The sequence below is a fragment of the Peromyscus californicus genome, unplaced genomic scaffold (genome assembly GCF_007827085.1).
Source record: "Peromyscus californicus insignis strain IS unplaced genomic scaffold, ASM782708v3 Scaffold_8__1_contigs__length_139910024, whole genome shotgun sequence".
NCBI lineage: Eukaryota > Metazoa > Chordata > Mammalia > Rodentia > Cricetidae > Peromyscus > Peromyscus californicus.
In genome coordinates, this window is record NW_026294606.1 from 24208478 (window position 1) to 24280566 (window position 72089).

The 72089-nt window shown below is 41.9% G+C and overlaps 1 pseudogene; it reads left to right on the top strand.

The window, feature by feature from the left end:
* Positions 1-18330: 18330 nt before the first annotated feature.
* Positions 18331-18980, top strand: LOC128103812 (transmembrane protein 11, mitochondrial-like; annotated as a pseudogene).
* The last annotated feature ends 53109 nt before the right edge of the window (positions 18981-72089 follow it).

Here is a 72089-nt window from a genome sequence, read left to right on the forward strand (position 1 = left end):
GAACAGCCTACGGGCTGGAGAGTTTCCTCACAGCCACAGTTGGTATTGTTTACGGAACCTATGGAGGAACCTTGTGAATCTTTTAGCTTCCTGAACCTTGTAACTTTTGTGAACTTCCTAAGCCTTGTAAATTTCCTTTACATCCAGAGTCCTGTAGGATTCTTCCTTTTGTGCCTGCTTAAGGAAGGGAATGATTCAATTCAGAGGAAACAGCTACAGAGCAGGACTAAAGTATTAAGATTCTCGAAACTAGAAAATATTTTATTTTTAATTACTAATTTTAATTTTTAAGACAAGTTCTTATTATGTAGCATAAGATGGTCTTGAACTCCCATTCCTCTGGCCTCAGTGTCCCAAGTACTGGAATTACAGTTGTGTGCCATCATGTCTGACAAAACTATGCATGTTATGTTATGTAAATTTAACCACAAAATTTTAAAAAGATTAAAAAAATACATTTTCGAGCTTAGCAGAGAGACTCTTCTTGGGCTCTTTTTAATTTGCTACAAATTTAATAATATGTGATTGATCTTTATTTGAGAATAGCCAATCTCTCTCTGTGTACCTGTGCATCTCTCTCTCTCTTTCTCTGTCTTACACACACACACACACACACACACACACACACACACACACACACACACACATCTTTAAGTAAACAACAAAACCCAAGAAGCCTCAAAACAGGTAACACAGAGCCACCCAATTTTGTAGTTGACTGGAACGTCTCCCTTTATGTATGGTGTCTTTCTGCTGCACTGTGAGCACCTTGGTGGGTGGTATGCTGTCCCTCTGGATCAACTCTCCTGTGGGTTCAATGGCTCACCATTGCAAGTAAGTGCTTATTAAACATGACTTGACTGATTGATATGACAAGCAGTTGTGTCAGAAGAAATATGAGCTCTAAAACTCTGTGAATTTCTGAACTTCACATGAGGGGTGTCTGGTGACCTGGGCTCACTCCCGGGAATTAGTAATGTGACACTGAATCCTTCCTCCTTTGTGTGACCTGTTACAATCTGGCTTCCTTTTACCTCGACTGAAAGTTATCATGTTCCTATGAGTCTCCAAAGCCTGGTGTGTGCAGGAAGACAGACATGGAGAAGACGCTGACAGTGGGAAGGTGGTGAGCACACTTCAAAAATGTGCCTGGATCGTTCAGGCCAGCGGTTCCAAACTTCCTGACGCTGCAACCCTTTTATACAGTTCCTCATGTTGTAAGCATCCACAATCATAAAATCATTTCCGTTGCTATTTCATAATTGTACTTTTGCTACTGTTATGAATCATAATGCAAATATCTGATATGCAGGACATCACATATGTGACCCCTTTGAAAGGGTCATTTGACTCCAAAGGGGTCAAGACTCACAAGTTGAAAACTGCTGATTTAGGCAACATAGCCCTGCAGGTACCTCCTGATGTGTGTGCACTGTGATAGGCTGCCTTCTGGACTTAGTGAAAAGGATCCATTATCTGAGGTAAATGGCAAAACTTTAATCCTACCTTTCATTGATGCTATAGAAAAGTGTATTTCTACCAGACATTCTTGCAGCAGGAAAAGGCCTGTGTGGAGAATCCACAGCTGAATGGTGCACAGCATGAAGAAGGGATGGGTCCTTGGAGACCCAGGGTCTCTCGTGCCATATATGAAAGGCCTTAAAACAGATTTTGGAAACCCTTCTGATCTTTTCAGTCACATTCAAGTTATATCAACTAAGAGATGTTTTAGGTGTCCAACAAAAGGAAAAATGAAAATGCATATTGCTGCGTTCCTGCTAGACACTGAACAAACAATTCTGCTTAAATGGACACCACACTATGGGAAAGTGAACAAAGGAATGGGGATTAGAAGATCTGGTTTTGTGCACTATTTCTTCTATACTCAAGCTAGGAGGCTTGTTCAGCCCTATCTTGATCTCTGTAAATGGACACAGTAATGGATGGTTGGCTCCAGAAGTTGTTTGAATGATATACATGCGCACACCTATACCTCTCCTCACCCCGCACAGCTTCAGAAGTTAAAGCTTAACTCTAAAATTAGGGCTTATCATAGTGACTTGCTTCCAACACATAGATTAAAGAAAAAATTAGGGCTTTGAAATGTCGAAAGCGGTCCAAGTTCACCTTGACTAAGTGATTCAGGGTAGTATCACTGGCCATAAGTAATTCTGATGTTATCCTCAAGATGACATTATGAGATGGGAATTTTGCTTCTGTGGGGTTCTTCTCCCCAAAACATAGCCCCAGGCAAATCATGAGTAGGCACCAGACAAACATGACTAGAGATAGTACATGAAAGAAACACTGGATCGACACTCAAGTCATGGAGACTAGGGAAGATGCAAAGACAGACCCTCACCAGGGAAGACTCAGCACGCACTGAGCTAATGTGGTGTCCTCAATCAGATTCCATACCGAGAGGAGGGAGGACATCAGTGCTGTCTCCGAGACCTGAGGATGCGGTGTAGTAGATAGCATTGAACTAGTGCTGATTTTTTTCTTGTGTGTTTATATGTATGCATGTTCATATGCATATGGGTACACAAGTGTGTGTGAATGTGTGGTTGACCGTGTGTGTGTGTGTGTGTGTGTGTGTGTGTGTGTGTGTGTGTGTGTGTGTGTGTAGGTCAGAGGTCAACCTTAGCCATCATTTCTCAAGAGCCACTCACTTTGTCTTTTTTTTTTTTTTTTTTTTTTTGGTTTATCGAGACAGGGTTTCTCTGTGTAGCTTTGCGCCTTTCCTGGAACTCACTTGGTAGCCCAGGCTGGCCTCGAACTCACAGAGATCCGCCGGCCTCTGCCTCCTGAGTGCTGGGATTAAAGGCGTGCGCCACCACCGCCTGGCTCACTTTGTCTTTTGAGACAGGATCTCTCTTTGGCCTGAGGATTCCTGATTAGGTTGGCTTCTGGCCAGTGAGAGGCAGAGATGCTCCTCTCTCTACCTCCCCAACACAAGGATTACAGATATGTGCCACCATGCCCAGCTTTTTACATGGGTGCTGGGGATCAAATTCAGCTCTTCATGATGTGTGCCAAGCACATGACCAATTGACTGTTTTCCCTGCCACAGGGATGTCTTTCTCTTTTTGACAATCATACAATGATCATTTATGCAATACTTCACAGGAGGAGGTGGCTAAATCCTCAGCATACGGGGCCTCTATGTACCACCTTGGTAACTTTTCTGAAAACCCCAAGTTTTTTCAAAATAAGACAAGAAAGATGACCATGGTCATTGAGACAACATCCATGACAAGGCTTTGCAGACCCATGGGACAATAAGAAGCTGTCATCCACAGCAAGGCTTTGCTGACACAGGAAGAAATAACAATATGGGTAACACTATTTTACCAGAGTGTCTGCTCTGCGACTTAAAAAAATCTTAATGAGCCTCGGGAGTCCCTGTGATGCATTCATGGTCAAGCTCTCAGCTGGTAAACATTAAAGGTTTCCTTTCTTTCCCTCTTTAATCTACCATTTAAAGAAGTTTGCAGTTAAAGATGGCCAGCATTATAGGGTGATGGGGATCTCGAAGAATTCAATTATGTACTATTCATGAGTTCTGTTCATAGGCAACTTAGATCATTGTGTGTACACTAGCAATCAAATAACCAGAGTGTTCATGAGCATGCAAATTTCATTTATAGAAACTTGGAAGATATTGAGCAGTAAATTATAAATTCAAAAATCAGAAGATGTCCATAAAGATTAAGGTCATTTTCCATTTTCTTTAGAGTTGGCAGCACTAGCTAAAGCAAGATCAATAGTAATTAAGAAACCCAGAGAGGAGAATAGTAAATGACTGAAACCGGTCATTGGAGAGAACCCGGGAGATCATTCTGACACCAGAATTACTGAATTAGCAGGAACCATACTTTTAGAGAACTTTGGCTTCATTCTTCCTATTTGGGAAAGAATATTTGTGATGTTTTCAAAAACATCTCACTGGTTACAAAGGACCCCATAAAGATATGAGTCTCCTGTCTCAATCACATCCCTCCAAGGCAGGGATCCCCTCTGGGGAACATAAGCTTCCGGAATCTTGGCACACCTGAAATTATGTGCAGAAACTTATTTGTATGTGCATAAGAAGGTCCACAGCAGCTTCCAACGCATCCATTAAGTGGCCTTAGAGTTCAAAAGAATGAGAACACCTGCTCTAGAGATGAAAAATAAATTCTTTCTTGCACCTGTTTGTATGCATTCCTAGAATTGTTTCAATACTTCTGAATCATGTATCAGGATTTGATTGGGAAACTGGTAGTCCAGGTCTAGTGGGTTCTCTGAAGTTATCATACTGTTGGAAAAAAAATCAATGTGCTTTTGCCTCAACATCTTGCCCGTTCCTTAGAAGAGACTAGTTTTCTCTGTGCCCTAAGAGGTTCTCAAGATATAATGTTAAAACATATTGGCCAATAGACTAGTTTTACGAAGTGGAAGGGTGGCCTCGGGATGGTTAGGACAGAGCATGGAGCCCACATGGATCATATCAGAGTCACTGAAGGGCTTGGATAATGGGCATTACTCTTTTCTGTCTGTTTTGCCCTATGTGGACACAGCACATGTGCCTTCTGAGGACATAGTGACAGGTGCTATATTGGGGTGTAGCATTGGACTTCAAAACTGGGAGAACTAAGTTGTTTTCCTTACAGATTATGCTGCATGTGGCAGGATTCTTCAGGGGAACAGTACCAATAGAATGTGCATGTGGGTATTAAATATAATTATATATATTTGAAAATACATATGTATATAATGATAGGAGATTTATAGGATCAGCTTATTGATAGTGGCCTGGGTAACTCAGCAGTGGCTGTCCACATGCTGGAGAAGGGGAAAATCAGTCTCTGTCTAGAAAGTGGGATACCTTGGCAGCCCTAAGTTAGCACTGGAAGCCTGGAAGTTCCCTGCAGAGTCGTCCGGCACTGAGTCAACATCAGAAGGCTGAAGAGACTGAAGTCCCAAGTTAGAAGGTGCCAACAGTTTGAGAAAGAGGTTCTCACAGAAAAGAAAGGACTTGCAGGTTTGCACTGCCTCCTGTGACTTCCTTTTTCATCCCACAGCCGGCCTGTTGGAAGGTGACACCCACATTCAGGGTCAGTCCTTACTGTCCATGTCAAGCATTCTTGGACAGACTTCCAAAGAAACACAAGGCATTCACCAATCCTACATACCTATTAACTCAGTCAAGTTGAGAGGCAAGACCACCCACACCACGTCTACGGGCTTTGTTGTAATGGCACAGATGAGCTGTGGCAGTTTCTATGAAGAAAAAGATACATTGAACACCCAGTGTGTGCAGACGTCTGTCCTAGGAGCAGTGCATATAGTAACTAATTCTCAATAACCATTCCCAGTAGGGACTAATATCCTATTTGACAAACAGGAAAGGGAAGTAGAGATGGATTTGATGGTTTGTGTCAGGTGTGCAAAGCCAGCAAATGGCACAGCTATAGTTTTGGAAGGCAAGCTTTGGGTCTCTAACTATGACAACCTGTGGGCCTTCTTTGTCTCATACCTATGGGAGCAACAGAGGAATGTGAACGTGGGTTTGGTATTTGAGATTCTAGAAGTGTGGGTAATTTGATCTTCACCTCCTTCTGGCTCCCCTAGAACAGGTCCTTCAGTCCTTTTTATCTTATCTTTGAAATGGAGTAATGATAGTGTTTACCTCATAAGGGTGTTCTGGGGACACAGTGAGGTCATGTCCTTAGGGCTATACATGTTGAACAGCCTGTTCTCCAGGGTAGAGGAACATATTCATTCCCATTCACTTCCACATGCTTCTTATAAGAAAAGAGAGAGCCAACTCCTGAACAACCTTGATGTAGGGTAATGAATTTACAAATATTTAAATTTATGCCAATATCAACTTCATGAATTCCTTTTTGGGGGAAGGGTGTTTGCTGTTGTTAGTTTATTTATTTATTTTGAGACAGAGTCAATCTATGTAGATTGGACTGTCCTCTAACTCACAGAGATCCACCTGTCTCTGCCTCCTGAGTGCTAGAATTGAAAGTATGCACCACCAAACCCTGCTAACTTCATTCATTTCTGAACAGCAATTGAAAGTTACCATTACTGATACCAGACAAGCAGGTCCAACCTGGTAATTTCTTGCTAGAAAGAGATGAGTCAGATGTTTAATTGCCAATTGTTAGACCCTTCCACTCTTTTGGAAGATTTAAAGTCACTTTGTTTTCATGATTTCTTGTTAAGTTTTATGTGCATTTGCGCTCTCTCTCTCTCTCTCTCTCTCTCTCTCTCTCTCTCTCTCTGTCTCTGTGTGTGAGTGTTAGTGGGTGTGGGTGTGGGTGTGCATGTGCCACACACATGTAATGAAGTCAGAGGACAGTCTCAGGTGTGTCTGTCTTGTTTGAGGCTGTGTTTTTTTTCATTGTTTGCTCTGTTGTGAGCTGCCTGGCTTTATTTCCTTTTTTTTCCAGGGCTTCTCGTGTTGTGTCTCTAGCTCCCCTCTCACATGTGGAGCACTTGGATGACTGACTCATCCTTTGTGTGGGTTCTAGAAATTCTCATACAGATCCTCACACTTCTGTGGCAAGGACTTTACCCACTGATCATCAGACCCCAGGAGAAATTGGTTCTGATGCATGATTTTACTTCATTTTATTCATCCTGTGGCCTGAATGCTCATATTATAGGTATTGCAATCCTATACGGTGCAATCCATGATGAAAAGTAGAGGATATCAACACATAACATTTAGATGAATGATTTGTGCTGCACATTTTAGGTATTAAGATGATAAGCTATGGAAATGGCATTGCTAGGCCTTCCTAAGCTAATATGGTGCCCTGTGAACTCTTCTAGAGGTTGCATGGGAGTTCTAATTTGTAAAACATTGTCCCCTAGGGCTCCTCTCCACTCATTTTCCTTCTGATTTCAGGTTCCCAGGCCACTTTACACAGGATCAAAGCAGTGTTCATACAGAGTACCAGTGTATGTTGGCGGTTCACGTTTGTGAATGTTCAGAATAATGGCATCCTGCTTAAAAACAAAAAAGGTGTATCCTCAGGGAACATGTTGGAAAGGCATTGCAATCAGCTCTGTCAGCCTTTGCACACATCTGATAGTATTCTGAAGAGAGAAATTCCCCTACAACTTTTAGAGTCTTGACTCGCTGCAGGGGTGCCAAGCGCTTCTGACTCCAGCATGCAAAGAAAACAGATACGAAGCCGTTACATGAATGATGCAAATTCTTCCTCTTGTGTTTAACTCCTCACATACATCTTTGAGAGGAGATACCTGTGCAGGCTAAGTGGCTTAATACCTGAGATATGTGAGTGTTCATTCTAGAAGTTACTACTTTGTGGTGATATATTGGGTACCCCAATAAAGCTTGCCAGAGGACAGAGCCAGTCACTAGATTAGACATAGAGGCCAGACAGTGGTGGCACACACCCATAATCCTATCACTCGGGAGGCAAAGTGTTCTCTGATAGCAAACTCCAGAAAAGCCTTAAATTTCCAGAGTGAGGGGTGGCACTCCCAAGGAATCCAGCTGTGAGTGGCACATAGCCACTTGAGGAGGATGTTATGGGAAGTACCTGTCTGGGGGAAATTACTGCCTCTTTCCCAATTAGTCAGTTGCTTATTAGAGGAAAAGGGAGTTTAGAACCTCTTTCAATGATGGCAACAAGAAGGTTTGACTGAGGAGGTGAGCGGGACCCACCAGGTGTAGGGGGCAACTCTGGAGATGAGTGAAAAGTAGGAGCCTGGGAAAATGCTTCATGGACTCAGGCAAGGGTGTGCTGGTGTGTACCTGTAATCCCTGAAGTGGAGGCAGGAGGATTGGAAATTCAAGGCCTGGCCCATAGGAGGTCCTGTCTCAAACAAAACAAAACAACACAACCCCCAAAAATGTAATAAAAATTCCAGAGAAAGGACAAAGGACTGGTCAGAGCCCTCAGTGAAGTGAAGCAGCGTGGCATATGCCCTGTGTCGCCTGCATGAGATTCTTCCCTATTTAAAACAGCTTCAATGTAACCCTCCGTGAAGGAACCCCGAGGAACATCTGAAATGACGGCACGGCCCTCAAAGCAATCTTGGGGTACTTCAGAACTAATAAGCATCTGCAAAAAAGCACAAGCGATACACTTTTGACAATCTCATCCTTTGGGACCAATGGAAAATCCGAGACTATTTATCGAAGAGTAGTTACTGTGCTGGAGAAGTAAGGATCAATACACCAGGCTTCTGTCCCCTCTTACAGGGACACACCGGTGACAGAGCAAACAGCGCACCTCGTCTACATGTAGTCACACATAGCACAGGAAGCAGAGACACCCAGAAAAATGACACCAGAGGAAGAGACATCCGGAGGGAGCTCTCAGTCTGTCCTTGAAGGACAGATGTCAGTCATCAGCCAAGGAAAGAAACAATAAAGAAAAGGCAAGTTTGGGGCCAGGGTACTAGGAGATGACTGGTGGGTGAGGTACTTGGCATGCAAGCACAAGGCTTTGAGTTTGGATCCCCAGCACCCACGTAAAAATCTGAGCTCAGGAGACATGCGTTTGTGATCCCAGCCTTGGGGTGGTAAGGAGAGGAGGCTGCTCAGAGCCTCCGGGCTGGCCAGTCTGGCCGAATTAGTGAGCTCCAGGTTCAGTGAGAGCCCTTGTCTCAAAAAATCAGCAGGAGAAGAGATCCTGCAAGACTCCCAGTGTTGACCTCTGGCCTCCACATGCACACTCACACACATGCACGTACACATAAACACAGATAATTTTTAGAAAAGAATAATCTATAGTTAGGGGACAGCAAACACAGGGCTGTCAAGATGGGAGACAGACAAATCAAAAAAAGCAAGCAAACAAACAAAAAACCCGGAAGCTTCAATGCTTCAAGGCTGCAGCCTGGTGATGCAGAGTGGTGGGGGAGGGGTGCGTGGGTGGGGTTGGGGTAGGGTGGTGGGGGGGTAGGGGCTGACTGCAGATGAAAGGTCCACAGTAGAAGTTGCAGTTTTGATAACTATTAAAGCTAGGGGGCTCATCACAGCGCCTGAGATACAGATGGAGTTACGGCTAATGGTTCCTATTGTCTTACAGCGTCTGAATCTCACTTAAAAGGAAGAGCGCTCAAAGCTAAATCTGAAAGCTCTTCACAGCCATAGGAGATGAAAACTGAAATGTCCTCAGCCGCTGATGTCTGAGGATGACAGAGAGGATGTTCATTAGCAGAGACAGCTAACGCTCTGTGTAGTTGGTATGTGTGTGTGTGTGTGTGTGTGTGTGTGTGTGTGTGTGTGTGTGTGTGTGTGTGTGTGTGTGTGACTGAAACCTCTGAGAGGCTGTGTGCTTAAATAGGAAAGCATGGTAGATAAGAGACTCCTTCAGTTTCTACTCTGGAGACGAAACCTTGGAAGTCTCCCATGAGGCCAAGAGCTGCCTCCTCATTGTTAATTTCTGCGTCTGTATCCTTCTGAACAAGGGTCAACCCACACCCCTCTAGGGTTTAATCTGCTGCTTTGGGAGTACACCTTAGGGGTATCTTCATAGTTAGACATTTCTGGAGCTATTTTCAATGTGGAAACTAGTTTGGGATGTTTCGATGTGTGGTCTGAGTGTGAAATGGTACACTCAGGCTCATGTGTTCGAACGCTTGTGGAACCTGTGGGCAGAGGGGCTTGCCTGGGAAAGTGGGTCACCGGGAGCAGGCCATGAGGTTTTTGTAGTTCCGCCCCACTTCCTGTCTCCTCTCTGCTTTTGGGATCTGAGCACAGTATGACCAGCTGCCTGACCTTCCTGCCTTAACGGAGTTGGCCTTTCTTATGTTGAGTCTGGCACTTTGTCCCAACAGGGAGAAAGTTAATGACACATTAGCTTTGACTAAATGGTATGCTAATGTGAGACGGGAGTGCTGGCTGTTCAACACATGGATGACAAGAGAGCAGTCTAAAGTTCAGTTCCACCTCCACCCATCTCTAGAACTTCTGGAATACACCAATAGGACTAACCTGGCCATGCTGCTGGCTTTCTCGCCCTTAATTCTGCATCACAAAAGAAAACCTTCCCATTCTTGAGGTAAATACTTTTAATGGGAGCCACGATGAGTCGTTATACTGAAGTATGCTAATATCTACAGAGAACCACCTGTGCTTTAGTGGGGGAAAGAAAACCCAACAACTCTAAAACCAGAAGTAAAACAAAGCCAAAAAACAACAAGCAAACGAACAGGTTTATTGAATGCTCTGAGAGGGGCGTCAGGCTGTCTGTCTGGTAACAAGGGCTCCTGCCTGCATCCCCGGTTAGTATTTTATTGTGGTTCTTGTGGGAGAGAGTGCTTAGTTCCCCCACACCGCTTGCTTTCTTAAGTTATCATTTCTAAGCCTTTTACTTGTCCTTTTCTTAATTGGCCTATTATGGAATAAAATTGATATTATACGCATTGCTTAGCAACAAGAACAAATGCTTCCTTTGTGTGTGCGTTATGGTCGCACCCAGAATCTCAATGATCTTAAGTTGCTAAATGTGAATCTTCTTGTCATATTTATTCATAGCCCTTGACACATTTTAAAGTTTTAGAAACTCCATTTTCTTATTATTTGTGAGTGTGTGTGTGGGGACACACATGTCACCAGCCACCATATGTCTGTAGAAGTCAGAGGGCAGCTTGCTGGAGCTAGTTCTGTCTTTGTGTGAGTCCTGGGGATCAAACTCAGACTGCCAGTCTTGGCAGGGGCACCCACTGAACCATCTTCTTGGCTCACGTGACACTCTTTGACATGGCTATAACCTTGATAAGATTTGAACTGTGTTTGGGAATTCAGGTATGGGATGGTAGAAAAATGCGTGACCTTGTTAATAGACAGCGGGTTCGAATGACAGTCGACCAGGTTCCCTTGTGTTTCTGTTTGTTCCTCACTGTGGCTCTGGGGAGTGGAATATTGAAAAGACTGAGGTGCCCAGACAGTAAGGAAATTGCTCAGTGCTGCTCAATGATGGGAACCCAGGCTGCTGAGGCCAAAACTTCTTGATGCTTCTTATTGTCATTAGCCAATGCCTTAGATTTCCCCACAGTGTGGGTGCTGGACCCATCCAACTGTTAGGCTTGAGATGTGAAGTGTAGGCCACAGAGGCTCCTGTGTTGAAGGTTGGTGCCTGGGTGGCGCTATTGAGAGATGATTGGCTCAGGACGGGGCTGACCACGGCAATGTATGAAGCCTGAATGGGCTGTTTGGAGGGGGTTGTAGGAAGTAGGAAACTGACTGGGGTGCACTTTGGGAGGATATTTCTTGCCCCCAGAGCCTTCATACCCTACTCACTTCACAAAGAACTTCTTGCGAAGCCTTCCTTCATGGTGCACTTTCTGCCATGATGTTTTCCCCTTCTTTCCCTGAGTCAACAGGGCTGAGGCTGAACAACCGTGATTCAAACCTTTGATGTCTCAAGCCAACTGCGTCTTTCTCCTTTAAGTTGACTGACTGATTTTGTCACAGCAACGGAAAGGCTGAAATCATCATTAAACTTTAAACAGTTATTTGATGGAGGAAGTGTCTGCTACTGTCTGAATTAGTTGGCAGTAGCTGCTCAAGAAGCTGGCTTTCCCTCGTGTGCTTATGAGCCCTGCCTTGGGACGTGTGTAAAACAGGATTTCTGAAATGGCAGGCGCAGTTTTATGCCATGCCTCTGTGGACCTGGGTCAGTTTGTCGGCCATTGTTCCCGCTCCATGGTTCAAGTCCGTGATAGAAATGAGATGTACCTGGGAGGATCTGATAGGCCTATGGCTGAAATAGTTGCATATTTAGCAGGGAAAGAGAGGGGGAGAGGGAGAGAGAGAAAGAGAGAGGGACACACACACACACACACACACACACACACACACACACACACACACACACGAGAGACAGGCAGGGAGAAGAACAGAGAGAGAAGAGAGGAAAGAGAGGGGAAGGGAAGAGGGGGGAGGAGAGAAACAGGAGGAAGGAGAGACTATGTGGTGGTTTAATTCTGTGTGCTGTCATGGGCTCAGGGTTGATCTGTTTTTTGCCTTCATCCTCCTCGATTTTTGACCACAGTTTGAAGCTTGGCAGGGCCGGGGGGCGCGGGGGGGGGGGGGTGTTGAGGAGTCCATTCGGAGTAGACAGTAGGCACCTCCTTGTTCCTCCATACCAGTGAATGCATGATGCTCAGAGCACTCAAGTCTGAGCTGCCTGCTGCCCATTCAGCTTTGCTATCTGTGGCTCTCAAGGGACTACAGAGGTCTCTTTCACCCCAGCACCGGCTCTGGCTAGGGCAGCAGGGCAAATATGCTGAAGGTACTGTGTGTGGGTGACATTGGGAGTCACCAGTCCAGCTTCTAGTCATTGCAAACACTATCTGTTTTGTTCTGTGAATGAAAGAGAAGCTCAGGGAGGGCCTGTGCCTTCGTGTGGTCTATCAGTTAAATGGGAAAGCTGCCCATGTTCCAGGCAACAGTCTCCTCCCATTCCTGCTCATGCACAGGCGTTATTAGTAATTAGGTACCCTATTTCAAGTTAGTGGGTCACGAAATAACCCCCCAACAAAACAAGACATGAAAGTGGGAGGGGGCTGTTGGGAAGAAAACGGGGTTCATCAGGAGTAGGAGGATTAGAAAGGAAGATGGGGGAGGTGAAAGTGACCAAAACGCATTATGAATATCTATGTACGAAATTGCCAGGGCATTAGAAAAAGAAACAAAGCTAAGGAAAAACATATTAGCCCCAGAATGAAAGAAAGTGCATAAACAAAATGAAATGAAGTAATGAGGAGAGTAACAGAAAAATACAACTTAAAATGCACCCTGAGGCTGCCAATGAGAGGGTCAGAGGGAACGGTGGAGGTGTCAGAATTCTTGCAACAGCTCCCTCCTTCCCCCACACTCATCTCTTCTACAGCTTGGCCTTTCTACCCCTCACCCCTGCCCTGTCATTATCTGCAGATGTTATCTGCCTAGCAGATGTTGTAACCTGTGAGATCCCAAGACTTGTTCCCACCCTGCTCAGCTGCCCTTCCCCCACCCTTCTGCCCTGGACTCAAGGTTCCTGAAAAGGGAGCTGAGATGGCAGAGAAGAGGAGCCTGGGAAGGAAGGGCAGAACCCTGAATACATGGTAGCCAGGAACTGAGGAGAGCTCTTTTGATGGTTTAAAAAGTAAATATTTATTTCACAGATCTTAAGTATTTGATTGCATGCAGTGGACCACAGGTATATTTTTGTTTCCATCTAAGGCACCCCTGGAAGATGGAACTTTCAAAACAGCCTCCCTTTATCCTTCAGAACTAACAGTTGACGGTTGCTGGAGTGACGTTTTCCTCACTCACTGTTTCTGCAGAGGAGTGAAGCCTTGTGGATGATGGAGTTAGGGAACTTCTTCTAACTATTGTATCATGAGAACCAATGCCTATGTTTGCACCCAGTAGGAATCAACTCCAGCCAGCGGCACAAGAAAAGCAATTGCTTAACCCAAATCTGAAGGTGAAAGTTGAGATTTGTAATTCACCCCATGGAGCCCGGTCCTGAAAATAATCCCCGTAGTAGTAAAGTGAAGCCTGTGAGCTGCAGCAAGAGGGAAGTCAGGCAGTGTGTGAATGTGTGATCCTACCTCTGAGAAGATACTTAAGTGTTTTAGTGACAAATACTATTTAAAAAAACTTAATCTGCCTTCCTTGGCTTTCTCCATCTAATTCATTTTGATTGTTCTGTCTTCTAGAATATAGACAAAATGAAACTATTATATTATATACAAAACAAGGTAAACTTAAAAAAAAAGAAACCTCAATGCAAAATTACCTGATGTGCCTGATACAGCCTCTTCTACTTAAGATGTCACTCACTCTGTGGAGGAAACAGCTTTGCCATCCTGTGCTACCCACAGTGACAATGACTTTTTCCAACCTCTCATCTTCTTTCTATTTTCACAAGATGGTGTGCAAGGGACGCTGGAATTGCAGCAGGTTGAGCTTCCGGAAACAATCTACCAGGAGAGTTGCAGAATCTGTAATTTGTTGCAGGGCAGTCTAAAACAAATTAATCTAAAATCCGACTTAAACGTCTTCTATGTCCTCCTAAAAATAGAGAGAATGGTTAACACGTTATTCTCTTTGATGAAACAGAATTGTCCACGGATGGCAGAAAAGATTTCTACCAGATGTCTCTTCGATAAGATCACAGTGTTAAGTAACGTGGTGACTTCTAACAGGTTGACAATTGCAGCTTAAATTTCATAAGATCTCTGGGGGAACCTCTGTGACCGAGATCAGGGCTCGTGGGATCTGTTTTCACATACCTGTAAACAATAAGCCCCATTAGTGATTGTCTCAGATAAGCTCAGAGACTTTGCTATCTGCAAGTGGTGATCAACTTTGTGAAAACATACATTAGCCATTAAATTGATATTTCCCTTTGGGAAGTATTTTTATAAACATTTATATTTTCTCAGCCCTCTTATCATAATATCATGGAGGACCATGCATTGTGATAGGAAATGAGAAAGAAACCAGTCGTGGGGTTGGGTTTAAACCTACAGTTTATTGGGACTTTTCAAAGTCTGTCTGCAGAAGGAAGAGTCTGATACTGGGGACTGCTGTTCTTCAGGGGCTATTATTATTATTATTATTATTATTTTATGTCTTCACTCTGTCTCAGTTTGTTCTGGAATTAGTTTCTTCATTTTCCCAGCTGCAACTAACTGTTGTCAACGTGAACATTTAGCTTAATGTGTCAGGGCTGATTTTTCCTTAGACACAGTACATAGCAGAAACTGTACATTGTGTTCTTGAAGCTTCTTTTCTGGTCTTGAGAGCCTTCAGGTCGGGCCCCTTAGTAGGAGCCCACCTGGTTTGAAGCAAGTGTAGAAGTGTTGACAACTGTACGTAGACAAGAAACTACAAAAAAAGGAGAAGGAGAAGAAGAAGAAATCGTATCCAGGTAAAGAGCACCATGAAAAAGAGGAAGAACTCATTTTGGCCTTGCAAGTCCCAAAGGCCACCCTTTCCTTTCTCTTCTCCCAAACCATGGTCAGGCCTGATCTGTACTGCAGGACTTCTGCAGCTCTGTCTTCCTTGTGTATATTTAAAGGGCCTGATACATTGATCACGAGATGGAAACCTCAACTTGGCATGACTAAAGACCTCCATTTCCTGCATGGTTCTGCTCTTAACATTGAACAAAACTTCAAGATCAGTACATAGGGAAAAAAAGAAGAAGCCAAGCCACACAGAAGAAAGTGTGGTTCACTAACCGAAGATACTGCTGTGCATTTATGGACTCAGTTTTTAGTGAAGAAAAAACCCCCAAACAATCATGGTGTTGCTAGTGTTGAAAGACAGTATGTAAACTAAAGCCCAGATTCAACTCTTCCTGCTCACAGCTAAGGGAAAGTCTCCCCTCAAAACAGAAAAACCAAATCAAACCAAAACAGAACAATTAGAAGGGAAAAAAAAGAACTTTGATAAATTAAAGAGCCATCTACCAGTTAAACTGACACTCCATATGCAGAGGACCCAATTTCCATGCATGTTGTAAAAAATGTGTTATATCAACTAACATTGATATAACTTCAAGCAATTAGGAGCATGCTAATAACGATATGAGTCTTCAGCTGTAAATAATTGCGCTGCCCCAAGGCTATGCTTTAATTCTTGGCTTGCTGTATCTATAAACAATAATCACACTGCAAAGCAAGTTGTGTTGTTTTTGTTCACAGTTTGTGAAATGATTTTTATACCCTACAGTGATGCTGATGGCTATTTTGACCTTCAAGAACTCCGGCCTGTGAGGCTAAGAGCTAATGTGTACTTTCATCGATCCGAGTTGGAGGCACACAGCGGGTTACAGTGCCTGTTTTACTACCAGCACAAAAGCTCTATCGTCAATCAGAGAGCTATGTGAAAGGGGGCTTGCCGCTGTGACTCAATAAATGGGGACATTAGGAGGAAATGTTATAATTGCTGCTACCCACATCTTGTTAATGAGTAATGTACACTCAGACGCCATGCGACTGCAGCTAAACTGTTTATACAATTTATTCTTATGTTGCAACTAACATTTAACATAATGAAGTATCATAATTGTGGCCATTAAAGTCAAGATTAAGATTTGTTTAATTAGAATTAAGAAAATGTAAAACAGAAAACTCCTTTCCAATGGTGAGTATACAGAATGGATTTGGTAGTGTGCAGGGGGAAAGACACTTGGATGGAGCTGGTAGCAGATATTGTGTACATAAAATTGCTCGTTGGAGGTCTCGTCTTTGGATATTTTTCCCCAATGCTCTAGTCAAAAGTACAGAGAACACAAAATAGAAAGGGCATTAAGTTGGCTCTGGATAAATACAGAGTGTTATTATACAGATCGTTAGAGTTGTAGCTTTTACATTTTAGAATTTACATTACCCCTAGGCTAAACAAATAATATCTTAAAACACACAACTCATGTTACCATCCAGGCAAGTTATCAAATGAATTAGAGAGGAAATAAGCTCTTGACTTTGTATAGGAAATGTCATAACTTTGTAAAGCCAAATGGTCATTAAACCTCTATTTTAATTATCTGCATGTCCAAACGCAGGCACTTATATAATACGATATTTTTACATAAGCCAAGGGACAAAACATGGCTAATGGAATGCTTGGAGGAAATGCAGCCTGTCCAGATTCATTAAGTGAACCCGTCTCATCCGGGTCATTCATGTTTTCCTTGCCTTCTTATATCGTTAAGTGCTTAAAAGTCCCCAAATGCTGTCAGCAATGGAATTATTAGGGTTTTCTCTTTCCAAGGTGGGATTTTCACCCCGTCAGAAGACTATTTATAAACAATTCTGTTTGTCCTCCCGAGACGCCCATGTTCACATTTTCTTCTCAACTTTTTAAAATTTCTGATGGGAATTTCTTTTTTTTATTTCTTTTATTTTTGAGGTTATAATTTCATGATTTTCTCCTTTCCCCTCCAAAACCTCCATATACTACTTCTTGCTCATGTTCAAATCCATAGCCTCTTTTCCCATTAATTGTTACATGCATATATGTATCTCTCTCTCTATATATACATATATAATATACGCATATGTACATATATATGTCTGCATTTTGATGGGTTGTGGTTTTCTGTAATGGTCTCCATCTGTTGCAAAGAGAAGTTTCTTTGATGAGGGGGTGAGGACTACATTTATCTCCAATATAAGGACAAATATTTAGAATGTAATTAGGAAATACGATGGTGTAGTAAAGTGGTGGTTGTAGAGCCTCCTCCAAGATTTATGACTTCCCTAACCCTGGATAGTTGGATAGGTTTCCAGGACCAGACATGATTTCCCTCCTGTTGAGTTGGTGTTAGGTCTAATTAGAGAGCTGTTGGTTAGTGCCAAGTTACGTGTGCTAATATTGCACCTTTGAACTATCATATCATGCTGGTCACTGTGGTCCGTGAGCATCACAGCTGGGTAGGACTGTTGGTTGCTTCCCACCTTTGGAAACTTGCATGGTGCCTTCTAGTAGCCTGCAAACTAGTCCTTAGTCCTTAGGAAGAAGACATTCAGGTCCTATCCAGCTCAGGGGCCTCTGGTCTCTGTGTCTGAAGTACATGGTGTCTTCAGTAATAAGGACTTGCCTTCCCACCTAAGGGGGCAATCAAGGGCAATACCAATAGTCAGAGTGTTTGAGGAGTCTCTTGGACAACCCTGAACAGTAACCCAAAAGAGATCTTCTCATGCCTGGTGTCGGGCAGTTTGTTAGGTGGTCTTTGGCTCTTGAAGGTGCCATTGTCAACTCGGATGAGAAAAGGTCGGTTAAACCGTATATGCTTATTTACACACAGACTTATGTGTATTACAGGTTTTGGTAGTTAATAGTATGATTTCTTATGACCTTTTAAGACATCCTTCATGTTATTTTATCCTCCTTCTGTTGGGAATTTCATATTCTTGTCCTAGAAGACCCTGTCAATATGACACTTTACTATAAATAGAGTCAAAGGGAAAATGGGATAAGCTCAGAGGAAGAGATGTTCATTTTTTAAGCCTCTGTCCTTTTGGTTCCATGATGTGAGCTGGTCATCTGACATCTACCATTGCTTCTTCACTGAATGGGTGAACTGTTTCTGCCCTATGTCCCTAATAAAGCTTTCAGAGGATATAAGGTCCTCATAAAGTTAGATGAAGTTGAAGCTTTCGTGACCAAAGTAAGACATCTTGTGAGTCATCTCCTCACGATGACCCATGCTGATGTCTTTGACCACAGATAGGAACCGAAAATGGGCACCCAAAAAAACCGAGGTGATACTTTTTCTGTCCTCAGAGAGCTCATTACCCTTTTCCCGTCTTGCATCTTACATGTTGTGGAGGTTCTCGTGTATGTATGAAATCACCAGCTGCATAAAGTGCTATCAAGATTTTGTTTTTAAAGCCCCCTACGAGCCGAGAGTCTCCAAGACGGCCGCGTGGAGAAGGAGGCGTCTGGGTCCGGGCGGCGGTAGCTCCCGAGAGAGGGTTAGCCTGTCAGCCACAGACTGCTACATAGTGCATGAGATCTACAGTGGGGAGAACGCCCAGGACCAGTTTGAGTATGAGCTGGAGCAGGCGCTGGGAGCCCAGTACAAGTACATTGTGATAGAGCCCACCCGAATTGGAGATGAGGCAGCACGTTGGATCACGGTGGGCAACTGCCTGCACAAGACAGCCGTGTTGGCTGGCACTGCCAACCTCTTCACCCCATTGGCACTGCCCCTGGATTGCTCCCACTACGTCTCCCTGCCCGCTGGTGTGCTGAGCCTGGCCTGCTGTACCCTCTATGGGATCTCCTGGCAGTTTGACCCATGCTGCAAGTACCAGGTGGAGTGTGGTGCCTATAAACTGTCGCGCCTGCCTCTGCACACGCTCACCTCCTCCACACCAGTGGTGCTGGTTCGGAAGGACGACCTGCCCAGAAAGAGATTGCACAACACAATAGCACTGGCTGCCCTGGTGTACTGTGAAGGAAGGTTTATGAGCTCTACGCCGTATGACTGCAGGAGAGTGGGACGCGAGCAGAAGCACAGGGCCCGCAGGACTCAGATCCCTACAGCAACACCTTGGGTTTTCTCCATGAGACACCAACAGCACCTTGGAAAGTGTTTGGTTTAATACTCGTTATTTTTCAACAAAAATAACTGATCGTGGGTATGCCAAGGGTTTATTCAGCTCATTACACCAAGATGTCTGTTTCCATAACCTAGGAGTGGGTCCCAGGCTGTGAAGTCTGAGTGGGCAATGGAATATGGATGGAGCCAACGCTACTTACTGAGGGGTGTGAACTTGCTGTGGGGATGTCTTAAGTATATTGTTTAACTATACCATTCAGAAGCCAACCGGAAGCCATTAAAATTATGAGAATTTCAAAAACAACAACAACAAAAAGATTTTGTTTTTAAGTCTCAAATCCAAATATTTTTAATTATTAAAAAACAAAAACAAACAAACAAACAAAAACCAAACAACAACAACAAAACCCAAAGGTTAGGAATCTCTTCTCTTGTCTTCTTAAACAAAGCCATTAAAAAACAACAACAACAACAACCAAAGATACAGGTAAAAAAAGCAAGTGATGATTTGATTTTGTAGCAATAAATAGTTCGAGATAACTGTGTTTGAGAACGTTATCTGATTGGCCTGCAGTTATGGTGTGGTATGCAAGAGTTGATATCAGATTTCTTAGCTTACTCTAGAATTTATTTTTGTAGTCTTTTCTCCTCTATAAATTAAAAATGACAGGTTGATTTTTGTATGTACTTAAAATGCTGCATACATTTAGAGTTTATCAACTTGTACAAATGCTTAGGAGCTTCAACTTGCAAATGGAAGTGGGGGCATTTACTTAATGCATTTATTTATCGGGGTCCTGACATGTATCAGCCACCATACTGGGTAGAAAATAGCATGAATTGAGTCCCAGTGGCTTTCATATGGGTCTAAAATATACACATCTTATTTTTCTGTGGAAAAATGGGCAGGCTCAATATGTCGACGCTAGAAATGATCTCTTCCTGTTTTATGAATCATTTAAAAATGTTGACAGTTACCTTAAATTGTGGCTGCATTCTTTTTCCGGGCCTCCCCTAAATGAGTATCTGAGTGAAGGCATTTGTTTTAGTCTACCTACGCTTAATGGTTCAAGCTGGAACCATGGAAGGAGCTCACCTTCTCCTGTTCCTCATCTTTCCTCCTGCCCTTCTCTCTTCAGATCATCTCTCCCTGGCACTCCATAGGTGCCTTCTGGCAGTGTCAAGCGAACAGGACTGAAGAGCAACTAAAGTTTTTACATTTTGTTTATTTGTAGCTCAGCTGATTCATTTAAAACAATCGCAGGCATGAAAATTATTTTCCACTAGCCACAGCGTTGTTGTTGGGTAAAACCACCTTTCTTAGTTGCCGACGTCGTCTGGGCTGCTGCTGCTGTAACCAGGTGAGCACATGAGACACAGGTGCCGTGGAGATCCAGCCACGGTCACCACGCCACTCAGTGCCAACGGATCCACTCAGTTCAAATTACTCTTCCTATCCACCTAAGTAACATGATCATCCGTTTATTGAATATTTTATGAGGACGGCGAAACATACAATGATGATGACGTAGAATCCCCGAAGAGCACACGGATTTACTTGGGGGTTTTGGCCATCTTATAAGCTACACTGGACTAAAATGAAGCACGCATGTGTGCTTGAGATTCAAGCAAAAGCATCAGGTGCAGAATCAAATATGGAAATTATGATTTAGTTCATGCCATCAGATTTTTTATTTGGAAGCTGGCTGTAGGATGGGGACAGAAATGAGAGGCAAGATTAGAAGATACCTAACAAACTTCATCAAGTATAACAATTATGATGGCTGCCCCTGAGCCAATCAGAGGAGTTGGTTTATTTTCTGTGTAAACACAAAATTGACAGCCTGAAGAGACATTTTGAGAAAATACATAGTGATTTGATAAGAGCTTTGCAGGAGTCAGGAGGATCGTGAGTGAATCCCAGATAACTGGGCACTGAGTTATTTGTACTATTGGAGTTTGGTTTTGCTTGGTTCAGATTGTGATGGTGCCCTGCCTGGTTCTTTCCTTTTGAAGAAGGTATTTGATTTAATTTTGATTTTTAAAGGAGCCCACAGATGAAAGACTTGAACTTTTTTTTTTTTTTGGGGGGGGGGATGTTTGAGACAGGATTTCTTTGTGTAGCTTTGTGCCTTTTCTGGAACTCGCTCTGTAGCCCAGGTTGGCATCTAACTCATAGAGATCTGCCTTCCTCTGCTTCCTGAGTGCTGGGATTAAAGGTGTGCGCCACTACCCGGCAAGACTTGAATTTTCAAAAGAGACTGAATATTTTAAAGAGACTGAAGTTTTAATGTGTTTGAATTTGTAAAGACCGTGGGACTTTTAAAATTATTTATTTTAATGTGAGATCTTGGAGATGAATAAGAAAGGAAGGGTTCTGGTTTAATGGTGATTCATTTGTGTGTCAAGTTGACAAGGGGTCAGTTGTACTGGCTGGTTTTGTGTGTCAACTAGACACAAGCTAGAGTCACCAGAGAGGAAGGACCCTTAGTTGAGGAAATGCCTCCATGAGATCCAGCTGTAAGGCATTTTCTCAACTAGTAATCAAAGGGGAGGGCCCAGTCCATGGTGGGTGGTGCCATCCCTGGGCTGGTGGTCCTGGGTTCTATAAGAAAGCAGGCTGAGCAAGCCAAGGGAAGCAATCCAGTAAGCAGCACCCCTCCATGGCCTCTGCATCAACTCCTGCCTCCAGGTTCCACCATTGCTTGAGTTCCTATTCTGATTTCCTCCAATGATGTGTAAGCCAAATAAACCCTTTCCTCCCCCTTGCTTTTTGGTCACGATGTTTAGTTACAGCAATATATACATATATATTTATGTATATACATATACACAGCTATTCATATATACATCTATATACACACACATATATATACATACACATATACAAACATATAAATACACAAATACACATACACGAATGTATATAAACACACACAAACATATACATACACACAAAATACAAACATAACACACACACACACACACACACACACACACACACACACACACATATATATATATATATATATATATATATGATGATATATATGATGCTGGGGATCAAACCCAGGCGCCGTGCTAGACAAATATGCTCTACACTGAGTTACACTCTTCAAGCTCTCAAATACTGCTTTCAACTGTGGATGACTTGATTGATATAAAAGATATCATCCCCCTTCCAAGGCTCAGGGAACAACACGAAAAACAGGGAGGAGAGATTGGAGATGTTCAGATGTACAGCAAAAAGATGTCTTCTGGACACAACACAACTGTTGCCTTCATAAACTTACTGCAATTATGATTATCTGTACAAAACCATGCTGGATTGGGCCTTTTCATCCTGGGTGGCAGAAAGGCCCTAGAGACCCTACCCCTTCCTCAGGAACTATTGACAGTTAATTGCTGTTGAAGGAGGAGGCATCATTTCCCTCAGCCATGCAACCAGTGTAGCTGGGCTGTATAATACGTTTTGGTCTAGCCTGGACTACTCAGGAGATTCCAGTCTAGCTTGGCTTGTATAGTCTGACTCAAAGTAAATAAATTAATTAATGCGTAAATAGAGAATCATGTATGTTGTGAATCACTGACAATTTGTAGGCCTGCTGGAAGAAATACCAATAGAAGAGAAAGTGCTAACCAAACAGTGTGCTCTTTTCCAATGCTCAACAGTGGAGTCAGAGAAGAGTTTCACGGAGACTTAACTACACTGTTCACTCAAACCAGAACTACACTCTGTGTATAGCACTTAGTATTCAGTAACCCAAAGGAAGAGTGGCAGCATACTTTATATTTTCTCATCAAAAAGGACACAGCATGCAAATGAGCCAATTTGAACCTCTAAAGAAAGAAAGAAATTATTAATAATATCAGTAGGTGGGTATAAGAATTTAGGCTAAGATTAATAATTATGATCAATAATACTGAACTTATACTTTTTTTTCTAACATGAATCAATAGAATATTTTAGCTGTGATTTAACTACATGGTGCGAATTGGCTGAGAAGCTACAAAAAGTGAAGGATTTGTTGATGTTGACAAGTGTAGAGTTGCTTTTCAGTTTATGAAAATCTTTTTGAATTTGTTTTCTACACTGAGTTGATACAAGCCAGTGGATCCACTCAGTTTGGACAGACATGATTCTGAAATGGGTATATGTTTGATTAAGTTAAAATACATTCTTTCCAAAGGGAGAAATTAGCCTTGTTAATAGGGATGCTAAGTTGTAGGACAATGATTTGGAAAATTAAAAATTATGTTTGGGAAAATGTGCTGATATGAAAGTTTGTTCTTTTCTTTGTGGGTGAGGGAAATGACCTCTTAGACTCATGATTACCTTAGACTTCCTTAGCCTCTTGCTCTGCCTCACAAGTGGCAGAGTTATAGATGTTGCGCCATGACATCTGGCTTTGAATTTATGTTTTCAATGGGAAACTTTATAAAATCAAAGTACAGTTCATTCAATGTGGGATCAAATGGAGAAATGTTGGTCAAGGGTACAAATTTTGTATTCTAAGATGAATGTGTTCTGAAGACCCAATGTACAGTGTGGTGACTGGAAATAATAATGGACATATGCTCAGAGAATGGCTTCTGCTTGTCCTCATTCCCCTACACACTAAGTATAACAGAGAATGCTCTAGTAGTGCTAATTTGATTGTGAGAATTATTTGATTTATTAAAATATGTACACCACATCATTGATACCTATTCAAGATTTCATTGAGCAACTGCCTTGAGTTCTGAAAAGGCTTATTCTATAATCACACATTTTATCATTTGTGTATAAGTGGGCTACTGATTTTTCTGAGTTAATCTTGTATCTGGCCACTTCACTAAAGGTGTTTATCAGCTCTAGGAGTTTCCTGGTTGCTGTGGAATAATCTTTTTGTATACTGTAAAGATTTGTCACTCAAATTGGTTTAATAAAAAGCTAACTGGCTGGCAGCCAGGCAGGAATCATAAGTGGGACAACCAAACTAAGGACTATGGGAAGAAGAAGGGCAGAGTCAGGGAGACTCCAGCAGATGGAGAGGAAGCAGAACATGTAGAAAATGAGATAACAAGCAATGAGCCCCATGGCATAAGATAGATAAGATATATGGGTTAATTAAAATGTAAGAGTTATATAGTAACAAGCCTGAGCTATGAGCTGAGCATTTATAATTAATATTAAGCCTCTTGGTTACTTGGGAGTGGCTTGCTAGACAGAAACTTCTGCTTACACCTGGTGGAATTTTGGGGGTTGCTTATGTAAACTATCATGTCATCTGTAAATAGCAACACACTGATTCCTTCTTTTCCAGTATGTATCCCCTTGATCTCCTTTTATTGTCCTACTGCTCTAGCTAGAACTTTGAGTACTATACTGAATAAATATGGAGAGAATGGAAAGCCATGTCTTGTTCCTAATTTTAGTGGAATTACTTTGAGTTTCTCTCTATTTAATTTGATATTGGCTTTCAGTTTGCTGTATATTGCTTTTATTATATTTAGGTATGTTCCTTGTATCCCTGATCTCTCCAAGATTTTTATCATGAGGGGATGTTGGATTTTTTAAAGGCTTTTTCAGCATCTAATGAGATGATAATGTGATTTTTTTCTTTCAGTTTTTTTATATGGTGGATTACATTGACAAATTATCATATGTTGAACCACCCCTGCATCTCTAGGATGAAGCCCACTTGATAATGGTAGATGATTTTTTTGATGTGTTCTTGGATTCAGTTTGCCAGTATTTTATTGAGTATTTTTTGTATCAATGTTGATGAGGGAAATTGGTTTTTATTTCTCTTTCTTTCTTAAGTCTTTGTGTGGTTTGAGTATCAGGGTAACTGTGGCCTCATAAAAAGAATTTGGCAATGTTCCTTCTGTTTCTATTTTGTGGAATAATTTGAGGAGTATTGGTATTAGCTCTTGGAAGGTCTGGTAGAATTCTGTGCTGAAACCATCTGTCCCTGAGCTTTTCTGGGTTAGGAGACTTTTAATGACTGCTTCTATTTCCTTAGGGGTTATAGGTCTGTCTAAATTGTTTATGTGATCTTGATCTAACTTTGGTATGTGGTATCTATCAAGACATTTGTTCATTTCTTTTAGATTTTCCAATTTTGTGGAGTACAGGTTTTTTGAAGTATGACCCAATGATTGTCTGGATTTCCTCAGTGCCTGTTGTTATGTCCCCCTTTTCATTTCTGATTTTGCTAATTTGGATATTCTCTCTCTGCCTGTTAGTTAGTTTGGATAAGAGTTTGTCTAACTTGTTGATTTTCTCAAAGAACCAAGTCTTTGTTTCATTGATTCTTTGTATTGTTCTCCTTGCTTGTATTTTATTGATTTCAGTTCTCAGTTTGATTATTTCTTGCTGTCTTCTTCTCTTGTGTGTGTTTGCTTCTTTTTGTTTTAGAGCTTTCAGGTGTTCTGTTAAGTTGCTAGTATGAGATTTCTCCAAATATTTTATGAAGGTATTTAGTACTGTGAACTTTCCTCTTAGCACTGCTTTCATAGTGTCTCATAAGTTTGGGTATGTTGTACATTCATTTTTATTGAATTCTAGGAAGTCTTTAATTTTTTTCTTTATTTCTTCCTTGACCCAGTGGTAATTCAGTTGAGAGTTGCTCAGTTTCCATGAGTTTGTAGGCTTTCTGTAGTTCATGTTGTTGTTGAACTCCAACCTTAATCCACGTAAGATCATCAAGTAAGTGGAAGGGAGACATGAGACCCCACATACTGCAGCATTATAAGTGCTTCTGTGGCTGAGTAAAGAGAATGGGGGTGAGGCACAGAGCAGGAAGGCTCCGGATGACTGAGGAAGCCAGGTGAGTTCAGAATATAAAGGAAGAGCACTGGGAGAAGTTAATAAAGAAGTCCTAAGTGCAAGAGCAGAAAGCCAGAGCCTGGCTCTGTGCCAGGAGTTGGGGAAAGAAGGCTGCAGAGGCTCTGTGAGTGGTGGAAGGGGTATAAGCCATGCAGGTGATGAGCAACTGTCCTTTCTTAAACTGGAGGGATGGCTTGATCACATCTGTGTTTTAGAAAACTCATTTCTGGACAAATATGGAAGAGTAATCAGGGAGAAGTCAGAGGCGGTGGACAGATTACAAATGGATCAGATCAAGTATCACGTCAATGGAGCTGGTGTGGTGGAGCAGACAGCTGATCCACTCTGCCAGAGGAAGAAACAGCACTGATTGGTAGCATTCTTTAATTTTTATGACATAAATATTATATCCATGGGTCTGTTTCTCTTCTCCTCTCTTCCCCCCTCCCCTCCCCTGACTTCCCCTCCCCTCTTCTCCTCTCCAATGCTGAGGGTGAACTCCAGGGTATCATCTTTCATACAAGGCAAACAGTCTCCACTGAGCATATCTCAGTGGCTTTAGTCTGTTTCAGGCCACATGGTAGAACACTACTTCAGACACAATAGACAGAAATGATCCCAACAGCACAAATAACAACAAAATATAGCACCATAATTGGGAAGTAATGCATTTTAACCCCTTACTACTTTTGCTTTGGGTTTAATTGGAAAGTTGAATAATTTAACTTTCAAATCTTTTTATTACATTTGTTTTTTGACAAACTTATATATTTATGTAATGAATTTTTATCACACAGTTATTTAACTTTTAATATTGGTTATACAAGAGAAACAGCTTATTATTTCATAAAAATTTAACAATTAGTCCCAATGACAAAAGTCTAACAAATCACTGATGAGGAGAAAGAGAAATAAAACAGTAGCATTGTTTGTGATCAAGAAACTAAGTATATTACTCAAACTTTCTGAATAAGACTTTAGTTACTTATGAAATAATCAATGAATGGACTGTGTCAACTTAAAAAGTTTCAGTACAGCAAGAGAAACAGTTAACTGAATAAAGAGACAGCCTACAGAATAGGAGAAAATCCTTGCCAGCTATACATCTGACAAATGATTAATATCTAGAACAAATAAAGAACTAAAAAACTAAACAGAAATCAAACAATTCAATAAATAAGTGGTCCAATTAAATGAGCAGTTTTCAAAGGATGAAATGCAAATAGCCAGTAAACATGGGAAAATGTTCAACTAGCTGTCACAAAACTGCAAATCAAACTTCATTGCAGCCCCCTCTGATCCCAGCAGGAATGGCAGTCCTTTAGGAACCAAATAACAAATACCAGCGTGGATTCATGAAGATGTGGTGCAAGTGTAAACTGGACCAGCCACTTTGGCAGGAAATATGGTGGATTGTCAAGAATGAGAAACTGTATCCACCATATGACCCACTTATTCCACTCCCGAATATCCACCCAAAGACCTCCGAGTCCACACATCAGAGAGGCAGGCATTGCACATCAGGCCTGTTACAACACAATTCATAATACCAAGTTATGTATGGGGCCAACCTAGTTGTCTAGCAGCAGATAAATGGATAAAGAAAACATGGTATGGGTACACAATGCTCATTTTCAGCCCGAAAGAGTGAAATTATGTCATATGAAGGAAAATGGATTGAAATGGAGATAATCAAATTAAGCAAATTAAGCTAGACTCTGAAGACAGATATCATATGCCTTCTTTCATTTGTGGTCCCTAGATTTTATATAGATACATAAAACACGTATGCATATAAGACATGGAAGTAGAAATGAAATTGTCTAGGAGGACAAAGAGACCAATGGGAAAGGGGACAACAGAAGGGATTATGGAGGGTATAGGGCCTGTTGTGTTCCACATACTTGTGAGATAAATAAATAAATAAATAAACAACATAGGATTAAATAAGGAACATGTGTTTGGGGGGTGGTGGAGATAAGGAAATCAGCAAGTCCATCCACACATTTTGGTTTTAGACAGGGTTTACTGTGCAGATCAGGGTGGCATTCTCCCTCCACCTCCACAGTGCTGGGATTACAGGCATGTAACACCACACCAGTCTTCAGTTGACATGTGTTTAGGGAGAGCCTACATATTTGAAAAACCTTGTTGGGTTTGAACAACAAGTGGCTGATAGTGGTAGAGAGTTCTTTCCATCAAGGAGATGCCAGAAAGAAGGTTCTAGAGGAATAAACGGATCTTCATAAACATTACCCAAAAGAATAGGTGTGGGATGAAGTTGGAACTTGGACTTAAGGGTGGATGGTTTCAGATCACTACCCAAGGGAAGTGACATTAAGTTGTGTCCAGAGGGTAAAGAACCCAAGTCATGATTCAGACATTCATCCAGACTGTCAGTCAGATGTCAGGGAGCATTTGAAGATGGAAATGGTGAGATAGTGACCAAAGTATCATACAAAGCAAAGGATGGAAGGAATTAGGGCTTTTACCATAAGTGGAGCAGAAGGCCATAAACAGTATTTTAGGTTCAGGAGTAACACTTATGACACGGGCAAGAACCCTTACAGGGTAGGGAGTGTGATGGGGGCTGATGAGGCTGCTGGTAATTTAGGCAGGAAATGCTGGAAGAGCTGTTTAGTGTTGACCATGAAGAGTGAACAAAGGATCTGGCAGAGTTAAAAGAAGAGGCAGGCAATGGTGATGGATTAATTTTAAAGACAGGTGAGAAGGGTTTTACAATGTTACTGCACATTTTAGTGGTCATTTTCTAGAAGATGGAAGAGTGTGTGGAATAGCACAGGCAAGTCTTTTCTGCCAATGAAAGTTTACGTGTCACCCACAAAGAGATGTGTCTGAAGCCGGAATGTGAACACTCTCTCATGGGAAGTACACAGAGCAAAAGGGGGAACCAAGGCAGGTGTCGTTCCAGTTTCTTTTCCTGTGGCTGTGATGAATAACTCTGACAAATGAAGCATCAGGACACAGTCTAGCTCACAGTTCGAGGGGACAGTCACTCAGGGCGGGGAGTCAAGGCAGCAGGAGCTTGAAGTTGCTGGTGATGGCACATCTGCACTCAGAAAGCAGAGGTGACTGCCACTCAGCTCCAGCTCTCCACTTACACAATCCAGGATTCCAGCCAGGGAATCATGTCACCCTAAATGGGTAGGTCTTCCCACCTCTTAAACACAATCAAGACAATCCCCCACAGGTATTCCTAGAAGCCCATCTAGAGTCTGTGACTCAAGATTCTGTCCAGGTGACAAACAGTAACTATCATAGAGCCATCAAGCTTAGGCAACATTAGCATTTAAGGGGAAGGAGTATTGGAGTGACCTTGCATAGGGAAAATCAAATTAAAAGAATACTGAACTTTATTACCAATACTTTACTGGTGATTTCTCTCTCCTCCATTCTTATCCACATATATTATATAAATCAAAATAGCCAAAGTCATCCCTGGGATGGTCTTAATCATTAGTTTTTTGAAGAACAAGTCCTTACATTGGCATATAGGCATACGTGTGTGTGTGTGTGTGTGTGTGTGTGTGTGTGTGTGTGTGTGTGTGTGTACAGCCCAGGCTGGACCTTCTCATATCAAGCAGCAATCAAGAACAATGCCCCACAGACATGCTCATAAACTGATCTGATGGAGGCAGTTCCTCAGCTGAGCTTTCCTCCTCCCGGTGTGTCAAGTTGACAACAAGGTTAGCCATCACTAGTCTCCTTACTCAGTGGGAATTGCTCCTCATTTCTTTTCTTAGCAAGGATGCTGCCAACATTGAACTCTATTGGTTTCTAAGAGAGGATCCTTATGGAAATCCCACTTCTGGGGAATGGTGCTTCATGTGATGTGAACACATGCTGAAGGAAGTATGTGTTGATGATTTCTCCTCTTGAAGTTTAGGCAAGAGAAAGCCAGAGGTGAGGAGGAGCATCCAAAGACAGTCCATCACCTGACACCAAATCTCTACCTTTTACCTTTAGCATGCCATGTGACCTGTTGTGAGGGACTAATGAGTGAACAGAAACAGAATAACAGGGCTCCGAAGGGACCTCAATGTGGAGAGTGCTTACTCTTCCAGCATGACAGCCTGTGTTCAGGTCCTCATACCCACATAAAATCCTAGTATGGTGGTGTAACTCCAGCACAGGAGGGTGGCTGCAAGCTTGCTGCTCAGGCAGTCTAATCCGGTCAGTAAGTTCCGGGTTCAGTGAGAGACCCTGTCTCCAAAGCTAAGCTAAAGAGTTATAGAGGAAAACGTCTGATGCTGACCTTTGGCCTCCACAATACATACATACACAAGCCCGCACATACACTTGCACACACAAACAGGTACACACATACAGAACGTCTAAAAAAGAAATACAAGAAGTTAGTATGATGCCCTGCTACATGCCCAAACACATCTGGAATAAGTGTTGGAATGCTTTTAATACCTAGGTGATCCCTAAAGTATTCTAGCTCCTACTACCCACAGATCCTTGGAAAAACATGCTTGTTAGTCAAATCAGCCAACAGTCATCCCATTTTACAGATGAACCAATAGATTCAATGACTGTTCCATGTAAATGAGTCACAGGAGTAATGGACAGATTAGAAGCTGTGTTTTTCCCCCTTGTGTTTGGAGAAGACTTAAATTCCCTGGGGAAGTGGATTCCTATTTCAATATGAAGATTTTTGTTGTTTCTGAGTTCATGGCTTTAAATCCCCAGGCAGTGGAATTATAATTGTATGAGTAACGGTGACTCAATGAATTTTTAAAATGTAGAAGTTTGTGTCTTCCTGGATGTTCTCTCTATTCCCATAAATTGGCTGTGTGTGTCTAAGAAAGGTGAAAGGATGGGAAGAGAGAAAGCCAAAACACCATGATCTGAAACAATCAGCCAGCAGTGTATAAAAATGTCCACAGCAGAGCATTTTTAAAATTCCACAGAGCACATGACAACTGACTTCTGTGATTGCTTAACACTAACGAAGCAATTTCTTTCTTAATAGTCTCCTTCCAAGGCAGAATCCTGTGGCTGTAGGATCCGACACCAGTCCACACCAATCAATATCAGTCCTCTGCCAAATATTATTAAATATCTCCTTGATACCTATTTACAACTAAGAAAATGATTTCACTGCCAAGGGATTGTAAATGCGTGAGAGGCCACTCTGACAGCTTCCCTCACTCACTGTCTGCGGTCCCGGGTCTGGTGCTCTGGCTGCCAGACTAAGATGAAGGACATAATTAAGGAAACATATGAAGGCTAGCACAGGCCTGGAGATTAATTAGCTGTGCGTCAATAATCTCATCAATATCCGATTAACAAATGACACATGGCCCAATGAAACATATTGATTCATGCACACGCCTCACTGTTAATAAATTGAAGCTGCTTTGCTAAATGAGAGAGCTGACAAAATGCTAGGCTGCTAATACTGCGCCACTCTTGTGATAAAAAACAGAAAATTAGCCTCAAGTATAAGGTGTTTAATTTAGGAGGGCTGCCACTCCACTCATGAAGCTTGTTAATGACTGACGTGAAGAGGCCAAGGAATTTTATGGAGAACTCACTGCAGAGGACCAGGAGAAATTTCCCTAGGGCTGGCTGTAGGAAGGAGACATCGCATAGAGACGCCGGAGCCACACTACTCAGTTTTGTGTGGATATGTGTGGAGAGTGGAGAAAGCTTTGTTTTGCTTTTTAAGGGCAGCATTCTAGAAATAGGAAGTCATTTTACATTTCATAAGTAACTAGTTCATATCTTTCCATATGAAATCAAGTTGATTATGTCTTTTTTTTTGTAATGGCGAGTGATTGTTTTTTGAGATATCTTACACGTTAGTTGTGTATGAGTGGTAAACAGGAACTTGCAGGGTTAGACCAATTATTAACCTTACCTCCACCTGGCATATCCCCCGCTCCCTCCGGTCCCTATCTAAAATAGAAGCCAACACGGACACATGCGTCTCTGAGACTCCATCTTCTGAGATCGGTCCTCTCCACATCAGCCCTACTTTGGGGAAGGTGAAGGCTACATCAATTATAATTCAGTTTTCTCCTTAGCCCATGACAGAGAGGTGGTAATAGGGTTAGGCAGGAGGGGAATGATGTGATAATGGTGAAGGCCCGGGCTTGATATCTGTTGGGACTCCGCTGAGACTGTGGTTGGGAATCGTGAAGAGCCCTGCTGACCGGCGCAAAGAGAGGGCACTGGCCCACCTCACAGCTCTGCCGCTAAAACCAGGTCCTGGGCCGTCTGGAACCTTCCCTGGTAGTTCAGGTGTTGAGTATCTCCTCTGAGGCAAACATCTGCTTGTGGAAAATGCTTTCCCTTGGTACACAGTCCAGGGAAAGGAAGGCAGTCAGGAAAGGCATTGCGAGTATAGTGATGGCGGTAGCATTTCCTGGTTCCTATAGCATCCTTATGACAGCACACAGCCGGAGTGATGAGGGGCTTGCAAAACTGGCTTCCCTAAGTGGGTAGGAGAAAGTGCCAAATAAGAGTCTACATAGAGTTAGTTACCTTACCTACCTGTTTCAGCCTGAGCCTGTTTGGTTTGACATGCCTGCCCTGAGGGGCAGGAGGCTCATGGCTCAGGACTCCGACTGGAAACCTGAGGCGTTTCAGCCCCAGGGATCTTTGAAGAAAACTCAGAATAGGCACTTGCCACAGGGTCACCAGGAAACTTGAGCCCAAGCTCTCTGCTGTACTCTGAGGCAATCACGTGCGACTGAGCAATCACCGAAGCATTCTGTGTGCCCATTTCTTTACCTAGAAAGAAGACAGCAGACCGGGGTTCTCCGAGTTCCCTAGAGCGCCAGGAGTTATTAGCTTCCTCTCGATGTCTAGGCACAGCTGTGGATATGATACCGTAGAAAGGCCTCCAGTATCACAGTAACCAAGATTAAAATAGGACAGGCCCTTCTGTGTGACCTGTAGACTTCCCAGGGCCCCCGTGCTTCTAGTTTTCAGAGATCGCTGATCTGTCTCCTCCGTGGCCCCTGTTCTCCAGTGTGTCTTTTAGGAGCAAATGCAGATTCTGAGGGCATCTCCGATTTGATAAGTAGTTTTGAGGCAAGTTGAGCCATGGAGTCACATTAACTCTAAATAACATTCAGGAGAGAATATAAATCAGTAATTTTCGTCAATCTCGAGAGAGGTCTGTTGAAGTTCCTTTCCTCAGAGTCACTGTGCTTGGGAACAAAATTTCTTTGGTAGGTTTCTGGAGTAGAAACAATCTGATTTCTTTACCTGAGGTCCACAGGAGCGAGGTTTACATGTTGTGACAAATTATTAAGGACTGAAATCCTTTCAGTTTATAGAAGGAGGCTTGTTAATCCTGAGGTTTCCTTTCTTCATTTTTTTTTGCGGGGGGAATCTTTCGGGTTTTGGCCCATTGTGCACTTGTTTGTGGCAGTCTTTATTGGAGACATGGCAGCTGTGTTAGCTGATTGTATTATTGAGTCTTCCCTGTATGTGCTCACAGCAATTGCTTGTGCTAAAAATATACACAGCTTCAGGTGAGAACGCCAGCAGTCAAGGAGGCTGAGGAACTTAGCCCTTGTCACCCCACAAGAACTGTCTGGTCTGCGTTCATCTCAGACTGTCTGAGGCCAAAACCTGGGATTTTCCAGCTCAGGCAGGGGTGTTCAATTATTTGACATGGTGATATGACATTGTCATCTATAAATGTGTTGGACTGCATCCATGGGATGCATGACCTGTAGGCTGTAGGTTGGACCTAGCTACTTGGGACATTCTGCCTTTAATAACTAATGCTTGCCGAGCTCCTGGCAGGGATTCAACTCAATGCTAGCATTCACAGGTGGTTCGGTATAACACCAGTTCTAAATTCTGCAATGGATCACTGTCTCTCAAGTTCAAGCTCTTTTCTAGATCCTTCTCTTTGATTTCTAATGGTAAGTTAGGGATTAAAAAGTAACCTTACACTGCCAATATCTTGTCTATCACCAAGTTAAAAAGTATTTGGATCTTTGTACTATTTCTGGCTGTTTAGAAGTCATAAGGACAAGTGAAATAAGCGAATTGCTTGTATGCCTGATGAGACGAGGCGACGTGAATCCCTCATAGCATCCAACAGGTGAGCAGGGCCGGGTGTTTCGGCACACATCAACTTCAGTCACCGGATGGATGGGAGTTATTCGAGGGGTTTCACAGGCAGCTGCTTTGTTGGCCAGCTCCACTGTAACTTGTGCTGGTGAGTCAGATTTCATGCCCAATTAGGATACAAGGGGAAGCCTCCCTTGTGGAAAGGACACAGCTGTTCTGGAATTGCAGCCTGAAGATGCTCCAAAGGTTTGCAGAAATCTGGTGTCCTTGCCCCTAATGTGGGCATAGAGAGTGAAGCAAGGAAATCGTTCACGCCCTAGCCTTGAGTGCATGCAATGTGTAACAGGCATACACCCACACATGCACACACTACTTTAGCTTAAGTATGCACATTGTATAAATAATATAAATATAAAGACATGATGATATATATTAATTTATATAGTATCTATGTGAATATATGTGTAAAACTTTGTGTGAATATTTCTTTCTCTGTCTGTACATCCATGGTAGTGTTTAGTTTCATACACACAAAACTTACATATACACACATATTTATTAATCTTAGACATATATATCTTAGTGTAAAAAAAAGAATAATGTATACCATTAAATCTACCATGAACATGAAAATATATGGACTCATATTCATACCACATCTGCAGAGTATGTAATAATCTGTTTAGTGTGCACACTCAAGTGCATTCATGCAATGACATCAGACCCACTCCCTACATCAAAACTCTTAGAGTTTAGAAAAACTGTAAGAAAGGTCACTTGTCTCTTGCACAATGTGCTTGAGATGTTTAATTTTCATTTTTGCCTGTCCTTAGGATACAGCAGTCAAAAATGTGTGCGTGTCCAGATAAATTTCTGCCCAGTCCACACTATCATCCTAGGCAGTGTGATCAGAAAGCCTTCAGAGGGCCCAAGCCGTCTGTCATACTGGCCCTAAAATCACCCAGTGCACATTTGCTCTGTCAGAAACAGCTCAGGAGGTCTGACCTTCATTTTACTTGAGGTTCCAAGATATGTTTGTTTTCTTCCTCCACAGAACTATTTGCTATTCCTACACTTGCCTGGTCATTTGATGACCCCTGTGATTTATTTTCTCTGCTCCTCATGTCCCCACTCCCTGTGCACCATGGCCAAGTCCATCTTTAGAATCCTACCATATACTTGAACCACCTTGCCTCCTGCATCCCCGTTGTTTTTCTGAGTCTGGTCATTCAGAGCCTCTTGCCTGGATTAGTACATCTCCAGGGCTCTATGTGTTTACCCATTCCCTCATTCAAACTGTGCAAAAGCAATCTTTGTCTCCTCATAAAACATATTTCCAAACAGTTCTCTAAGCATTGATGCCTCCCTCAGGCCTCTAGGATGTACTCAAGGCTCACAAGCCCTTTGGGCTGCTTCCCTGGTGCCTCCCAGGGCCCAGTCTCCCCTCTCCTGTTCCACGAGACCCTTTTCCTGACAATGCTATGAAATTCATGTATTATGCTGTACACAATGCCCTGGCCTCCCTAATCCACCGTAAGAGATTCTCATCGTCTTTAAGAATCATCTGTGAGACAGTATGTCTCTGAAGCTATCTTTTGTTCCCTTTAAAACTTAGTACCTCACATCTGCGTTCATGCCATTTTTTATTACAGTCACATCATGATGTTTACATTTTATAACCAAAAAATGGTTTCAAATATCCCATTTTTCTTGAATGCTACCATGTAAGCATTACAAATATTTTTCTACAAGGGTTTGTATATTTTTTCAGATAAAGATTATGGTCTGATGTTAAGTAAAGAAAAGCGAACAGAATGTTAGATGTAGAGAAAGATGCCATTTTGTAGAACACGTATGTACCCAGATTCACTGTGTGGGGATGGTCATGGGCATCCTTGCGGCAGGAAGACTAGTTTTATCTAGATGTTGTGATTAATGATTTGCATTTTGTCCTGTAATAGTTTTTTTTTTCATTTTCTATTTTCTAATGAGCAACTATTGAAATAGAGAACTGTAGAAAAGATCAATTATTGCATACCGATTTATTGATTTATTTAGTGATTTACGTAAAGCACCGCTTGTACTGCCTATTGTCATGCGTGACTCCACTTGCTATCTGAAACAGAATGACTTGGAGAAACAGCAGAAATGATGGGTCACTGCCCATAAAAACCTGCTGACTGCCACTTAGGCTTCTGTAAAACCTCACCTTGCTTGCCTGGCCCACTTTGTGGCTTTGGAGAATAAAAGGAGAATGCCAACTGGACCTGACAGTGAAGCCTTCCCGGAGCTGTCCTGTCTTTACCCACCAGTGACATTCCCTCTCTTCCACTCTCTTTGCTGGTGGATTGCTTATTCCAGAAAGTGTCTCACAATACTATTACTTTTGCAGATAGGGGAATATTATCATTATTTTCTCCCAAGTAGTGATTTACTTATGGTTTGAGGGTGCTCCTGGAGTTTACCTTTTGGAATTTAATCCTCACTGTGAGGTATTAGGAAGATGGACCCTTAATCCATCTGACTGTGGTGCTAGGGGTGGGGACACTGGGAGGTGGTTAGAGTTAGATAAGGTCGCAGGATGGAGTCTCCCGGGATGGAGTAAATACTGGTGGCTTTATAGGAAAGGAGGGACCAGAAGGTGTGAAGACATGTTTCCTTCCTTCTCTTGCCATGTGATGCCCTGTGGCAACATGTGATACCTCAGGACTGCCCACCTGAAAGCCAATCCCAGATGTGCACTATGGAACCTGTAGGTAGATTTGTACTTGTGTTTTAGTGGAGTAAGCTATGATGCTTTGGTTCCAGTTGCTCTTCCTGAATGAGGCCAGTGCTTCTAGGTGTTGCTTTGGATGGGTGAGTTTTATAGTAGAAAGGCTTCACTGCCATCATAGTGTGTGTGTGTGTGTGTGTGTGTGTGTGTGTGTGTGTGTGTGTGTATGTGTATGAGAGTATGTGTGTGTATGAATGAGCATATCTCTGTGTACCTGTGTATGTTCCTGTCTGTGTGTGTGCATGCTACTTTTCATAAACACACACACACACACACACACACATATATTTATATATTCAAATTTATTTTTTAAATTTACTTATTTCTATGTGCATAAGTGTTTTTTCTGCACGTCTGTCTGTGTATCACGTGATTGCTTATTGACTGTGGAGCCAGAAGAGGTCATCTGATCCCCTGGGACTGTAGTTACTGATGGCTGTGAGCTTCTGTGTGTGTTCTGAGACTTGCATCTGAGTTCTCTAGAAAAGCATCCAGTGCTCTTAACTGCTGAGTTGTCTCTCCAGGCCCCATACTGCTTTCTAAGACCAGTAGGAAGTTTGAGAAAATGAGTCTGCTCAGTTCTTTAATTCTTTGCTCCATAGCTCCTCAGGATGCTCACATATTTTTACAGTATCACTCTGTGTGTATTGATGTCTGCTCCTTCTGTGTGCTTGGGTGTGTAGGAGAATTCTAGATGTAGATGTGAGGAGGTAGCAGGTAGAGAAATCAGTCTTTCTCTTCTTTCTACCATGCTACCTTCCCCGCATCTCCAGCTTTCTTATCACACTTAGTATATTACCAAACACAGTAGGCAATCAATAAACCGAGTGATTGAATTAAAAATTACTGAGTGGAGCTTAAATAAAACAGACCAATAGTTAAAGAATTCTTCCAGCCACCTGTTTCTAAAACTTCTGTATTCCCGTGCCCTAAGAAGACTCTGATTGTTAGAGGGATCAAAAGTAAATAATTGATAACAATGCCATTTTCCTAAATTGTTAAATTGGAAATAAATTACTCCCTGAGTCATTCAGTCCCACCGGTAGTTTAATTCTGGGTAATTGTTCACATAACCTGCCACTGTCTACGCCTCTACAAAGTCACCGCAAAAAACTCATTGTTCAGATACACACGAGCCAGATGCACAGGCTGCGTATGAATAATGGAAAGAGAATTTCAAAGCGGTAGTTCGGTCATGTGCTACTGAAAACGAGTCAGGTTTGCCTTGTGCTTTGTAAGTGGCAGTGTGGAAACATCCCTGTCATAGGCTTCGTTGATAAAATGTTAACTTGCCTCTTCACGAAAGCTTGTTTCAAAATTATTTTTCATTGACAAGTTGACATTGGATATACTTCTGATATTTCTATGATATGGACCTGGAGTTTCCCCAAAGGGCTACGGGTGACAGTTTCGGTACCCAGCCTGTGGCATTATTGGGAGGTGATAGAAGCTTGAAGAAGCAGGGCTTGGTGGGAGACATTTGGTTACTGTGGGAATGCTCTGGACCCAAGCATCCGTCTTTTCTTTCTCCTAATGGTTGCCACTGTCAGTGGGGTAAGCTGCTTTGTTTAGCCATGCACGCCCTGTCATTGACACTGGTTCTTCTGCCACAGGCCCAGAAGCAATGAATCCAATTGAGTACAAGCTGGACCTCTCAAACCATGAGACAAAATAAACCTTTTATCATTATAAACTTATTATCTCAGGTATTTTGTCATAGTAATGAAAAGCTGTCTTACACAAATATATAGCATGATTACAAGCACATAGCTACTATATATTCCCATCTATAGCTAAACCAAGCTAAATCGTATGTGAATTACTTCACATATTTATTTATGATGATAACACAATCGACTCTTTTAACAATTTTCAAGTAGATAGGGCACTATTAGCCATAATCATCATGTTTCACAATACATCTCTTGAATTTATTCCTCTCCATAATTTACACCCTTGGACTAAACCTCTTGACCCCACCTCATCTCTCTAGCTTGCCGCTGAGCAAGTGCACCACACACTTCCTGTAAGTCAAGGTTGAAGGCACACAGATGTCAGCCACTGCTTTAAGTTTGTGCTACAGGAGCCACTTAAACTCAATTCCACGGTAGAGATTACTAGAAGGTTTGGGATCTGAGACAATGGCAAATTCACTCTTTCACCCTTAAGTGATCAGGAGATTTGAAACTGGAATGAACTGACTCAAATTGTATCTAAAGCCAGATCTCATCGTGGCATTTATGTCTTGCCCTTAATGAATGAAGCACTGCCCTTGTCTAATGGAACAAGACAGTGTCTAAGAAGTCAAAATTAGAAATTCTATTGGTTTAGGAAAATGGCAATAGCACATTCTACTCTGGGGTCTATGACCTCTCCAGCCACAGGCACTTGGCTGGGCTTAGAGTACCAGGCACAAATATCCACCTGTTGAGAGGGCATTAAATCTAACTAGACAACTGTTAGTTACCCTTAAGAAGAAAGCATCCCATTGCACATTTGGGGATATCTTGCCACTGTTACAGTTCATAGGCTTCGGGGCTGGGTCAGACTGCTGACTGCTTTTCTACCTTGGCAGTTTACATAACACCTTCTGCTATGATAAGAGCTAATGTCCAGGGAGGAGGCTTCCAGGTTAGTTGCACCTCAATTCCTACAAGTTCTGTATCTAAAGTGTGTGCGGTCTTCAGCAACACAGCCTTGCCTTCGAGTTCTTGGAGGCGATCACGGGCAGCGATGGCAACAGGCAATACTGTTTGGGGAGCATCTTGTGCCCTGATGACCGACAACTTGAAAGGAAGATCCCCAAGCTGGGATTTTTCTTAGAAGTCCATGGCTCTTCGGCTCTTAGGGAGAGCATTATCTTCCTGTATGGCATAATTACATTTAAAGTACACACACACACACACACACACACACACACACACACACACACACACACTGTTAAGCAAGATTATAAAATAACATGTTTCCGTATGGCTTTTTAAAACATCCCTGAAAAAAAAAGGGGGGGGGGAGTGCTGTGGGATGGTCTGTATATCAAATGTGTTGCTCTGATTGGTCAATAAATAAATCACTGATTGGCCAGTGGCTAGGCAAGAAGTATAGGTGGGACTAACAGAGAGGAGAAAAGAAAGAACAGGAAGGCGGAAGGAGTCACTGCCAGCACGTGAAGATGCCGGTAAGCCATGAGCCATATGGCAAGGTATAGATTTACAGAAATGGATTAATATAAGATATAAGAACAGTTAGCAAGAAGCCTGCCACAGCCATACAGTCTGTAAGCAATATAAGTCTCTGTGTTTACTTGGCTGGGTCTGAGCTGCTGCGGGACTGGCGGATGAGAGAGATTTGTCCCGACTGTGGGCCAGGCAGGACCAGGAAAACTCGAGCTACACATGCCAGTGTTATTTTTATCTCCTTCCTCCTCCCCCCTCTGTATTATTCTTCCCAGCCATCCCCAGCTAGAGTCCTTCCATCCCATGCTCCCCTTTCGCTTTTCACAGCACCATGTCCTATGTTACTGTCTCCCTTCCTACATCTCCTTCCCCCCCACTACTCTGTGGTCCCCATCTACTTTCCTCACTACTACAGTTTAGTTCCCCGTGGAAACTAAAGTCCTAGAAAAGGCTGGGGTGTCCCCTTACACAGACGAGCAGAGTGGTTCCAGGAAGAGCCTGCCTTGGACACTTGAACAGACATCTGCTCTGATGCCTTGGTGGCCTGAGGCTAGAAGGCAGAGCCCACACTTGAAGGTGAGGCTCCAAAGCTCCAAGGCTAATAAGATTCTGCCTAGTTGTGGCCTGGTCTATGTGAGAAACAGCTTGGTACAGCTGGTCCCACTATGCTCTCTGGGTCTTCAAAGAAGCAGCTTGCCTTGGCCAAGGCTCTGAATCGATGGGTCAGAATCTTGACATCATATGTAACTTGGCAACTAGCAGTTGAGGTCAGTAACTCATCTGTGGGAAGTCTGATAAGGTCTGACCTAATGTTTCCCAGGGGAGATCACTTCTAGCTCTTTCATCTGGGTTCTGATTAGATGTTGCTCTTATACCCCTAAACTCCAAAATGAAAATATCGTGTAGCAAACCAGGTAAATGGTTGAAATCATTTCAAAGCAACAGGACGCTGACTGCAAATCCTTGTCCACAGGACCACTTTATCCTGCTGCTATATTGATGCCCTCCAAAAAGCTTGAAACCATGCCTGGGAAGATGGCTTAGCTGGCAAAATGCTTGCCTTGCAAGCAGGGGGACCTGTTTTTGATCCCCAGAATCCATGTATCCTGGGTGGCCTTCGTTGTCAACTGGACACAGCCTGTAGTCATGTGAGAAGAGAAACCTCAATTGAGAATTTGTCCAGATCAGGTTGGTCTGTTGTCATGTTGTGAGGGACTGATTATTCATTGATGTAGAAGGGCTCATGTCACGTAGGCAGCAACATTCCTCCAGCAGGTGGGCCTGGGCTCTGTGAAAAGAGCTAGCTAATGAAGTAGGAGCCAGAGAGTGAGCCAGCAGTTTCTCCATGGTTTCTGCTTCAAGTTCCTGCTTGAGTTCTGTCTCAACTCCTCTCAGTGGTGAATTGTGACCTGAAAGTATAAACCCAATCAACTCTTCCCTCCCCAAGTTGCTTTTGGCCAGCATGCTTTATCATAGCCACAGAATGAAATTAGGAAATAAAGCAAGAAAGCCAGGCATGGTGGCATCCACTTGTAACCCCAGCTCTGGGGAGGTGGTGACAGATGGGACCCCAGGGACTGCTGCTGGCCAGCCAGCATAGCTGACTTTGTCAGCTCCAAGCCAATGAGGAATCTGTCTCAACAAAACAATACAAAACAAAAACAAAAGCAAAAAACAAACAAACAAAAAAAAACCCCGTGAATAGTGCTCCAAGTGCAATACCTGAGTTTATGCTCTGACCTCCACACGTGTGCAATCCCTTTGCTCATATGCTCCCAAACATGTGTGCATGCCTCCAAACATGTGCACCCACAAGCTTCTACACACACACACAAAGACCAATTTGCAATCAGACTTAGTGACGGGCACCTTGTCCTCTCAAGGGGTTTGTGGGAACTTAGGTCACGTGAGCACGACTTAGCATGGCTTGGGATTCTGCTCAGGCTTCCCCGTGCCTAAGTCTGGCTCCTCTCTTGTCAGCACAAAGCCAGCTTGTTTGCCCTCATGCTTCAAGTGGGAAGTAACAACAACACGCTTCAGATCTTCTCTTCTTTCACATCCTGTACGTCTGTCCTTCCTGAGGCTTTGGGTCAGTGTGGCCTGGGGTTTCTCTGGTTTCTTCTAAGAGAGGGTGAGCTCTTTAATGTCTTGGTGAGGCTAGTCCTGTTTCCTACACCAGGACTCTGTCTCCTCGATCTGTTCCTATAGGGAATCCAGCAAACACTGGGTGGTACAAGGCCAGTCATTATTTAAGTACTTACAAAACTTGTTCATTCAGCTTAATCCACACAGTCTTCACAACCTCTCTGTGAAATAAGTGCTGTTGTCCTTCTTGTATAGATGGGGAAATTGAGGCATAGAAATTTAAGCAACATTCCCCAAATCACCAGGCTACTGAGTGAAAGAGTCAGGACTCAAAACCCAGAGTGTCCACATCCAGCCACATGGACCCCATGTATAATAATGGCAGCTGTGGCCTCTGAATTATCGATAAGGAAACATTAAATTGGGATAATAGACAAATATAATGTCTAGTTTATGTTAGTAAATTCAGTAATATTGTTTGGAAAAGCATTTCTAAAAGAAAGGAAATGGCACAAAGTATTTTTGAGTTACACAAACATTTGAATAGCCAGCAATCACTCTTAACTCCAGTTGAAGGAGAACACATCTCTGTAGGTCTATGTTTTAGTGATACTATTACATATACAAGATTGCTAGAAGTTGCAGCAATATAATTTTTCTTTTTGGTAGAGCTATTTAGAATGGAGGGTTTTTAGTCTTTATATGGCTTGATGCATATACCCTTGGAAAGTCCATATTACTTCCTTCTCATATGAACCAAATTTCTTAGTTTTTAAAATATCTGCTTTAAGAGTTTGTGGGAGAAAAAGGTGGACTTGGGAGTGTGAGGCATTTGGAAGGCAAGCTAGTGTGACATATGCTATCGGTTTTGGGTCAGGACTGTTCCAGCTTCCTGGCTAACCAGAAGTAAAGAACCCTCTCCTTGACATGACCTGATCATAACCTTCTGCCCAAGGATGTACAGACAAGCAACTATGGAGTACCCCTGGAACCAGGCACCAAAGAAAACTCTTCCTCTATTAAACTATGCCAGGAGTTTTGTCCCAGTGATGAGAAATCTCACTCAAAATAGCACAAGGAAGTAACAAGATCAAATCATAAAACTGCTGATAATTTTTTTTCTTCGCTTATTTTTATGTGTGTGTTTGCCTGCATATATGTATATGCACCACATGAGTGCAGTGCTCTTGGATGCCAGAAGAGGGCAGCAGATCATGTGGAACTGGAGCTATGGAGGGGAAATTGGCGCTACAGAGGGTTGTATGTTACCATGTGGGTTCTGGAACTTGAACTCTGGTCCTGTTCAAGAAGAGTGAGTGCTCATAAACCCTGAGTCATTTCTCTGGCCTCTGTAATTCTTTTGATGAACAAAAATATCAGTTGAATGGAGCTTAACTTAAAGAAGCAATGTGGATGTGTGAATTGTTTGCTAGCTTGATGGCTTCAGTTCAGGCTCATTCTACACTTCTGTTAGCCATCTTTGAGTTTGACCTTTATGATTACCAGTAAATACAAAAAATCCCAGAATGCCTTTTCACTGCAAAAATAAAGAAAATATTTTCTTTTCAAAATTTAAGTTGAATTTTGAGTTTAGAGTAGGATGCTTCTGGAATAGCTAATATTGATGACCACATCTTAAAAAACCTTTGTCTTGTGATAAAGGCCATAATTTACCCATTTTAAGACCTGATGTTAGGGAATGATATGGCTACAATTCCCCCAACAGAAAATGAGAGAAAGCCTTTGTTTACATCTTACTCCTCTGTGGCCTTTGCAAAAAGAAGTGGAATGCAATAGATGTCTAGATTGGGGAAAGTAGCCACTGAGTTATTGCTTCAAAGGCATTTGAAAGCAGGGAAAGAAAGACTTTCTTAGTCTGAGACGCAAGCACAAAGGATGCTGGCTTTTTGAAGCTACTAGGCATTTTATTACAGATGAGATAGGACGGAGATGACATTCTCTTTCAGAGTATTAAATGTTTGGAGAACCATACAGCTGACTTTGCAGTATGTGGAATTGAAGGAAAACTAGGCCTTTTACACCAGAATGAACTTAGCTTTTCCTGTTGTTCAGGACTGCAAAGTAAGGTCATCAATGGCCACTTTCCCTAATATATCTTCTTTAAAAAAATTTAAAGTTGCATTAATTAGCTAATTAATTTTGTGTATGTTTATGATTGTACATGTGCTATGGTATACTAGTGAGATCAGAGCACAGCTTTTGGGAATCAGTTTTCTCCTTCTACCCTATGGGTCCTGGGGATTGAAGTCAGGTTGTCAGCCTTGACAGCAAGCCCTATTACCTACCCTCTGTTAACCTCTGAGCCATCTTGACAGCATCTTTAAATACTTCTCTCCTCTCCTCTCCTCTCCTCTCCTCTCCTCTCCTCTCCTCTCCTCTCCTCTCCTCTCCTCTCCTCTCCTCTTCTCTCCTCCCATCTTTTCTTTCTTCCTTCCTTTCTTTCCTTCCTTCCTTCCCTTTTTTCTTTCACCTGCTAAAGGGACCCATCACTCCAAGTACTTAAAGTAGGCACTGCAATATTGTCATGATTCTCTTGACCAGAAGCATTGTGTACACTTATTCTCAAGGTAAAGAGGCACATTCTTTTTAAAAACTACCCTTAACACTAATGAATAAAAAATGAGAAATCTACTTTTATTAACGATTAGAACACTGCATAAATCTATGTTTGTGTTTAATTACTAAGGTAAAAGTTCAAGTTTAAATTCAGTCTCAAATGTACCATAATTAGTGCACAAAAATTAATGTCAATGTATTTTAATCTAGGTAGTAATAACCTTCATAGCATGTTTCTTAGTCCATCATGTGAGTGAGTTCATTTGATCATCCCACACTCCTACGATGCAATGAACTATTACAACCCTCAATTTACCAATGGTGGCATTAAGACTCATATGGCTAAGTCAGGGCTAGTCAGTGGGGGGCCACAACTGAGATAGTTTAGAACCAGAGTTTATGCTTTTAACTACTACACTGTTTTGTTTGCTTGAAAAACATGTGATTTGCTTTTATGAAACCACAGAGAGTAAGATATTTCTGGCTGTTTTCTTTTGGGTGGGTTTCTTATTTCATGGGAGATGTTCAGTATGTATTGAATTTCAACAGGGTCCAGAGCTGTCTAAAGTTTGAGTGTTTTAAAGCAGTATTGGTCATATTGGAGACTCTTGACAATTTTAAACTATTAATTAATTATTTAGCTAATTATTTCATTTGGGTGCTGGTAATGAAATCCAGTATTGGCCATAATAATACGTGGAAGATGCATCTCCACCTTAGGCCATCATTCCTCCAGGCCATGCTTTAAGCAGAAGATCACGTCCTGATGATGAACTTTCTAGAGCCTCAGTGTGACTGTTTCCTGATGATGATCCACTCCAGGAGAATGGCCATCCTAAAAAGAAGCATTTGTCATAGCAGGCTTTTAACAGGACCTGTTCCAGTTGGCTCATCTTAAGCACTGAGCCAGTGTTTGCAGATGGTGGTCAGTCACACACTGAGCCCATGGCTGTCACTGAGCATGATTATAAATGTCTACTGGCCCCAAATGTCTGGTGAGCAAGTCCTGCTGCACCACAATTATTGGTGTGGCCCAGTGATCTCAGTGGTACCCTGATTTGGAGAACTAAGGAAGGTCAGTGGTTTTTACATTTAGCAGTCAGGAGAATTCATTGCCTGTAGGGTTGGCAGAATTCAGGGTTGGTGCTTTTCTTATCGGATAGGTATGAGGTGGGGCCTGGAGCTTACATTTTCAAAGAAGGTCCAGTTGGTGGTGTTATTGCTGGTCCACGGACCCCACTTTAAGAACCACTGTATTAGGCAAAGTGTACTGTGGCAGACATGAATAAGACATAGTTGGTTAAAATCATTTCTGTAATATTCATTTCTCTTCTTTTGTTTCCTTAATTTCATTTTGAATTACATATGCAGACATCATTTGGATCATTTTAATGTTATTTTAAATTTCATTGTTCTGACTTTTTCTGAGTTAATTTTTATGGACACATGATACTCTTCTGCATTCAAGCTTTGTATCACACCCTTTTTTTGAGTCCTAAGACACAGCATCTGACCCTCCTTACTACTGTACTCAGGGTCAGACACAAGGGAAGGAGCTGTCTGGGCATCTGACGACTAGGGAGCAGAGAGAGAGAGTCATCTTCAAATTAAACGGAACATAATCTACAAACACATGGATCTTCTGGGTATTACTGGTCGCCACCACCACCACCACCACCAGTGGACTGTTGCTTAAACATAAAGCCAGGTCAATAAAATGCTTCAGCTGGAGTGTAATGATGCTTCTGTGAGCCGCTAAAGTCCTGCTCCCAAAGAAAGCCAGCTGATGCAATTCTGCCCCAAGGCCTCTGCAGCAGAACATCTGTGTTTTGAAACACTTTACTTATTCATTTTTATCTTCAAGGTGTTGGAATTGAGAATAAAAGTTCTCCTCATTGATGTCTGTCTCCACCAATTCCACACATAGATGTCATGAACACTTCTTTAAAGCATATTCTTTTCCCCAAGTGGTCTTTCATTTCCTTAAACATTTTCTTGGCATAATTGTACACTCAAAAATAGATGATACAAATCTTGAAGATGTCTTCTAGCCTCATGGTGGAATGCAGAATTCTAAAATTTGACATCTATAATTATATATGTTTGACATTTAAATTTATAGAATTTTGAATGCAACATAAATAAGTACACTGAACACACACTTTTTTTTTCCTCTTTGGAGAAGGATATTATTCCTCGCACTTAAAGATATCTAAATTTTTTCTCTTATAAATCCTAGTGAATTACATTCCAGGGAAGACAGGATTAGAATTAACGTTTTTCAGAGAGACTTCTTTTCTGTCACTAGATTGTTGGGCCAAAGAGAACCTGAGTTACTTCAGCTCCTGTCGAATGCAACCAAAGGCCTTGGCCATGGGTGAAATTAAGACCCAGTGGTCACCATAGAAACCACAGGGGAGAGAGAGAGAGAGATAGAGTTTCCAAAGGGAATTGTTTCCTGGGACAGAGAAACAGGTAGGGTTTTTTCTGCAACTCTTTGGTCATAAATTAAACTTTGCAGTTCTGAGGAATCTTTAAGAATAGCTTGGAAGCTGCCTAGAGAGAGAAGAAATAAAGCATGGATGCGTCTCAGGGTTGTTTATACTATGCAGAGGCCTTAGGGTTTGCAGAAGGAGTTAGTGTGTGTTTGGGCTTACTGAAGATAGTATTTACAAGCCACCAAGATGAACAAGTAAAACTAAACCTGCCTTAGAGTTGAAAGACTCTGTTTCTGCATTTTGGAGAGGAAAGAATCTGTCACCTAGCTGGCATGCTTGTTTGGTTTTGAAGGGTCAGCTAGTCCAATCTCTAAATAGTTTGTAATGGAAAATCTTGTATCTGCCTGCTCCCTTAGTATCTTACTTGACTTTCTTCTTTCCAGTGACTTTTATTTTGAAGGCATTGGAGATAAGATTGTGAGTGTTAAGCAATGCCACACCTCCTTGCCTTAAAAAAATAATTATTATTATGTGTGTCTGAGTGTGGGTCCCAGGGTGACAACTTTGGGGGAGTCAGTTCTCTTCACTGCAGTCTCCTGGGATTGAACTCAGGTCAATAGGCTTTGGGCTAAGTGTTTTTTTCATCCTGTGGCCTTTGTTTGTGCATTTAAAATTATCTTAAAAGATTATTTTAGTTTCCCAAACAGTTCAAACTAATCAACTGTCTCACTTATCCAGAGGGCCTGATCCAGTTGGGGGCTCCTCAGCTATTGGTTCATAGTTCATGTGTTTCCACTAGTTCGGCTATTTGTCCCTGTGCTTTTTCCAATCATGTTCTCAACAATTCTCGCTCATACAATCCCTCCTCTTTCTCACCGATTGGACTCCTGGAGCTCCACCTGGGGCCTGGCCGCGGATCTCTGCATCCGGTTCTCTCTGTTGTTGGATGAGATTTCTAGCATGACAATTAGGATGTTTGGCCATCCTATCACCAGAGTAGGTCAGTTCAGGCTTTCTCTCACCCATTGCCAGTAGTCTATTGTGGGGGTATCTTTGTGGATTTCTGTGGGCCTCTCTAGCACTTTGCTTCTTCCTATTCCCATGGGGTCTTCATTTATCATGGTCTCTTTTTTCTTGTTCTCCCTCTCTGTTCTTGATTCAGCTGGGATCTCCCGCTCCTCTAAGCTCTCTTTCCCTCAACCCTTGCCCTTCATTACCCCTGCTCACGTCCAGATTGTTCATGTAGATCTCATCCATTTCTCTGTCATTGGGCGATTCCTGTGTCTTTCTTAGGGTCCTCTTTTCTAGGTAGCCTCCCTGGAGTTGTGAGTAGCAATCCAGTCATCTTTGTTTTACATCTAGTATCCACCTATGAGTGAGTACATACCATGTTTGTCTTTCTGAGTCTGGGTTACCTCACTCAGGATGATTTTTTTCTAGATCCATCCTGTTTGGGAGGCCCCCAGGCAGTGGGACTGGGACCTGTCCTTAGTGCATGAGCTGGCTGTTTAGAACCTGGTGCCTATGCAGGGACACTTTGCTCAGCCTGGGTGAAGGGAGGAGGGGACTGGATCTGCCTTGACTGAATCTACCAGGCTGAGCTGAATCCCCAGGGGAGTCCTTGCCCTGAAGGAGATGGGAATGGGGGTGGGGGTGGGGGAGGAGGGGTGGGAGGAGTGAGGACAGGGGAATCCGTGGCTGATATGTAAAATTAAATTAAATTATAAAACAAACAAACAAAACAACAACAACAAAAACCAAAAAAAAAAAAAAAAAAAAAAAGAAAGAATGAAAGACAGCTGGGCAAGCCATGAGGGACAAGCAAGTGAGCAGCGTTCCTCCGGGGTATCAGTTCTTGCCTCCAGGTTCCTGCCTTGAGTTTCTGTTCTGACTTCCCTGGGTGATGGACTACAAGTTGTAAGATGAAATAAACCCCCCCCCCCCCCCCCCCCCCCCCGCAAAAAAGATTACTTTAGTTTTATTGTGTGTGTCTTTGTGTGCGGGTTGTGCATGTGGAATGCAGGTACCTGAGGAGGCCATCAGAAAAGGTCAGCATCCCTGGGGCTGAAGTTATAGGCATTAATGAGTTGCCTGACATGGGTGCTGGGAACTGAACTTGAGTCTCCTGCCAGAGGATCAAGATCTCTTCAATGCAGACCCATCTCTCTAGTATCACTTTTGAACTTTTAGTGCCATACTTTTAGGCCTGTTTTTCTAGTGTTGAGGACAGTAAATACAGTTACAACATCCACTGTCTTTGTCTCCCTAAACTAAATCATGTACATCTGTACTGCTGATTGACTGAGGAATAAAAACAAACAAACAAAAACAAACAACAACAACAAAAAACCGAAATGATAACGTGTAAATAGGGAATTCCCTCTACTTAGAGCAACTCAGAAATCACTCACCACACCTGTGTTTTATCTTACCGTAGTACTGGAGCAGCCTAATGGTGTGACTGTGTACACACAAAGGCAGTTGACCTATAGGTTCTATGCTGTGTCTTTCTCTTTCCTCACTTATTCAGAGTTCAAACAGAAGGGAGGTGATTTACATACTATTGATGCCCCCAAAGAATTTTGACTTCAAACAATTTCCCATGTCTTGTGCTAGAGTAAATAGTTGATTGATGTATTCACTGAAACTAAATGGGCAAAGGAATTATTAATGATTAGCGAGTTATTGTGGAGGATTGCCCCAGGCTAGAGAGTGTTCCATCACAGAGCCACAGTCCCTTCCTTCTCCCCCAGCTTCTGATAAAAACCGCCTGGCATTGTTGACTATTTATAGCCTTTTTTGGGGGGCGGGTATTCATGCATTTTATTACTAAAAGAAATTGGAAATGGCACAATTTGCAATAAATGGAATTTTAGCCTGGTAGAGCCGTGAGCACTGAATTCCAGGGTTAATTTTATTGGTGTCGAGTCAGGTTTTGCACAAGAACCCACTTCTCCGAAGCAGCACACCCACAGATCCCATCCTACCCGACTTCCTGGAGTTGGCCACCTTTTCATTGCTTCTTACTGGCTTTCAATTACAAATCCCACAACAAGAAAATCTGGCTCCCAGAAATGCTTCCTGGAGAGACGGAGTTGGTAGTGTTTCTAATTTGGGGTATATTGCTTCTTTGGACATTTATGGAATTTAAAATGGTTTGGTGGCTGCTGAGAATAAGGAGAGTCAGGCTCGCCGGGTTGTGCGGAAGAAAATCTCTTGCTAGGCTTTGCAGAAGCCGAGCTGTCTTCTGAATAGCAAGACTCCCGTTGGTTGGCTTTTTCAGATGATCTCTTGGCTAGAAAAGGTTTACACCCCACCTAACTGCACAAGCCACATTATTCCCCAAACATTCCCATGCATGTGCGATTCGAAGAATGATCACATGTGTGGGCCAGTGGCATCCATTTGACGGCAGCGATTCAGAGTTCGTCAGGTCCTCCCCAGTTTCCGTAAGTGTATGATGTCAAAAACGAAGTTTATCAATTAGCATAGCTGGTCCAAAGGACATAATCAAAATAAGAAATGGGTTTAAAAGAAACCATATTTCTACAGACATCCTCAGACCAATGAGTCTTGTATTACAGTCAAACAGGAAAATATGATGACTAATTAACCCTCTTCAAGAAAACACATGGAATTAGTTATCAAAACAATGAATTGATGAGTAGTGAAATAATTATTCTCTCAGTACTAGTAACACAAAGGGTTTGATGGAGTATTCGCTTTGGCATGAAGGGAGTTTTAGACACAGTTGCACTTTGGTGCCCTGGTAAGTGACTCAGCATTTCCATTTGTAGGTACTCAAGTTGAAGTTGAAATTTCTTTCTTTAGTGTAGTAATTATCTGGTATTGACTGATGCCAGCAGCTGCCAATGTGGCCCTTCCTTTCAGCAGGATCTCCAGGGTTCATGACAAAGTCTCTGACCCATGACTTTGGAGAATGAGAGAACAAATGGCTAAGGGAGTGAAGAGGAGTGAGCAAACACACACTCCCACAGGTAATCCTGCTCTGGACTCCGGTGACACGCTCTAGGTTGGTGGAGCATAGCTTCTCTCCAAACCCTAACGCTGGAGCACAGTGAGACTTGGAACTTCCTTCCTCTGCAAGGAGCCCTCCTTTGCAGTGATTTCTGCAATCACAGTGGCATGGACCTCTTCCCTGGGCACCTTCTTTGTCATCTGGAGGCTTGCCACGTTTCCTAGATGCCCTGGGTATTTGAAGGCCATCTCTGGGCCTTCTGTAGACAGGGCCACACTGTAGAATTCTATTATTCAGTATGGCTGGGGCTTCTCTAAAATAACCCAGTCATTTTAGTCATAGTTACATCTTTTCATTATTATTCATAGATTTCTTTCTGTACTCTTCATCATGCTGTAGGTCTTCTAAGTAAGGAAGAGCAGACGCATTTTTTTCCCTTTTATTGAAACTAGATTTTTTTTCTCACACAATGTCCCAATGATGGTTTCCCCTCCCTCTACTCTTCTCAGTTTCTTCCCACCTCCCCTCCCATCCAGATCCACTCCCTTTCTTTAGAAAGGAATAGGCTTCTAAGAGATAACAATAAAATATAATAAGATAAAACAAAAACTGTCACATTGGAGTTGGACATACAAACAGAAGGAAAAGAGCTCAAGAGAAGGCACAAGAATCAGAGACCCACTCATTCACACACTCAGGAGTCCCACAAAAACACTAAACTGAGAGTCATAATACAGCCACAGAGGACCTGGTGCAGACCTGTGCAGGCCCTGTGCATGCTGCTTCAGTCAATGTGAGTGCATATGAGCTTTGATCATGTTAGAGGGCCTTGTTTTCATGTTGTCCTCCATCCCCTCTGCCTCTAACACTCTTTTCACCTCTTCTCTGGGGTTCCCTGAGAAGAGATTTGATGGAGACATCCAATTTAGGGCCTAGTGTTCCAAAGTCTCTCATTTTCTGCATAATTTCTGACTGTAGGTCTCTTGTATTTGTTCCCATCTGCTGCAGGAGGAAGCTTCTCTGACAATGGCTGAGCAAGGCACTGATCTTTGAGTTAGCAGAATGTCATTAGGAGTCATTTTATTATTACGTTTTTTTTTTTCTTTATTAGGACCCTGGGCCATCTAGTCTCTGGTTCTTGGCCACCCAAGCGGTGTCATGTATGGGCTCCTAATTCAAAATAGTTATTGGGTGGTTCCCCCACCAGCTTTGTGTCACTGCTGCTCTGAAATATCTTTCAGGCAGGACGCCATTGTAGAACGAAGGATTTGCAGCTGGCAGAGTGTTTATGTTTCTCTTCTGACAGCAGGCAGAGTGTCTTCCCATCCCAAAGAAGCTATAACATTGGGCGGAAGGAAGTAGAAACACATTTTTGACAGCTACTTAGTCAAGCAATCATGATTGCAGAATGCTTGAAAGAAGATAGGGTAATCATGATTCTAATTTTCTGAGTTAAGCTCCAAATTAACTCAGTTGATCTTAACTTTAGTGGCCATGAAACACTTAAACCAGAGTTAAGAAAGCAAATTAACTCAGTTGATCTTAGTTTAGTGTCCATGAGGCACTCAAGGCACATATGCAAATCAAGCATGCATAAAATATTAGGGGACCTGCACCAACCATAACAACCAAAACAGATTGTATAAGTCTTCGTGAAAAGAATCAAAAGTGGTAGAAAACATGAAGGAAAATGCTTTTCTCTTTCCAACATGCCATTAATTAAATTATTATACAAAGTAGTGCCTTGTGAGTCTCCCATCTTGTTTTTGTTTCCTCTTCAAACAAGTGCTGGCTTTATTATCTGAAGGTGTCTGGAAATTGTTTTCCTTGGAATTTGATTTTTATCTCCGTCATAATTATAGCAGAGGAAACATACTATGATTCTGAAGACATGCATGCTAGTTGACTGAAAACTATTTGGGGACAGAGGGTGATGGGTTGTATTTAATTAGTCCTGGACTTGAGTTGGAAGTATGGCCCTAGGGATTTGTCTTTTGAGTTTCTATTTTCCCTTTCTTTCTGTCTGTTTTACTTATTTCTTTTTCTTTTAAATGGTGTGGGTGATCGAAGTCAAGGTCTTGTTTATGCTGAACACATGCTTTACCCCGGCCCATGTTCCTTTCTGTCTGTAAAACAAATAACAACCTGACATAAACTAATTTTCTTCATGTAGGTGTGTTCAAAAGCACCTTGTATAGTCCTGGGCATACATGGTGGACATTCTTAAAATCCAATTCTTTAATAAAGAACTAAGAGGACATTTCACAGGCAAGGTTCTGTGACTTCTAAGAACCACATGTATAATTTCAAGTTTTCAGATAATCACATTTAAAAAGCAGAGTGATGTTTAAATTCAATAACATATTTTACCTAGCTCCATCTACTCAAAGTATTTCATCTCAACATCTAATCAATATTAATTTGTATTTTTCTCTGTATGTATATATAGTTTACAGTGATGTATGCATGTTTTCATGTATGTAAGCACATCTCTCTGTGTGTGTGTGTGTGTGTGTGTGTGTGTGTACAGACACAGGTATGCATGTGCATGTACATGTGGAGGTCTAAGTTGACATCAGATGTCTTTTGGTATTGCTCTCTAATTTATTGAGGCTAGGGGCTCTCTGAATATGGCAATTCTAGCTGGTCTTGCTAACCAGTTTACCCCAGGCACCCTGCCACTGCTCTGAGTGCTACAAGTGGCCAACACACCTGTCCAACTTTTAGGTGAGTTCTAGGGATTTTAACTCCTGCCCTCATGCTTTATCCTCAGCCTAATGCTAATCTTTTAACAGGATCTTTGAATTTTTATCGTTATGAAGTCTTTGATATTTGGTACTTGTTCCTTACTTTTAGAAGTTCAGAATAACCACACTTAAATTGTTCAGTTATTTCACATGGCTAAGGGCTTCCTCTCTGGGAAAAGCAATTTTGGAAAGCAGGTCCATGCTTGCTGGACACATAGTAATACTGTTTTTTTTCTTCATGGTGATTCCAAGTAGCCACAAGAATTTATCATGGGATTTACAGGTTTGTTCTCAACTTGGGATCTTTTGCTGCCCAGGGAACATTTAGCTATGTGTGGAATCATTTTGATTATCATAATTGGGAAAAGGATATGTTACCATTTATCTAGAGCCCAAGGACACAGGGAAATGTCTTACAATGCAAAGAACAACCTCTTCTCTCCCCAAGCAAGAATAATCCAGTCCAAACTGACTATAGTGCTCATGTTGAGGAACCCTGGTTGATGAAGAATCACCTGCTGGACAGTGACTATTGGACACTGGCTGCTATAGAGCTGTTTTATCTTCCTTGTTGAACAATCTTTACACATACGATGAGTTTCCACAGTCTATGATAGTCTGGCTGCAGCCATCTGAACAAAGAGGATGAGATCTTTTCTGCCTTAGTAGTTATAATGCTCAGTAGATAACCACAGTCTTTAGAATGATCAGCATTATCCAGGTATATGCTGAGTCTAATTGGTGCATGGATCAGAACCAGAAGGTAGAGATGTGCTAGAAAAATATGATGTTTTGCAGCATGTAACAGGGAAACCAAGTCACGAACTGGTGGTCTTCTGGTCAAGCAGGAAGCTTCTGTGAGGGACCAGTTCACAAGTAGCTGCATGTTTGCCATTCCAACTTTTCAGGTTGATAAACTTCAGTCAGCCAAACATAATCACATACATTTCTCTTCTCTTCATTGCTTCTGCCCTTATAATTCAAGAGTTCTGGGTAGAATATTTAAATTATTTATTGTTGTTATTATTAATTTGTGGTGTTAGTGATGGAACTGAAGGCCTTGCTCACGCCAAGCAGACAATCTACTACAGAATGACACATTCAGTCCTTTCTCAGTACTCATGAGCATGCTTCATGTATTTGTTTTTATTTTCACTTCATTTATTTCAATTTTTATTTTGTGTGTATGGGCCTACATGTATGTCTGTGTACTGTGTGTATGCCTGGTCCAGAAGAGGGCATTGAATTCCTCAGAACTGGAGTAACAGATGGTTATGAACTGCCATGTGGATGATGAAAATCAAGCCTGGCTCCTCTGGAAGAGCAGCAATTGCTCTTAACTGCTAAACTATCTCTTCTGCACTGCTTCGTGAATTTTAATGGTGCTAATGTTTCTAACCCACATGATATTTATTCATCATACAATCAATCAAAGAAAGGAAAATAATGACTAAGAACTCACGGAGTACAATGCCACAAGTAGCTGAATATGAAAGAAATCAGGAAAAATGAACACATTTTCTTATGGTAAGGACAGTCTTTACATTTGCTATTACTACATAAACAACTGTGAGACTGGAGGCTTAAGGAACAGGAGTTACCATCTCCTCTTGGCTATTGTAAAGAGACTGGCTGTGGCTTGTCTGGGTTCTCTGCTGAGAATCTTGATAGACTGAAATCCACTTCTCTGAGGCAGACTTCCCTTCTAAAGCCGGGTCCTTTTCTAGCTCACAGGTTGTTGTAGAATCTCATTCCTTGTGGTTGCAGGACTGTGGCCCTTTGTTCTCCCAGGCCACCTGCTAGTTCCTGGTGCATACCCCTCTCTACAGATTTGGTGTTTCATCAGGAAGCAAAAGCTACTTCTGCAGTCCTCTCTGGGATCTCCCACCTCTGACCACACAACTTTATTAATGTTCATGTTATCGGGTCTTTTTTTTTTTTATTTGCGTGAAGCTGATGGATTAGGGACTTTAAACCACCTGCAAAAGCCTTTGCCTTCTAACTCAACATATTTGTAAGAGAGATAGCTCATCACTGTCACAGACTCATAGAGAAGGGCTTACACGGGATGGGTACATCATAATCCAGAGTCTTTGGGACCATTTAAGGACTCTGCTTACCAATAGTGGAATGACTCAGGTATTTTGAACTTCCACATAACAACAGGGTTGAGTAATGAAAAGATGTATTCTGAGATGTTTTTTCTTGTCCTTGCACTTCCTGTCTACAATTCCTGTTCCGAATTTCTGTATATTCAGGTTCGTAGTTGAACTTCCCAGCCTCTTTTGTTGATAGCCTGAACCTGTTTACATCTCCTGTCATCCTTCACTATGTCTGAATTTATTATTTCTTCATTAATGCTGGACTATTTCATTCTCATTGATTAACTCTTTACTGGATCCTCAAAACAGAAAGAAAATTATCACATTTCTAGACTACACCATCCTGAGCTAGTTTATATGTGAGTGTTACCAGGACCCAGTATGGTCATACTTTCCAAGAAAAGCTTCCCATGGATAGCAAGAGGGTCAATGAGAACACAGAAGTCCAGAGGATTGTCTCGTGAATGAAAACCAGAAGGATGACAAACCACAGCAATTACTGTAGCAACCAAGGAGCTTAGGGGAAGAGGACCCAAGACAATGCTTTTAGGTCTGGACCACGTAGTAAGATGGCCTACGATTTGGAGAGTGCTGCTGTTGGGTGGGGAAGCCTGAAAGGTATGCTTTTCATTTTCATGAGTCTACTAATCAGAGTTCTTGATCTGATACAGGAAAGAAAGGAAAAGTGAATAATAAAAAGTAAAAACCATAAAAACAAACTAATAAATGGCCAGGATTCCCAGGAGGGAAATGCTAGAAGGAAGAAGAAAGGGCTGAATCTGAGAAGCTTGACTCACATGGTCAGAAGACAGAACCTTGAGCTGAGATCCACATGGTGGGGTTAAGGTCAGGGAGGTGTGAGGCCGGAGGATCTTCATGTAGCTGTAGTGTGGTCAATGAGGCCTGAGATCTGAGGAAAGACAGCTTGACACCGTCAAGAAATAAAGGAAGACTGGGAAGAGGGAACCTAAGGACGGCGGCGAATGAAGAGGTCTACAACAGGTAGGCAGGCGGGAGTGCAGAACGGGGAAGGAGTGCGGGACTCTCGAGCTCCTCTTGTCACTCAGCACGAGATGCTGGAGCAGAACCCAGGCACACAGCTTGGCCAAGATCACAGTACAAGGACGTTGTACCTCTGTGATGGAGAGAGAGAAAGGTCTGTACTGAGCCTCCTGCTTCTCCCATTTACAGAAATAGGAGGAGGTCCCCTGTGCTCAAGAGTCTCTTTCCTTGACATCCATGCTCCTGTCTTTCTGCTTACACCTGGATTGGTTGCTTTATCATTATTGGACACAAGATCTTGCCATGTAGCTATGGCTGCCCAGGTCCTTGAGATAAAGCCCAGGCTAGCGAAACTTAGAGCCATCTTCCTGACCCTGCTTTCTTCAGTGCTGAGACGACACACATGCTCTGCCACATCTAGACTGCTTTCTTTTTAAAAGTAATAAAAGATTTCAATATCATAATCTCAAACATACTTCTTTTTGTCTTTACTGCCCTGAAACCCTCCTACGGATTTCCTCACCTTTCTCTTTTAAATACACGGCCTCTTTTCTTTAGATGTTGTTACACCCAGAGATATGCAAGTGTGCATATTCCTAAACAGATAAATACAACTTGCTCAGATGTATGATGTAACTAGTATGTGTGTGCTTTCAGGACTGACCAGTTGGTATTGGGTAACAATGGCATTCTGTTCCCCAGGGAAGACAATTTTCTTACTCTCGGCGTTCTTTTGAACTTAGAGTTCCTCTTGGTTCTCGTTCCTTTATGGGATAGATGCCTCCTTTTCCTTCGTTCTGACCTCTTTCATTGCTTGGGCTTCGTTTCTGATATAATTTACTCTGAATTACATTTACATCAAAGTCTGATACTGGGATAGAAAATGGCAAACTGTCTTTGAAAATATCGATCCCACACACTCTTCCGGTTCTGCTGAAGGCGCTTGCTCCCGTCAGCATCAGTCAGGCCCTCCCAAATCCACATGAAGTCTGACTGTGACAGACACATTAGACACAACTTCATTACAGACAAGTATGAAGGAGAGCTGTGCTCCTTTATTTCTGTCTGAAGAACTGAAGACCTGCAGTGTTTTTCTGTTCTTTTCAGGAAAACCAAAAAGGTTCAACGTGACCCAATATGAGAGAATGGGTGTTTTAGTTATTATTATTATTATTATTACTATAGATTTTTCACTGTGACTCCAATAGTGTCACACGCATTTGTTGTTTGACTTAGCTTATACTGGTGACACTGGACCCCAGCGTCACTGCTGCAAGCTTCCCACATTTCCAACACTAGTTTAATGTCAGTTTGTACCAGTTTTGGGTTCTTTGTTCATAGTATATAAAGGAGCTCAGAAATAATTTATTTCCAAGGTTTCTAAATGTTTGTAGCATTTGGTATTCGTTGAAGATTTAATATAAAGACCAACTCAAATAGCTCATAGTGTAAAGGCATATCATTTTCTTTAAAAATAAGATTAACTATGCTTCAACCAAAATTATAACCGCATCGAATAAAGTGAGAACTCACAGGATGAGAGAGAGAAAAACAGTGATATGGATGACTTTGCTTGTCCTGGGATTGTGTAATCTGTGTGTGTGAGCATGTACACGTCTGTGTGCTGTTTGACATCCTGTCCTGAGTGGCAGGCCACACTAGTTAGACTGGCTCCCACACACAACTCCGCTTTGGGTTGAGTGGCCATGCCACATAAGACTTTCTGCAAATTGGATCACACTAGGACTAAGCTCACTTTTGTTATTACTTAGTACTAGCATGGCTTGGGAGTTGAATTTATATCTTCTCCCTTGATTCCTATGAGGCAGATTATAATTTTCATTTCATAAAACCTACTCCTTCCTGTTGGGTTGAGTAATAACTGACCTAAGAGAAAGTACATATATTTTAAGTTTGCAGACTCATATTCTTTCTTTTGATGTGGTTATGTTATTAATCAAACCTGGGGCCTTGCCCATGCCAGGCAAATGCTCTACCACTGAACTGCAACCACAGCCATGAACAATTTTGAAGTCGTCATCAAATCAAGATAGCAAACATTTCTGTCAGATGCCAATTTCCTCATGCCTCTTGGAAACACAGTCAACTTGCTCACCACTCAGTACACAGCTTCCCATCATACACGGTGGTTCCTACTTACTTTCTAGAATTTTTTATAAGTAGAATTACTCAGTATACATTACTCTTTGATTGGCCTCTTTCAGTGAGCAGAACAGTTTTGAGATTCATCCACATTATTGCATACATTAATAATTCATTTCTCTTTATTGTGGAGCATTATATGGATATGGTTTCTCCCATTTTTTATGACTAGAAACAGAGGTGATGTGAATGCTCTCATATTTAATGGAGTCACATTGTTTATTTGTTTTCTCATGAATCAGAGGCTGGTGCCAGCATGGAGAGATTGCATGGCACATAGATTGTGGAGATTTGAATGTGAATTGTCACCCATAGGCAGGCATGTGTGGATATATGCTCCTCAGCTGTGATGATGGTTTGGGAATTTGTAGACCCTCTGGGAGGTGGGGATTGGCTGGAGGAAAAATGATCTCTGAGGGGTAGGCTTTAAGGTTTATGGGCTATCCAGTGTTCCTGCCTTACCCTGTCCATGTTTATCATTGCCCAGAGATGTGAGGAGGTGAGGTAGCCACATACTCCCACCACTGTGGAGCTGTTTGCCACTATGCTGCCTCCACCATGATGGATGGTATCTCTTCAAATTGTGTGACAAAACAAATCCTTCCTCCCTTGAGCTGATTTTATAAGGTATTCTACAGCAAGAAGAAAAGTAAACATTACAGTTGCATTTCAAGCAACGGTTGAGTTCCTATCCAAAGCGTCCATCCCCTTTTATGTCTTCACAGACATTGTGTTGGGGTTTCTGTTCCTCTACTGTCTTGCCAGCACTGGTTTCTGGCTAATACCAATGCGTGTGCACTGTCATTCTGTGGTCTGACTTGTGTTTGTTCGGTAGTCGGTGAAATGACACATCATTGCATGTACTTACCAGCTAGCTGTATTAGTTCCTTTTTGTTGCTGTGATAAAGCACCATGACCAAAACCAACTCTACGGAAGAGTTTATTTTGGCTTACATTTCAGTCACTGAGCGATCTTCCCACTTCTGAAATATTTTGATTAGTTTAAGAATTCTGGAGTGGCTGGCCTTTATTTCAGTTCTTGAATTCATTTTATTATTGAAATGTAACCATATTCTGTAGCAGCTGATGTGCTCTGAGAGTGCCCGCTAGGAAGGTGGAGCTTAGACTTGGGGTTGTGATCCTCTCATGCCATCACCTCTTCCTTTGACCTCACTTCTGACCCATTCCAAGCTCCTCCTCAGCTAATTCATTGACCATGATACATCAGATAGAACGATTTAACTAGTGACTCTCAGATAACGTGTATTTTTTAAATTCACCATTTATCATGACATAGGGCAACAGTAAATGAGAATCTCATGAGACAATTATGGTGAGCTGCCACAAAGCTGCAAGGTACATTTGCAAGTAAATATGAAGTGTACCATCAACAGATTCAAAAGGTCTGAGGATCCTTACCTCAGATGTTTACATCCGGCACCCGAGGATGTAAAGAGAGCAACTGCCTCAGTGTTGCACTAAGGGTGACTAGTTAGTGGACTAGAGATTGGTTCCTAGAGCAAGAGTTTCCATGATCGGGGGCTGGAGGCTTGGAGATTTGAGAGATTATGGAAAGACACTTTGAGGTGAGTTCGTGTACTCGTGATCCCCACTATCTCCCCACAGACATGGAACTCATGGGTGAGGAAGCAGCTGGTCCCAGAGGGCGGTGTGCTAGCTACCCTCAGGTTCCTTTTGACTTATGTCTTCCTTTCAGGTTGGTTGTGGTTTATGTTTTGTTCTTTTTCTTCATTTCAGTAAATCTCCTCAGAAGAACATAAAACAACATTAAGAAATTAAAAGGTTCTTTAAAAAAATTAAAATTGAAATGAAAATATAATTGCATCATTTTCCCCCTCTCTTTTTTTTTCTCCAACTCTTCCCTATGTATTGCCCCTTGTTCTCTCTCAAATTCCTGGTATCTTTTAGTTTAATTATTGTTACATATATGTATGTTTATGTACATATATTACTAACTATATATATATGACCTGCTCAGTCAGTCTAGTTTTACTTGTATGGATATGATTTCAGGGCTGATCTGCTTCCTTTTCTTCTAGTTTACTTTAATCACCTCATAAGATAATGTTCCACGTTTCTTATCATTGAACAGATAGTTGTTAAAATCCCAAACCTCCCCTGATTTACAGTTGCATTGCAAGCTGGTTCTTCCTGGCTTGTCACACACCAGATATTTTTAATCTAGGTGGTCAGCTGTGTCTAGTGTGTGTCTCTGGTGTGTGTGACAATGTAAATACCATATACACATGAATGAGGGAGTATTTGTGTATGAGCACATACCAGTATGCATGTGAGAATGAAAACATATGATTGTGTTCATGCTTGCATGTATATAAAATCAAGGCAGACTCTGAGAGACAGTTGTTACCATGGAGATAACCCTGTGCTTGGAAATAGAATGTCTAGTTTCTTAACTGTGCAAACTTGGAAATATCTTTGAGCTGTGGTCTCTTCACTAAAAATTAAAATGTACTCCATGATTTATGGACTCCCTCCTGTTCTCCAAATGCACAGCAAGCTGACAGGGGCAGCATGCTTGTTGATGAAACCATCATCACATTGTTGAAACTGGAAGTGAGATGTATTGTATCAGGAAGCTAAGGTATACCCGTAGTGTTTTCTGAGTGACATGGCTGTGTGGTTCACGTGAAGAGTGATGGGAAGTAAGTGCCACAGCATTCAGGATGCTGTTCCATTCCTCTGTATTCTAGTTTGGTTTCCTGTTGTGGGATAAAATATTGTGACTAAAAGTAAGGGGAAGATGAGTTTACATGGCTTACAGATTCCCATGACTGAAGGAAGATAGGACAGAAGCTCCAGGCAGGAATCTGGAGGCAGGAACTGAAGCAGGAACCAGGGAGAAACACTGCTTACTGGCTCACTTGCCCTGATGTGCTCAGCTAGCTGTTTATATACATCCTGGGTCCACCTGCCAAGGGATGGCACCACCCACACCAACCTGGACCCTCCTACATCAATTAACAATTAAGAAAATGTCCCACAGACATGACCACAGGCCAGTCTGATGGAGACAGTTCCTTGGTAGAGCTTCCCTCTTCCTAGATATGTCTAGGTTTGTGCCAAGTGGACAGAAAGTAACCAGCAGAGTTTGCCAGCCTTTTAGTGTGGCTGCACACCTGTGATTGGAGATGAGTCCCAATCGTTGTGGTCATTTGGAAGAATTAATGAGAGATGACTTTATGGATGGATGGGAGCTGATATCAGTGTGCAGAATGGCTGAACTCTGGAATAGCAAAGACCAGACTAGAGAGAATAATGCCAGAAAAGGAACTGGTCTTCTTGACTCTGGCAAGCAGGATTCATATTCTCTGGAAACCTAATTGCTTATTGATTCTCTGGAGACTGGTGCTGTAACTCTTGTGGTGATTTTTTACTGTAGTTTAACCTTTTCAGTTCTCCAGGCTAGTTGTCCATCTTTCCTTCAGTAACATCACAGTTTTTGCTGGGAAGGCTTTACTGAATTCTGAAGTGAAACTGGGGCCTGCCTGCTCAGCACATCCTGGCTTCATATCAACCTTTGATTGTTTCTAGAACCATTTTCTGAGCCTGTAACACATCCCAGCCACTTGTGTGTAGAGTTTGAAAGCAGTAAAGCAGATCTAAACATTTTGGTGAACCACTGAGCAGTAAGCATGGCTGAAAGCCTCCAAGCAGCTGTCCGTGTTTTTGCCTTGCATCTGGTGTCTTAACTGGAGCCCTTTATGTCAGAACATAATCTACTTAAAAAGTTTTTGTTTATGTCACAAATAATAAGCCTGATGGTTCTTTACAACACTCAATCTCCTTAAACTGCCTTTTCAGACAACAGTTTTTTTTCCCAGTGAAGGAATGAAAAAGCAATCCCTTTAGGCTTCTTGTAGAATATATTTTTTTTCTATTAGTGTTAAAAATGTAATTGGCAAGTCGTATCTCACGATGCATATTCCTAGCATGCATAGAGTGACATTACATATAAAAAATGATGTGGTATATTCTGTATTTCAGATTAAAAATATGCATGCCTTATGTGTAAAATAGATTCTAAGATACACATGTATGTAATCCATGAGAACACTGAGTCTTCTGAGAAAGCCCATGCTTGATGGTTTTAAATTTGACTAAACATTTCTTGATCCCACGACACTGGCACTGAGTTAGTAGTCCATCATTACCTCACCTCCATTGTTTTTAGTTCCTCCTCCTCCTCCTTCTCCTTCACTTTATTCGTCTTCCCCTAGTTTACATCAGCATCTTCAAGAATCTATTTTTACATAGCCAGACCTCACCAAAGACTGGTTCATTTTTCCTTTTACTATTGACTAGATTTAAGACAGTCATATTTTGTTGTGTGCTTACGAGTAAAAGCAGAAACAAAAGAACCATGAGCCATTTTAACACACATTGGGTGGGATCAGCCCACTCAGTGTTATGATCTGAGACAACCGACCTTCCATCAGCATGGATTGGTGCATGTTTCCTTAAGCTGTTTGAACTGAGTACAAAGAGGATGGCCATCTGGTTCCATGCTCTATCAGGGACACATATGAAATTTGGAACAGTAAACATGTTCTTCTTTACTTTTATATTAATTTGAGCTCTAAACAACCAATAAGCCCTGAAAGGAAAAATATACTTGTTGCAATGACAAATTATGAATAATTTAGCAGTAATAGATGCTGATAAAGAGACGATCAGTAAAGAAGGAAGATAAATATGAAAAATACAGCCCACAGACCCAAGAGATTGACAATAGACACTGGAATATAAAGTGCATTTGTGTCATAGAAGGAGACAGCAGAGATAATGAAGAGAGTTAATATGAAATGTTTTCAGAGCTGGTAACAGATTTTGATTTGTCAGAGTTGAGTATTATAGTTGATTTTTAAAAGGAGAAATGTCTGATATCTATATTTATTATATTTATATGCATTTCCATGTTTATTATTTCTAATGGTGTCACTGGAAGTAATGAGGCAAAACAAGGCAAAACTGAAATGTTGAAGGACATTTCTGAGAAGTTTGGAGGTGGGCAACAAAGGTTAAAATACTTAATGGTTTCTATTGTGACTGGCTGGAGCCTTTGATAGGTAAGAAAGAACACTGCATTTCCCAGAACAGAGAAAAAAAGAATCCCACCAAAGCTGAAGTGATACAGTGATAACAAAATAACTTAGGAGTAAAACTAGGAAGCAGCATAACACAGCTGAAATAGACCAGGACTTGGACTGAGATCACAGGAATGTGTCAAAATCGGTGGCTGCAATAAGTGTAAATGGCTCATTTTCACCAGGTACAAGGTAAATTGTCAAATTGGTCCATGGCTGCTTACGAAAAACACACCTAAATTAAGGAATTTTGAGTACATGAACTAAGAGACATGTCCAAAAGTGTCTTCAGAACTACTGTTACTTATACAAAGAAACAAGAAAATGATATAATTTATATGTTCCTAAGCGGGGGCATATTCTAATACCTTGTGGCACATTTATTTGTGTAATGTAAGCAATAAAAGTGAGTGAAGGGCAATTTACAGATTGGCACAGACAACTCTGAAATCATGATGTTGGATTTATAGCATGTTCACAATTCTTAGACATGCTGTATTAAATGAGTACATATGTAGGAAAGCCTTTTAAATCTATGAAATTTGTATTTTGAAAATTCAGCCTGACAGTCTCTCTCTGGGTGGTAGCAGATGTGATTTTTAGAACATATTTATGGAGGTGTGAGCTGTGACACAAGGCCCTGAGCTTGGGACTCTGGGTGTGGTTTGTATTTCGTTTCCAAGTTTAAACTCAGTAATTCTGAACAAAGTGCCTTGCATTTTGTACTGGCCTCTTCAAATTCTTTAGATGATCTTAGAGCTTTTAAATGTTGATAGACAGTGAGGGACTGTCCTGATGACCTCTTTTATATCTGGATGGTGGTGATTTAAAATGTTACTTCCACAGCTAAATGGAACACCCATAATCACAGCCGAGGTGAAATCAAATATCCTTCTTAGGTTGTAGCGAGGTGGAAATTGGTCTGAGATGATGAGTAATTATACTTAAGCATATGCTTCTGACTGTAAAACACAAGCAAGTAATAGGAATTTGAAGAAGAGAAGAGCCTCCGTGTCTCTGGATACACAGCTGGGTATCCAGGTGTGCTTGCTTTCCGATTTTCTTTGCAAACGTTTTGCCTTCTGCATTGTTTGGAGCCTCTGACTTTAAAACCCCGGCAGCATTTAAAGATTACAGTGCAGAGCCTATCTGGTTCCACTGCAGTCACCGGCAGCTGGGGCACCCGGAGTTCTCCGAAGAAGCTAGCTGCCATCTAGCCGTGGTAACCTTGGTATCTATGCAGCTCATCTGAGGTAGTCAGTCAACAGCTCACTGTGCATGTGAGTAGAGAGGCTTACATACACTTCTATGACATGTGGAAGCTTCAGAGTTTACACATAGAGATGGCTGGTGTGTTTACTACATGTTGAATCTCCTTCTCATGCAGCTGCCTGACTAGAGAGGCTCATAAACTAATTCTATGCCACGCAAAAGTGTCAGAGGTCATACATGTTGAATCTGCTTCTCATGCAGCTTCCTGAAAGACTCCAAGACACACATCATGTCCATCACTTTGCAAAGCCTTGTTGGTACCCAGCATAGGCCCTAACACTTTGGGAGTGCTCAAATGTAACACAACACAGCACTCAGTGTTTCTGCATAGAGTCCTCAAAACACTTGGCCAGATCCACTTAAATCTCCATCTCTCAAGTGGATCTCAACTCTGACCTTCAGCCCACATTTACTATTAAGTACCTGTTGCCTCCTGTATGTGATATACCTGCGGCTCAGTTGTCACGAATTCACTCTTCCAGCCATTTAATAAGTGCTAATAGATCACCCTAAAAACCTCAAGTCAACATCTACATCCTAAAGTTCTGGCCCCCTCCGCTCCAACCTTTCTAGTTTTAGTACTTCCTTTCTCTTGTGGTTCTGGTTAATTCTTTTTGTTTTCTTCACTTCTGGGGATGGAACCTAGGGTTCTGGCAAACACTCTACAACTTCTCCAATCCACCCCTGCCTCTGCCCAACCCATCCCACTCCCCCTAAGCCCCAGCCTTAATTGAGTCTTCGAGGTAAAGTTTTCCTCACCCTCATCCACCATCTTTCCTCTGAGGCACTGTGGTCTTTCCTGGTTGAAAGTAGGTCTGTTACATTACTTACGGTGTCTGAGGTGAGTTCATGTGTGGTAGAAATTAAAATGAAATACGCCTTCTAGGAAGTGAACTTCCCACGCAAATGCAGGCTTCACCCACACTTTTGATTGTGTGACCTCCCCATAGACAGCAAATGGATAAAGTCTTTTATGAAGTATTGATGGCAGTATTGCATGAAAATACAAAGTATTGATGAAGTATTGATGAAAATACAAAGGATCCCAGAGGTGTCTGAAGTAACAGTAAACATTATACTACTATTCGTCAAAATTTGTGAGTCTATTGTCCTTAAATAACTCATGGGATAGTTGAGCACACTGCATGCAGGTGAATGAGATGTAGGAAGATTCTAAAGGAATACCTGCATCCCTTCCATCTCATTGTGGAGAGTTACGCACACCCATAAAAGGAAATGAAGTTAACAGCTCAAATGAAGCAGTGTGTGAGTCACTGTGGTATGAAACGTAAGAGGAAGAGAAAGAAGGGCATTGGTAGTTAGGATTAACAGAGAATAAAAATCAGGCTAAATAACATTTGTCTATATTTAGAGTCTTCTTGAAGCCTGGTAGACTGGTTACTTCTGCTTTTCAGAAAGAGAGAGACAGAGAGAGAGAGAGAGAGAGAGAGAGAGAGAGAGAGAGAGAGAGAGAGAGAGAGAGAGAGAGAGAGAGACAGAGAGACAGAGACCGAGACAGAGAGAGACAGAGAGACAGAGAGACAGAGACAGAGAGACAGAGAGAGACAGAGAGGCAGAGAGACAGAGAGAGAGAGAGAGAGAGAGCTCAGAATTACCCAGCACTCCATCATTACTTAAGACAGGTTTATTTTGAATTATTGTTAGTTTTATCATCTTGTTTCTTTTACATTTTCCCAGTGTAATTGCTTACTTTTTTCCTTAGAAGACTGTGTCTTTGAACTTTCTTCTGAGCGCTTAATCTTTATTTCAGGAATATGTGTTTCATTTTTACTGTTAGGATTGAATTTGGTACATTGCATATCAGTTGTGACCACACTAGGAACGAGTCCTTAAATCTGGATGTGGTAATGAAATAGCCTTGTGTCTTTGACTCCGATGAGCCTCGATTTGAATCTTACTGTGTGACGTTTTCCAGTGTCGTCAGTTGGCCTTTCTTTTGATACATGTGCACTTAGTGTTTGTTTTGCTGGAATGATGACAGTACTGCATAAGATGGCACTCCTCACACTCCCGTATCATCTCTAGCTGGTGTCACACAGACGCTAGAGGCTACTGTTAGTAGCAGTTTTTATTAACCTTTTTCATTTCCCCAGTGCGTTTCATGTCTACTGCATACACAGAAGGGGCCTGCATTTTCAGGGAACAGTTCAAGGCCACTGGTTTAAACTGAAGGCCTTTTAAAGTTAATACTTTCGGGAACTGCCCTGGCTGGGGAACATTGTCTCTTTTCATGTTGTTTAGGTTTTAATGGCATTTTGTGGGTGGTCTTCCAGCTGAGTGCCTGTCTTCTTTTCTTAAGAAGACTATCTATAATTCTTGAAGTGGGTATCCTGCCAATTTTCACATGCTTTGTTTTCTCTTCTCAAATCAACATGTCTATGTATTTATACAATTCATGTTCAAAAAGCATTCATTATCCCACTGTCACTGTACATAAAGACAATCAAAACTTATTATGCCCAAATCGAAAACAAGATCCAACTGAGTGAACAGATGTGTTGCATGAGCTGAAACCTCACCATGTTGTTCCCATTTATCCCCTGTGTTGTTTGGAGGGTGTGTCCAGTGCTGTTAGGTAGTGGATTAAGGTTCTTGCCAATTCCACTTACTTAATGAATCGTTTATGCACACTTTATTCCCCGGTTCTGTTATATGCCTTTTGGGTGACAGAATAGTTTGAAGGAGTTTAGCTAAACTTGTCAAGGCTTTGAAATTGCTTCAAGTCTGTTTTATGGTTTCAAAATTAATTGCATTTGTTTCAGAAAAAAAAAGACGTGCTTTCTTGATTTGGAAGCTAAGATAATAAGCTTTCAAAATGCAGGTGGGTTATCCAGGAAGGTTCTATCCAGCTTTCAAAACTTTGCACTGCTCCTTTCTAATTTTATGGCGCTTATTTCTTTTCCTGTTGGCACCTTTAGCATATAAACGAGAAAACACAAGTATGCACCAAGGGAAAACAGAAACAGAGTCTCTCTCAGGTGGAAGACTCAGAACTAAAGACAGCTGTCATATGCTCTAGCTAGCCGACTACTAGTTACACAGGCAAAGGACACAACAGTAAATTACAGGGAGACCTATAGCCTCTTGGGTTTTGCAGTATCTTCACAATAGCCAAGATCATGACATCAGAAAAGGTGTCCTTAAGCAGACGAATGGGAAAAGAAAACACACATAACAAAATATCACTCAGCCACAAAGGAATGGAATTCTGTCATTTATGTTGACATGGGCAGAACTGGAGGGCACTGAGTGAAATAAACCAGGTTCAGAAAGACAAATATCACGTGATCTTATGCATATGTGAAAGCCTGAAAAGTTGGTTTTATGAAAATAGAGACTAGAATGGTGGTCAGTGAGGCTGGGGATGATGGAGGCGGCACAGAGGCAGGTTAATAATGGGTACCCACACATATCTAGAGAGGAGGAATGATTTAGAATGTTCTGTAGCATAGTACAGCAGCTTTAGTTCACAAAAATTTATTCATATGTTTTATGAAGAATTACAAGAAATTATTTGGAAAGTTTCTTACAAAAATAAATGATAAATTGGTAAGGAGTTGAAATGCTACTTACCGGGGTTGGATTGTCACACCTTTGTAGGATCATCACAGTGTTCCCTCTACATATGGCCACTTTTTATGTCATGGAAGAAGGATTGAAAGCACCGAGACTTGCTAGTAGGATTTCCCCTCATGTCACCTCCACCCTCTGTGCCCCTCCGGAGTTGAGTATACTGTCCTCCAATCAGAATTAAGGAGAAGTTGCTTCTTATGATTGCTTACTAGTGTTTCCAAGGCGAGCACCAGGATTTTATTTTTCAGACAGCATCTCGTGTAATCCTGGCTGTCCCTGAATTTCTGCTTCCATTTTCAAAGTGCTGAGATTGTAGGTATCTGCCACCACACCCAGCTTGCTCTGGGATCTTGAAGGGAAACATCAATTTAGTCTACCTGTTTTATGTATCAGCATAGCTCTTTATTAATGCTTGCTAGAGGGCAGAAGATTAGCTGGAAATTGTTGGGATTTCAGGATGAAATGAAGCACACGTTCTCCATCCTCCCAGCTATTGGTACAACAGCATACCCTGTCTTAGGTAAGCCTGTACTTAATTACGAGCTCAGTGTGAGCCCCTTGCTCCACATTATTATTTAACTCCTAGGTGTAACTTACCTGTGCTCAGCTTCTGGCTGTGTTATGTCTGATGGGAATAGACAAGGAAGTCAGCCTTGATGACTTGTGTTTCTTCACTTAGGCAAATAGAGATACCATTGAGCACCTTCATCAAAGGCTGTGTTTTAGAATAATAGAAAAATACCAGCTGCTCTCTGTGTGCTGGGTCTTGCTTAACTTTCTAAATAGCATTCTGATGCAATGTGAGTTTCAGGGGCTGATGAGACAGACAACAGCCATAAGGCTTTGGGTGTTTCCTTTGAGGTTCCTATAAACACGGTGTTAGTCACTCTGCCTTCGATTCTTTGCCAAAGCTGTGATTCTTCATTTCTGGGGCAAAAAAAGAACTCCCTGTAAGTCTAACCAGTAGCAGTAGTGATCATAGGTGGTGATGTGACCAATAGTCTACAGTCAAGGTCCACGGTGAGGACTTACAGCGGTGTATCAGAGACACCCAAACCAAGATCTTACATCACCAGAAACATTATCAGAGATGGCAGCCTATCCGACCTCGTTTTGTTGATGTAGACAACCACAGGGTAGATTTTTATTTTCCTTCCTCTTATCTTAATTCCCCATGAAACATTACAAAGCAAGCACTTTCATAAATTTCTAGAAAAACAGGCTTTAGGCAAGAGATTCTGTTGTATGCCCCCAACCCCTAATATGGCATAATATGTCTTTTGGAAATGGGACTTGCCTGAGCTCCACTTGCTTTAACACTTCCTGTTTACCAACCCAGGATCTTCTGAACCCAATACTTGTGTGATAAGATCAGACCTGATAGCAGATCCTGTATTTGCTGATAAATGAAATGATGTACTCCCGGCATGTAGCAAGGAGCTTGGTCCCGGACTCATCAATGTAAACAATGACCTGACTCACCAGCCACCAACTGGAGCGGCTGTTTAACACAAGTAATGATTTCTTGCCTCCAAATTCAGTCTTCAGGGAGCAAAGATTATTCAAATATTATTTTAATAACAACGCTAGCTCATCATCAATCTCCTTTTTCACGTCTGCCCGTGTCATAACTAGTAGACAGCAAGCATTGTGCCTCTCATATCTGCTCATATGACTGTGTTTGTGCTACTGGGGAGAGAAAAGTTTAAACTCTGTTTGGTTTTAGGTTAAAAAATAAAACAAAAACAAAAACAAAGAAATAACAAACAAACAAACAAACAAACAAACAAACCCAAACCAAAAAGTGAAAAAACAGAGAACTTATTTTAAGAATGTTATGAGTACCAGCCCCTTTTCTAAGTTTCTATTATCCATGAATTGTTTCCCCTCTACCCTATGCCTCCCTGTGTGCCTCCTGGATGAGGGTTTCCTGTGTGTTTCCTGTTGACATCTGTGTGAGCTCATGTTAATTATGTGTGTCTCCAGTCGCAACACAATGAAGGACAAAGAAATGTTTAATTTGGTAAGGAAGCTCCAAGACAGCCTCACTCCTGGGAGTCCTTCCCCTCCCAAACAAATTCTAGTTTATAGACTTCCTTTCAATACCAGGCTTTCCTAATAAAGCAGTTAAAGCCAGTGTTTCAGCTGCAAAGCAGGGTGATGCAATATGGGTAGCAGAGTACACTGAGTTTAGATGGTGCTTTGCTTGGATCGAGAATGAAATGACTGGATTGGCTCCTGTGTGTGTGTGTGTGTGTGTGTGTGTGTGTGTGTGTGTGTGTGTGTGTGTGTGTGTTTCCCAAATGCCTGACTGTTCTCACTATGTGTTAGAAAAACCCTATATAGCTATTTCAGAGACTTGGACTTGAGACATAACACTTCTATTGGTTGTCAAGGTAGAACCATGTCACCAGGAAACTGCTGACACCACTGGGAATCTGGCCAGGATATAGCTGCAAGACGTTGCTCTATCATGGGTCACTAGGCTGTAAAAAGACCAAATTACTTACAGAAAAATAAAACAGACTCTTGCTTTATTTCTGAAAATGGAAAGAACTCTCAGTAAGAGTGTATTAGCTAGTTATTTTATTATTATTATTACTATGATAGAAATATTTGAGAGGATGATGTGCAGGAGGAAGGATTTCTTTTGTCTTATGGTTTGAGAGAATTTGGCCCATGGATGGAATCTCATATGTTTGGTTCAGACAATATGTATATGGAAGCTTGTGACTAAGGACCTCCTTCACTGTGGATAACACACACACACACACACACACACACACACACACACACACACACACACGACATACATACACTTGACACACATACATACACACAAACACAGACAGACAGACATAAGAGTGTAGGTGGATTTTTCTGTCCCACAAGCCAGCTCCCAAATCACTACATGGAGACCTATAATGAAGGCTTGGCTGATAGCTTAGGCTTGTTTCTAACTCGCTCTTATAACTTAAATTAACCCATTTCTATTAATTTACATGCTGCCACATGGCTCATGGCCTGTTACCTCTCTTTCTGCACCTCCTGCTTTCTCTGTGTCTCCTGGTATCTCTGCTCTTCTTTTTCCAGCATCCTCTCTGCCCCCAAAATCCTGCCTA